At 42.8% G+C, this 72,089-nt stretch overlaps 1 protein-coding gene and 1 long non-coding RNA gene across 3 annotated transcripts; one reads left to right on the forward strand and one right to left on the reverse strand.

The window, feature by feature from the left end:
• Positions 1–2,958: 2,958 nt before the first annotated feature.
• On the reverse strand, positions 2,959–35,490 carry LOC140410494 (uncharacterized). 2 transcript variants are annotated; one of them, XR_011940666.1, is made up of 4 exons: positions 35,170–35,476; positions 29,148–29,769; positions 16,633–16,790; positions 2,959–5,251 (listed from the first exon to the last, which is right to left on the reverse strand). It is a non-coding gene; the product is annotated as an uncharacterized lncRNA (long non-coding RNA). The 2 variants fall into 2 exon arrangements; XR_011940665.1 differs by lacking the exon at positions 2,959–5,251 and having other exon boundaries at positions 16,505–16,790; positions 35,170–35,490.
• Positions 29,477–54,954, forward strand: erich1 (glutamate rich 1). Its single transcript, XM_072498637.1, has 4 exons — positions 29,477–29,633; positions 35,507–35,647; positions 38,820–38,951; positions 54,119–54,954. Exons 1-4 carry the CDS (start codon positions 29,615–29,617, stop codon positions 54,478–54,480), a joined length of 654 nt encoding a protein of 217 aa, XP_072354738.1. The 5' UTR covers positions 29,477–29,614; the 3' UTR covers positions 54,481–54,954.
• Positions 54,955–72,089: the final 17,135 nt, after the last annotated feature.

Consider the following 72,089-nt stretch of genomic DNA (forward strand, 5'->3'; position numbering starts at 1 on the left):
CCTATCGAAGGCCTTCTCAGCGTCGATCGCCACCACTATCTCCACCTCCCCCTCCCTCGCCGGCATCATAATAACGTTCAGGAGCCTCCGCACATTCGCGTTCAACTGCCTCCCCTTCACGAACCCAATCTGGTCTTCGTGGATGACCTGCGGCACACAATCCTCAATTCTCATGGCCAAGACCTTCGCCAGCACCTTGACATCTACATTTAACAACAAAATCTGCCTGTAAGACCCACATTGCAGGGGATCCTTGTCCCGCTTCAGGATCAAGGAGATCAGTGCCTGGGACATCGTCGGGGGCAAAGCCCCCCCCTCCCTTGCCTCATTGAAGGTCCTAACCAGCAACGGGCCCAACAGGTCCACATATTTTTTGTAAAATTCGACCGGGAAACCGTCCAGCCCCAGTGCCTTCCCCGATGCTCCCTATCCCTTGGCCAGCTCCTCCAACCCAATCGGGGCCCCTAATCCCGCCACCAGTCCCTCCTCCACCTTCGGGAACTTCAGTTGGTCCAGAAAGCGACCCATCCCTCCCTCCTCCAGTGGGGGCTCGGACCGATACAGTTCCTCATAAAAGTCCCTGAAGACCCTATTGATGCCAACCCCACTCCGCACCACACTCCCTCCCCTATCCTTAACTCCTCCGATCTCCCTAGCTGCATCCCGCTTCCGAAGCTGGTGCGCCAGCATCCGACTTGCCTTTTCCCCATATTCATAAATCGCCCCCTGGGCCTCCCAAATTTTTTTTATTATTCATTTACGGGATGTGGGCGTCACTGCTTAGGCCAGCATTAATTGCCTATCCCTAGTTGCCCTTCAGAAGTTGGTGGTGTGTTGCCTTCTTCAACCGCTAACGTCCTTCAGGTGTAGGTACACCTACTGTGCTGTTAGGGAAGGAGTTCCAGGATTTTGTCTCAGCGACAGCGAAGGAACAGCAATATATTTCCAAGTCAGGGTTGTGAGTGACTGGGAGAGGACCCTCCAGGTGGTGGGGTTCCCAGCTAACTGCTGATCTTGTCCTTCGGGGGTTTGGAAGGTGCTAACACATTTCCGGATTGAATTGAATTGACTACTTTTCCACCCACTCAACCAAACCATTGATGTAATTCCAGAGAGAACAGCATCTCCTCTTCACTATTAACAACACAGCAAATTTTGCGTCATCTGCAATTTTCTCAATCATGCCTCCACATTTAAGTCCATATGATTAACATATACAACAAACAGTAAGGACCCCAACATTGAGCTCTGTGGAATCCCACTGGAAACCGCCTTCCATTGGATGGAAAAACATCGGCCATTACCCTTTGTTTCCTGTCGCTGATCTAATTTTGGATTTAACCTACCATCTTCCCCTGTATCCCATCTCACTTTCTGACCTGACTGCCATGTGGGAACATGTCAAATGTCTTACGAAAATTAATGTTGTGGAGATGCCAGCGTTGGACTGGGGTGAGCACAGTAAGAAGTCTTACAACACCAGGTTTGTTTTGAATCACTAGTTTTTGGAGCACTGCTCCTTCCCAATTCACCTGAGGAAGGAGCAGTGCTCCGAAAGGTAGTGATTCGAAACAAACCTGTTGGACTTTAACCTGGTGTTGTAAGACTTCTTACTGAAAATTAACGTAGACAACATCCGTTGCACTACATTCATCAATCCTCCTTCTAGTTCCTCAAAATATTTGGTTGAGTTAGTAAGTCACGATCTTCCCCAAAAACCGTGCTGATGATCCGTGATCAATCCATGCCTTTCCAAGTGACAGTTCAACCAATAATTTGCGCACCACTGTGATAGGTGCAGAGAGGATCTTTCCCCTTGTGGGGAAACCTAGAACTAGGGCAGGAAAAACAGTTCAGAATAGAGCTGAAAAGAAATTTACTCCCTCAGAGGGTTGTTAGTCTTTGGAATTCACTTCCAGAGCAGTGAAGGCTGGGTCATTGAATATATTCACTGCCGAATTAGACAGATTGTTGACCGACAGGGGCTATGAGGGGGACAGGCAGGAAAATGGAGTTAAGGCCACAATCAGTCATGATCTTATTGAATGGCAGAGCAGACATGATGGGCCAAATGGCCGACTACAGCTCTTATTTCTTAGGATTTTAAGATACACAACATGATGTATTTGACAAGATCTATAGAAAGTGGGTTCCCATGGTTTTGGTTGACTACCCTGAACTCAGCTAGGATTAGTGAGTCAGAGTTTGATGTTTATTTATTCCTAGGTGAGAAGGATAGAAAAATTACTTCTAAGAATTTAAATATTATAATCACATACCAGCCCAAAGGATTCCCTGCTGAGCATGCATGCCCAAATAATAGACCAGTCTGAGAAGTAGTTCTGACTGAACCATAGCAGTACATTGTGTTAAATCATAAATTATCATACTTATCTAACAGACAAATTTGTCTGATACTAAGATGTTAGGGTTCAGAGAACAGACATTATTGCCTTGGATTTGGGAATCAGAACACTGAAACATCAAGCAGCTGACAGCGATATAGAACAAGAAATAATTTCCAAAGGGAATACCTAATAGCAATAAAAAACAGTTTTGAAACCTTTTTAAAAGATCTTGAAAATCTTTTACAAATCTTCAGGTACCAGGAATTCTAGAATAGACCCAAGAAGATTTGAATCCCCTGCCCCCTGCACCTATAAACAGAATATTATTCCCATCCCTCCTACTTTCCCCTCACAATCCCCTATCACTCCATCAAGCAAGTATAAACTGGGAAAAAATATCAAAGAAAAAAAAACAGAAGGAGGTCAATCATGGTGTTTTGCACAAATCTTGAAGGCCACCAGTTTATGCAGTGCAGCTTAAGTGGGGCAATCAAAAGATCAACACTGTGCAAAAAAGGGCTGCATAAAGACATTGGCCCAAAAAATGAACAAATACTAAGATGTGCACATTGAATTACGGGAGAAACTGAACTATCATAAACAAAAGATATTTGATTTTGATTTGATTTATTGTCACATGTACCGAAGTACAGTGAAAAGTATTTTTCTGCGGACGAGGGAACGTACACAGTACGTACATGGTAGACAAAAAGAATAATAAACAAATAACATTGACAAATGGTACATCGACAAACAGTGATTGGTGACAGTGTGGATCAAGGGGCCAAACAAAGCAAATACATGAGCAAGAGCAGCATAGGGCGTCGTGAATAGTGTTCTTACAGGGAACAGATCAGTCCGAGGGGCAGTTGTTGACGAGTCTTGTAGCTTTCGGGATGAAGCTGTTCCTATGCCTGGATGTACGAGTCTTCAGACTTCTGTACCTTCTGCCTGATGGAAGGGACTGGAAGAAGGCAATGCCTTGGTGGGAGGGGTCTCTGATAATGCAGTCTGCCTTCCTGAGGCAGTGGGAGGTGCATACAGAATCAATGTGGGGGTGGCAAGCTGAGAAACTCTGCAGTTTCTTGCGATCTTGGACCGAGCAGTTGTCATACCAGGCTGCGATGCAGCCTGATAGGATGCTCTCTATCACACATCTGTAGAAGCTTTTGAGAGTCGATACAGACGTGCTGAATTTCTTTAGGTTCCGTAGGGAGTAGAGACGTTGTTGGGTTTTCTTGACTGTTGCATCAGTGCGTGAGTGGACCAGGACAGACTGTTGGTAATGGTGACCCCTAGGAACATCAAACTATCGACCATCTCCACTTCAGAGCCATTGATGCAGACGGGAGTGTGTGCCGTGCTACGCTTCCTGAAGTCGATGGTCAGTTCCTTGGTCTTTCTGACGTTTAGAGAGAGATTGTTTTCGGTACACCTTGCAACCAAGTGATTTATCTCCCTCCTGTAGTCTGATTCGTCATTGTTTGAGAAATGGCCCACCACAGTCGTATCATCTGCAAACCTATTGATTGAGTTGGAGTTAAATCTTGCCACACAGTCATGTGTATATAGGGAGTACAGTAGAGGACTGAGCACACACCCTTGCAGGGCCCCGGTGTTAAGGTTATTGTGGAGGAGGTGCTGTTGCCTATCCTGACAGATTGCGATCTGTTGGCGAGGAAGTCAAGGATCCAGCTGCACAGGGGGGGGGGGTCAAGTCCAAGATTGCAGAGTTTGGTTATTAGTCTTGTCGGGATAATGGTGTTGAAGGCGGAGCTGTAGTCGATGAACAGCAGTCTCACATAGGTGTCCTTGTTGTCGAGGTGTTCCAAGTGTTGATTGTAGAGCCAGGGAGATAGCATCTGCTAAGGACCGGTTGCGGTGATCGACAAACTGCAGTGGATCAAGACCGTCTGGGAGGCTGGCAGTGATCCGTCTCATCACTAGCCGCTCGAAGCATTGCATGATAACAGACGTCAGGGCCACCAGCCGGTAGTCGTTGAGGCAGGCTACCTTGTTCTTCTTTGGTACTGGTATTATGGTGGTCTTCTTGAAGGAGATAGGAACCTCAGAGCGGAGGAGTGAGGTGTTGAAGATATCTGCGAATACACTCGCCAGCTGGTCTGCGCAGGCTCGGAGTGCCAGCCCATCGGGGCCCGTCACTTTCCGCTGATTCACTTTCAAGAAGTCAGCTCTTACCCCTGAGGCTGCAATAGTGGGTGTGTCCAGGGCTGTTGGGCCAGGTGGCACTGATGCATTGGCTGACTGCTCAAAGCGGGCATAGAACTTGTTCTGATCAACGGGTAGGGATGCTCCAGCCCGATATTCCGCCTGGCCTTGCTTTATAGCCTGTAATCTTGGGTCGGCCCTGCCATAGTCATCGTGGGTTAGTGTCGTTGGCCTGGGCATCTAGTTTGATGCAGTATTGTCTTTTTGCATCCCTGATGGCTTTCCGTACGTCGTACTTGGATTTCTTATATAGGTCAGAGTCGTCAGACTTGAACGCCTCCGGGAACTTCAGCAGGGAGTGAACCCTTTGGTTGAACCAGGGTTTCCGATTGGGGAATACCCGTATTGTCTTCTTTGGTACACAGTCCTCGACACATTTACTGATGAAGTCTGTGATGGTGGTTGCGTACGCGTCCAGGTTCGATGCCGCGGCCTTGAATATGGGCTAGTCCACAATCTCCAAGCAGTCGCGGAGGATGTCCTCAGATTCCTCGGACCAGCACTGCACGATTTTCTTGACTGGCTCAGCACGCTTGAGTTGCTCTTTGTAAGCCGGAAGTAGGAATACCGACTTGTGGTCGGATTGCCAAAGTGTGGTCGGGGAATGGAGCGGTAGGCACCTTTGATGCTTGTGTAGCAGTGGTCTGTAGCAGTGGTCCAGGGTGTTTGCACCTCTGTTGGGGCAGGAGATATGTTGATGGAATTTTAAGCACAATGGAGACATTTGACATTGTACAACAATTCAATTAGCTTTCCAGGGCCAAAGGTTGTTCATCAATGATCATGAACTGAGTACACCATTAACAACCGAGTTACACCTCATTCAACAAGTGTTTGCCTTTTTGGAGGATTTTACAGTGTGATTAGAGTTTATTAGAGGTCATAGTCTCAGAATAAGAGGAAGCAAATTTAAAACGGAGTTGAGGAGAAACTCCTTCTCCCAAAGGGGTGTGAATCTGTGGAATTCGCTACCCAGAGTGCGTTGGATGCTGGGACAGTGAGTAAATTTGAGGACTTAAACTGATTTTTAAATTGGTAATGGGTTGAAGGGTTATGGAGAAATGGAAGGACGATGGAGTTAAGGCCAGGATGGGATCAGTCATGATCGAATGGCAGAGCAGACTCGATGGTCCAAATGGCCTAATTCTACTCCTATATATCTTATGAACAGTGGAAGTTCTTGTCAATTAAAGAGATTTCATTCTGCAATGACTTGAACAGTGCACCCTGTATTGCGTCAGGGAGCCAACTTTTTTATTTCCACATTTAATTGCACACATGGACGCCAAAAGCTGCTATCAGTCTCACGAAGTACTGACAGTGAACGCTCACAGTTTTGCCATCATTACAACTGTGAAATCCAGGACATTGGATGGATAAATATAGGAAGTTATAATCAGTATGGCTTCAATTGTCTGTAGGATACAGACACAATCTCCATAGAGATATGAAATCTTTTCTACAAAACTGCTTGCAATTGTATCAGATAAGGAAGAAATCTAGTTCGTGAGCCTTGAAATTTCATTATGATTTGAATTTAGACAAAAAAGATCTGGAAGCCCAAGTTGGAACACTGCCTCAGAAGGCAGTGGAAGAGGAGTTGCTGATTATTTGTAAGGCAGAGATAGGTAGATTCTTGTCGGGCAAGGGAATCAAATGTTATCAGGGTTAGATGGGGAATGCGCAATTCAACACAAACAGATCAGCCATATTATTGCATGGTGGAGCAGGCTCAAGAGGCCAAAATGCCTACTTCTGCTCCCATTTTCTAAGTTCTGCAAGATTTTGCAGCCTTGTGAGGGTCGGTTAAACAAAAATAGCAGTGACTAGGTGGAGAAATATTTCACACAACGATGTGTACATAGGAACATAGAAAATAGGAGGAGTAGGTCATTTGGTCCTTTGAGCCTTCTCCACCTTTCAATATGATCATGGCTGATCTTCTATTTCAATGACATACTCTCACGCTCTCCCCATTTGACACCTTTAGTGTTTCCTTCTTAAATATATTCAGTGAATTGGCCTCCCCAGCCTTCTGTGGTAGAGAATCCCACAGGTTCATCGCCCTCATTTCAGTCCTAAATGACTTACCCTATATCCTGAGACTGTGACACTTTTTTCTGGACCCTCCCCCCCCACCCCACCACTATCATCCCTACATCCAGTCTGTCCAGCTCTATTAGAACTTCATGGGTGGGATTCTTGGGTCTGCCAGCCGCGTTTTCTGGTGTGGCGCGCCCCCGCAGCCGGTCAATTGGGCTCCCCACATTGGAAAACCCGTGGGCGTGGGTGCGTTGCCAGAGGATCCCACTGACAAGAGAATTCTGGTGCACATGTTTCGATTAGATCCCTGCTCATTCTTCTAAACTCCAGTGAATACAGGCTTAGTCAACCCAATCTCTCCTCATGCAACAATCCTGTCATCCCAGGAATCAGTCTGGTGAACCTTTGAGGTATTCCCTCTGTGGTAAGTATATCCTTTCTTAGGTGAGGGGACCAAAAGCGCACTCAATATTTGAGGTGTGGTCTCACCAAGGCCCCGTACAATTGCAGTACAACATTTTTTCTCCTGTACTCAAATCCCCTTCCAATGAAGGCAAATATATTTGTCTTCTTAACTGCTTGCTGCACCTGCATGCTTGCTTTCAACGACACCCAGATTCCTCTGTACATCGACATTTCCCAATCTATCACCATTTAAATAATACTCTGCTATTCTGTTTTTTCTACTAAAGTAGATAACTTCACTTCTCCACGATGTATTGCATCTGACCTGTATTTTCCCACTCACTCAACTTGTCTAAATCACCTTGAAGCCACTTCACATTCTCCTCACCATTCATATGCCCATTTGTGTCATCAACAAACTTGGAAATATTATATTTGGTTTCATCATCCAAATCACTGACATATACTGTAAATAGCAGGGTCCCAAACACTGATCTCTGCAGTACCCCACTCGTCACCATCTGCCACTCAGAAAAGGACACAATTATTTCTACTTTGTTTTCTGTCTGCTAATCAATTTATTCCATGCCAATATACTACCCCCAATCTCATGTGCTTTAATTTTGCACATAAATTGCTTATGCAGGACTTTATAAGAGCTTTCTGAAAATCCAAACAAACCAGGTCTACTGGTTCTCCCTTATCTATTCTACTTGTTACATCCTCAAAAAACTCAAGTAGTTGTGTCAAACATGATTTCCTTTTCATTATTCATGTTGACTTTGTTTATAATCACATCAATATTTTTAAATGTCCTGTTATCACATCCTTTATAATATCCTCTCGCATTTTCTCTACTATTGATGTTAGGCTAACAGATCTATAGTTCCCGGTTTTCTCCCTCTCTCGTTTTTCAAATAGTGGGGTTACCCTCGCCACCCTCCAATCTCCTGGGATTGTTCAGAATCAATAGAATTTTGGAAGATAACTGCCAAAACCGCCACTATTTCCATGGCCACCTCCTTTAGTACCCTGGGATGTAGATTATCAGGCCCTGAGAATTTATCAGTCTTCAATCCCATTAATGTCTCCAGCACTATTTTTTAAATTATACTGATTTCCTTCAATTCCTCCTTCCCACTAGAACCTTAGTTCCCTCGCATTGCTGGTAGTTATTTAGGTCCTCCTCTGTGAAAACAGAACTAATGTAGTTGTTTAGTTGCTCTGTCATTTTCTTGTTCTCCATTGTAAATTAACCCATTTCGGACTGTAAGAGACCTACATTTGTCTTCACTAATTTTTTTTTACCTACTCATGGAAGCTTTTGCAGCCCTCCTGCATGTTCCTTGCAAATTTATTCTTATACTCTAATTTTCCTCTTTCTCAATCACTTGGTCCTCTTTTCCTGAAATCTAAATTGCTTCCAATCCTCAGGCTTGCTACTTTTTCTCGCAAATTTATACAACAGCTCTTTGAATCTAATGATATTGTAGTGTACATTAACGTTTTGGACTTAAATGTAGTGGGTATGATCAAAAGGTTCACAGATTACATGAAAATTCGTAGGGTGGTAGATAGTGAGGAATATAGCCGTAGACTGCAAGAAGATATCATTGGATTGGTCAGATGAGCAGAGCAGTGATAAATAGAATTCAACCCGAGGTACTACATTCAGGAAGAGCTAACAAGGCAAAGCATTACACTGTAAATGGTAGGACCCCTGCATAATGAAGATCAGAAAGACCTTGGACTTCATGTCCACCGCATGTCCACCAGTCCCTGAAGGCAGGTAGATGAAGGTGATTAAAAAGGCATATGGTATGTTTGCATTTATTAGTCAAGGGACAGAGTACAAGAACAAGGAGGTCATGCTGGAACTGTATAAAATGTTGCTTATACCACAACTGGAGTAATGTGTGCAGTTCTGGTCACTGCATTATATGAAGTATTGCATCAAGAGGGTGCAGAGGTGATTTACCAGGATGCTGCCTGGGAGGAGTGTATGACCCATGAAGAAAGATTGGTTAGGCTAGGGCTGATTTCCTTGGAGCAGTGAAGGACGAGCGGGGACCTGATAGAGGTGTATAAATGGCATAGATCGGGTGGATAGAAAGGCACTTTTTCCATTCGTAGAGGGGTTAATAACCAGGAAAATAGATTTACGGTAAGAGGTAGAAGGCTAAGGGGGGGCCAAGGAGAAACGTTTTGACCCAGAGGGTATTGGGAGTCTGGAACACAATGCCTGAAAGGGTAGTTGAGTCAGAAATTCTCATAAATTTAAGTAGTATTTAGATATTCACTTGCATTGCCATAACTTCCAGGGCTATGGGCCAAGCACTGGAAAATGAGATTAGTGTAGTCAGATCTTTGACAGCATGATCACGATGGACCGAATTGCCTCCTTCGGTGCTGCAAATATCTATTGATCTAATACTATCCTTAATTTTCTCTTAAGGGATAGCTGATTAAATACCAGCTGAATTTAAGTCCCCAGAGTATATTAATCTTTAACCATTTGCAAACACAATAAAAACATGTTTAAAATTAAGTCAAGAATACATAAGATTATAGTTTGCTCATGTTTAAAATGCATAAAATACTGCTAAGATTTGACTATTGTTAGCAAGGATATATGCATCCCAATGGTTAACAGACCACAGCAGTATACTTTCTTGGTAACAATCCAAGAAACAATGTATATAAAGTCTGTCTTCGAGCATTTCTTTAAAATGCTAAACAAACAGGTAAATCAAAATTTAAATAATTTAAACTTATTATTTAGTACTTCATGTTATCCTTAGCACAAAAGAGAAATTATAATTTTCATGTCCTTCTGGAAGAATAAGGTCAACAACAGTTAAGGGAATTATAATAACTTAAAAACATGAGAAGTCAAGGTAAAGAATCAACCACCTCATCCCTCTGCTATAGCAAGGTTTGTGTAAGTCGCTCCAAGCATGTGCACATGTCACGTGGCAGTGGCTTTCAAACTGGCGTCCATGGATTCCTGCGGTCTGTTGAGACTTTCCAGGGTGTCCAGAAATATTAAATACTGAGCAGGGAAGGCCTTATTGGGACTGGTTTAGCACAGGGCTAAAGAGCTGGCTTTTAAAGCAGACCAAGGCAGGCCAGCAGCACGGTTCAATTCCCATACCAGCCTCCCCAAATAGGCGCCGGAATGTGGCGACTAGAGGCTTTTCACAGTAACTTCATTTGAAGCCTACTTGTGACAATAAGCGATTTTCATTCTCATTTCATTTCATTTCATATGGTGGGCACATTCTGTTTCCACCTCCAACTTACAGAGTGTATTATATAGCCATAAATCAGAGATGTGGTCTCTTCCATGTCATGATAAATAGCGACAGATGACAGGCTCCCTGAATTATCACATGTTTAATTGTAAACCATGTGGAAATTAATTGAATTTATACCTTGTATAATATTGGTACAGAGTGGAACCCCAGTTATCTACTTTCTCAATTATATGCCCTCATGTGTCAAAAACTTACAACAGAAAGCAAAATTACATGATCTTTTTTCTAATTTACCTGGTACTTGATTTTATTTTCCTGTATAAGGGACTGTTATACTCTATGTGCAAGACTGCAAACAGGGAAAACTCAACATTGAGCCAAATTTACAGTTAATGCATAATGAACATTTCATCTTCTGACTGATACAATCTGGGGTGTTTTCCTCCATTTGTTTGTGATTTATGCATGTGTATAATTGCATGTATAAAATCAGAGTATTGGGTTCAATAACTTATAGTCTTAGAAAATAATTTTTCGTTTGGGAACAGGATTTTTAAAAATATGTAAATGGAAACACGATCAAAAATTTTCAAAACAAATGCAAATCACACAAGTCTGGGTTGCTTACAGTTAAATAACAGGTGTTTATTAAATAAGGTTAGCTGTTAGCGAGAAAACTTAATTAATGGATGACCCATTGTTGAGCTTCTGGTAGAACCATGGGGCAGGATTCTCTGATCCTGAGGCTAAGTGTAGACGCCGTCGTAAACGGCGTCACGTTTCTCGACGGCGTCAACATGCCCTCAGGAGCAGCAATTCTCACCCTTAACAGGGGGCCAGCACGGCACTGGAGTGACCCACGCCGCTCCAGCTGCCGATCCCCAGCGTCAGATGTGCGCCGCGGGTCTGTGCACGCGCAGTGGCTCCCTTCTCCACGCCGGCCCCGACGCAACATGGCATAGGGCTACAGGGGTCGGCGGGGAACAAAGAGGCCCCCAACCCGGTAGGCTCCGATCATGGGCCAGACGCAGCGGAGGCCACCCCTCCCCGGAGTCGGACCCTCCTCCCCCCTCACCAGGCCACCCCCGGATGCATCCATACCGAGGTCCCGCCAGGTAAAGCAGGTGTGAACGGCGCCGCCAGGATTCAGCTTTTTTTGCGTGGCCGCCCGACCCATCCCGGGCCGAGAATCGTCGGGGGGCCCCGTGGAGCGGCCCCCGACTGACGCAGCGCCGACGCCATTGGCGCCGTTTCTCCGCTATCCAGAGAATCAGCGTCGGGGCGGGGTGGCATGATTCGCGCCGATTCTCCGGCCAGGCCTCGGAGTGAGAGAATCCTGCCCAAGATGTCTACAGTTGTTTCACTAAGAGTTTTAAATATTTCATGTAGTCCCAGATCAAAGGAAACTGAAAGCTGTTTCGTAAACATGCGGGTTCCTTTGTATAATCAGTGAGTCTGGAGAGATGACAATTATATCCATTAAAGATATGAATATACTTCATTGTATTTGTTACTGCTTATTGTTTATTGTTGGTGGGTGTAAATTTGGGAGAAAATGTGAAAAAGGAGAATAAAAATATTTATTTAAAAAAAGGTGGAAATATACTCATGTGGGTCAGAATCAAAGGATTGTTTTGAAGGTAAAAGAAAATGTGCTTAAATATCTGTTCAGAGCATGTCAAATTATGCCACATTGCTACAGAGATGAATTGTAGGGTTACGGAGGGAGAAAGAGAGGGAGAGAGAGTGAGAAGGGGGTTCTAGGAGTTGTAAATCAGCTGTGGGAACAGGAACATTGAGGCCATTAAGAATCAAGGGTGTTCCTAATATTTAAGAGTCACAAAGTCCTTCCTGTTTATTCCCGTATTTCTCCTTTCTTTTATTTTGTCATTATCATTTTTGATCCATGGGTGATTAATGGACATGTATCTTTAAGTCAAGCAGCAGAAAGAATGAGGAACTCAAGTTACACAAGAGAACACTCTGATAGCCTCTAGTCTGAACAGGAGCTTCAGACTTGTTGGGAACAGAGAAATGGTTTTCCTGGCGTAAAAGCCCACAGTTTTCCCGACGGCATAGGGACTTGGTCCCAAAAAACAGAGAATCCAGCCCCAGAACTCACTCTCTCTCTCCCTCTCTCTAGAAAGGCTGTGTGTGCTGAATGTCTGAAGGAATCTACAGTAAAAACCTAGAACTGAAAGCAAAGTCTGATGAGTAGTAAGATGCTGGAAACACCTATTTGATACAATGACTTTTTTTCTCTTGTATTATGATTTTTTTTACCCCTTTCTCCCTCTGTGCTTATTTTTCTTGTGCGTGTATATAGAGGGTGGGGAGCAAGTTAAAGTGGGGAATTACGAATTGGACAATAGTTAACCATTTGTTTTAATGCATATTCCATTATAGTTCTTGTTACAAATAAACAGTTATTGTGTTTAAACTTACAAACCTGGTGACTGTAATTATTGAGCAGCCAAGGTCCAAATACTTCGGTATTTTTCTGAGAATGATTGATTAATTCACTTGCCTTGTGATTCCGGGTCAAGTAGGGAAGCACAGTGGTTAGCACTGTCACAGCTCCAGGGTCCCAGGTTCGATTCCCGGCTTGGGTCACTGTCTGAGCGGAGTGTTCACGTTCGCCCTGTGTTTGCATAGGTTTCCTCCGGGTGCTCCGGTTTCCTCCCATAGTCCAGAGATGTGCAGGTTAGGTGGATTGGCCAAGCTAAATTGCCCTTAGTGTCCTAAAAGGTTAGGTGGGGTTACTGGGTTACGGGGATAGGGTGGTGTGGGCTTAAGTAGAGTGCTAAGGGCTGTGCAGACTCTATGGGCTGAATGGCCTCCTTCTGCACTGTAAATCCTATAATTCTATGAAGTGGAGCAGGAATTGACTGCACTTTGCAGTCCTGAAAAATAAGTTATCATTTCATTATTCATCTCATCTGCCACCTTAACAAGATACATTTTCCTCTTCCTTCAGGTGTTAAGGCGCACAAGCTCCAACAACTTATGGGTACAAAAGCCCCTTTGGATCCTTATTCCCCTTCCCTCTGACCCCATCCCTTCTTCTAATCCCACCTCTCGCCTTGTATTGACTATACCTTTTGACCTTCCCCTCTCCAATGCTGAATGATCTGTGCCTGGCAAAGGAATTAGTTTTATCCCCTTATGGCACAACCTCAATTAATTTTAGGTTCAGCACAACGTTGAACTCTTTTCTGTCGCCTTAGTCTCCATGCACACTTCTTTGGGCCAGAGTTCTGCCCTGCTCAATGGACCCTTTCACCCATCTCCCAGTATTCTCCCTGCACAAGGACCTCTCACTTTGGCCTCTTGCCCACTCTTTATCCTGGACTGTCTGCATGACATCAGCTGTCTTAATTTTTCTGCTTCTGTCACCCACTCTTAACTACTCTCCCTCTGTTGCACACCATTCTCTCAAGTCAAACCCTGACTTTGTTAACAAATCTGCTGCCAAGAATAGTGCTGTTGTCTGGCATACCAGCCTCTACCAAGCAGGTGCCTTGCGCCACCTCTCAGACACCTCTGCCTACCTGGCCCGGACCATGACCTCTGCACCAAATATCAAACCATTGTTTCTAGGACTCTCAACTTCCTCATCTCCTCTGGAGAACTTCAGTCTGCATCCTCCAATCACATAGCCCCAGAACCCCGTACACTCCGTTTCTACCTCCTTCCTAAAACAGGACTGTCCTTGTAGACCCATCACTTCAGCCTGTTCCTGCCCTACCTAAACTTATTTTTTCCTATCTTGATTCTATTTTTTTCTCTCCTCGTCAGTCTCTTTCCTAACAACATTCATGATTTTTCTGACTCGCCAAGTCATCTCACCAATTTCAATTTCCTGCCCCTAACCACTTCCTCCTCACGATGGATGTCCAAACCCCACATGACTCCATCCCCCATCAAGGTGGTCTGAGTGCCCGCTACTTCTTCCTTAAATAGAGGCCTGAACAGTTCCCATCCACTACCACGCTCTTCCATCAGACTGAACGTATTCTCTCTTTGAACAACTTCTCCTTCAACTTTCTCACTTCCTCTAAATAAAAGGTGTGGCTACAGGTATCCACATGGGCCCTGAGTTATGCCTGCCTTTTTGTGGAGTATGTGGAACATTCCTTGATGCAGTCCTGTTCAGGCCTTCTCCCACAATTCTTTTTATAGTACATCGATGGCTGTGCTGGTGCTGCTTCCTGCTCTTGTCTGAAACTAAAAAAAAATTACTTTTGATTCCGATTTCCACCCTTATCTCAACTTCACATTATTCCTCTCCGACACTTCCCTTTCTTGACTTCTCTCTCCATATTTGGGGATAGACTCCGACTCCCACAGTTACATCGACTACATCTCCCCACACCTTTCTTCCTGGAAGGATTCTATTCCATTTTCCCCGTTTCTTGGGTTTATCTTCCACAATGGCGCTTTTGGCATGTCTTCTTTTTTCCTCAACTGAGTTTCCTTCCCCAAACCACCCACTGGCCGAATTTTCCAGCTGGTCCAATGATGGCGAACCCCCTTGCAGGATTTCTGGTGGGCGGGAGGTGCATAAAACAGGAAACCCCACTGATAGCGGCTGGACCAGACGATCCCACCACCGGCCAGTGATAGGTCGCCTCGGCTGCTGCAAAACAAGCAGCAGGTGGTGTGGAAAATCCCACCCATTATGTTTGACAGGACTCTCAACTGTATGCAACCCATTTTCTGCACTTCTACATCACCTCTTCCCTTTGCTTACAGAACCTGAATAGGGCTCCCCTTGACTTCACTTTCCACCCATTCAGCGTCCATGTTCAAAGGATTATCATCTGCCATTTCTGCAAACTCCAGCATGTTGACACGGCCAAACACATTTTCCTCTCCCCTGTCAGCATGCTGAAGGGAACATTCACTCTGCGACACCATGGTCCACTCCTCTATCACCCGAAACACCACCACAAACTGGGGATGATCAATAAATGTGGCCTTGCTAGCCTTGTCAACATCCTAAAATTAAGTTGAAGAAAATTATTAGGCTGGCTACGTCTCGGGAAAGAAATTGTGTTTTGTTGTAAGCAACATTAAGGAACACTATTCATATATGCAAATTACACCACCGCAGCAATTACATTTTAGTTAAAACATTTGGATAGTATTTCTATCACTAACAGCCTGATGTTTATGTTTTGTTTAACATGTCTGGCTGCGTATAGTTCAGTTAATTATGTGAATAATTTATTTGCCCGAACACTATATTAAAGCATTTTGTTCCCTTGCCAAAGCAAACAACGTGACCCTTGAAGGATACAATGCTGTCTGAATGTTTAAATGCTGCAGTTACTATTTTTCACCTTGAGAAACAATATAAACATACATAATAAATTAAGCAATAACATAATGAAATTATGTTTCGCAAGATTAGGTTTGGCTAGTTGATTTACATTTTTAAGCTTATTCTGCTTATCTCACATTACCACTCTTCCTCTCCACACAATAAAACTTTATGAGACAGGAAATGGGCAGGCAATGGGGATTTGCACCACTAATCACTGTTTCGTCTTCATCTCATTATTATGCTTAAAAATCTATGAGCAGCATCAGCATTTACCTTGAACATGGTCATTAATAAAAATACCTTTCCTAAATAAATTTGTTTTAGGCATTGTATAGTATTTTTAAAATTCATTTTCATTTTTTGTCTTATTTTGGGTCTTCGTAGGGCGGCACCATGGCGCAGTGGTTAGCACAGCGTTCGATCCCAGCCCCGGGTCACTGCCCGTGTGGAGTTTGCACATTCCCCCATGTCTGCGTGGGTCTCACCTCCATAACCCAAAGATGTGCAGGGTAGGTGGATTAGCCACACTAAATTGACCCTTAATTGAAAAAACAAATTTGGGTCCATGAGCCCATGTGTGATCCTGCGATCTTTACCCGATTCACCCGTTAACTCATCACCAGGAACTAAGCAAATAACTCTTATTTAAACCACAAAAACTTGCTGCTGTCATTCAAATTGGCCACGCACATTCAAGGGGGCTTCCTCTCCAAAACATACCGATTATGGACGGAAAAGGTATAAGTGTTTCAGTTCTCTCCCGATCTTGTCTGTTACAATAAGACTGCCTTAATAAGAAACATACCTTTTCAGATTAATTATCTGATCTCTTTAACTCTGTGCTTTACATGTCTCAACATAGTTAAATTACACCTACCGTTTAAGATACAATACATTTTTATACATTTTCCCTGTCAATTTTATTTTTAAGAATAATCAAAGAAAGTTCACAAATCAAAATAGGATGCTCTTCAAAATGAATGTTTAAAAAGCAGAGCATTTTACAACATAAAATAAATACCCTGATCTAATTGCATTTGAAGCAAAATTGAAAGTTCCAGCTCGAGGATATTTTTGAGCTTCCAAGCGATTTCTCCTGCTCCATCTCACTCCAGAAAGATTTCAGATCTTTGTTGACACAGACCAACTTGACCACATTCCAGGATAATCCATGAATAGCTTCAGGATAACAGAACGGTATGCATGTTAGGAGCAATGAGTATGAATTGGAAACTCCAATGCACTGTGACTTTTAAATAGTATCAGATAGGTTTAAATAAAATATACAAAGTAAAACTTTAACTGCAATAAAAATATGCATCTATATATTCTGTTCAATAGTGAATACCCAGATGATTCTAATCTAATTTAGGTTCATCATAAACCGTAAGAGATCACCTCAAACTGTCTGAAATTGCAACTGATCCTCATGTTACAAAAGTGACCTTTCTCTCACATATGTTTCTTTTATAGTATGTACTTTATCCCATCAATTAACAATTTTAACTTGCTTTCACAGCAAATTTACCAGCGCCAGCCAGAGCCATCGACAACTATTCATCAATTACACAGCTACACAGAGCACAGCATCAGCAGAGATCACCCATGTACAGCAATCAAAAAAGACTTGCTAAAACATGATAATTCAACCCTATAATTCCACATATTTGTGTACATAATCTGTAAAAGTGACTGTGCTTAATTCATCAATTTGCTTTTGTCAGAGTACCTTTAAGAAATGGGTGTTTATCGAATAGCTGCAGTGATGTCAGAGTGTGGGTGGAGCTGGGCTGTCTGTCTGCTTTACCTTTGTTTTTGAGCTGGCAGCTACAGTGAAATGAAATGAAAACGCTTAGTCACAAGTAGGCTTCAAATGAAGTTACTGTGAAAAGCCCCTAGTCGCCACATTCCGGTGCCTGTTTGGGGAGGCTGGTACGGGAATTGAACCGTGCTGCTGGCCTGTCTTGGTCTGCTTTAAAAGCCAGCTCTTTAGCTCTGTGCTGAACCAGCCCAGTGTGTGTTTAGTTTTGTTTTCAGAGTTGGAGCTGCATCCAGCTAAACAAGGTGTAATTTTGATCTCTCTGCATGTGAAGAAAGTCTTCAGATCACTTGCTAATTTAAAAGTGATAACTGCTCTCAGTTGAGATTTTAAAACCTGCTATCTTTGTTAAAGAGGGTATTTATCTTATGGATGTTGTTAGGAAAGATTAAGGGTTACTTATAGAGTACTGTATTCTTTGGGTGGAGTATTTGAGTTGATAGTTGCTAAGATGTTTACTGTGTGTTTATAAAATGTTTACTGGATTCATAGAATAAACATTGTTTTGTTTTAAAAGTACTTTAGATCTCTGTTGCATCACACCTGTAGAGTGGGCCCATGTGCTCCCCATAACCAAAATCTATTAAAGGTTGTGGGTCAGGTGAACTCCATGATAACTTTGGTGTTCTCTAAACACCGGCCCATAACAAATTGGGGCCTCGCGGGATAAAAGTCTATTTTTCGTGATTGGATTGGCTTAGTGAACTTAAAGACAGTGAGGGGTGAGCATATTTGTGGTTGCTTTTCGGATGTGGAATTCCAGTTTATGTAGGGAGTGTGTTGTGGACATTGGCTCTTTCAGAGTCTCGGATGTTTTTGGGGGTGGAGAAGGTCACACGCAGTACCTTACGAACAGAGACTACAAAAAGGCTTTTAGATTTGGCAAAAACATTGCAGTTAATGTCACCTGACAGCATGTGAAAATAAGAGGTACTTACGGTGCTAGCTGAGCATTTAAAATTGCCTGAGATACAGTCTGACTCATTAGCACTGGCAAAAATTCAGTTACAGATTAAACAACTGGAACATAGGGAATTAAAGCAGCTTGAATATGCAATGAGGGACAAAGAAAAAGAGAGTGAAGGAAGAGAAAAAGAGAAAGGAAGGTACAGATCAGGGAAAAAGAAAAAGAGAGAGGAAAGGGAAAAAGAGAGAGAGGAAAGGGAAAAGGAGAGAGAGGAAAGGGAAAAGGAGAGAGAGGAAAGGGAAAAAGAGAGAGAGGAAAGGGAAAAAGAGAGAGAGGAAAGGGAAAAAGAGAAAGAGGAAAGGGAAAAAGAGAGAGGAAAGGGAAAAAGAGAGAGAGGAAAGGGAAAAAGAGAGAGAGGAAAGGGAAAAAGAGAGAGAGGAAAGGGAAAAAGAGAGAGAGGAAAGGGAAAAAGAGAGAGAGGAAAGGGAAAAAGAGAGAGAGGAAAGGGAAAAAGAGAGAGAGGAAAGGGAAAAAGAGAGAGAGGAAAGGGAAAAAGAGAGAGAGGAAAGGGAAAAAGAGAGAGAGGAAAGGGAAAAAGAGAGTCACATCTTCAGAAAAGGGCCATGAAACGTGACAGTCAGTTAAAATTGGCGGATGTAAAGGGAAACGTATACTTGGAAGATAGTAATGAGAAAGAGCCTCATAGTCAAAGGCTTGGTGGGGATCTATTTAAATATGTCCAAGCATTGCCAAGATTTGATGAGAAGGAGATAGAAGCCTTTTTCATTTAATTTGAGGTGGCTAAACAAATGAAATGGCCACAGGACATTTGGGTATTACTGATTCAAATAAAGTTGGTAGGTAGGGCGAGTGAAGTGCTTGCATCACTAACAGAGGAGGTATCTGGGACGTATGAGGAGGTGAAATAATCCATCTTAGGGGCATATGAACGAGTGCCTGAAGCCAACAGACAAAGGTTTGATTTGATTTATTATTGTCACATGTATTAGTAAACAATGAAAAGTATTGTTTCTTGCATGCTGTACAAACAATGCATACCATACAGAGGGAAGGAAGGAGAGACTGCAGAATATAATGTTACAGTTATAGCAAGGTGTAAAGAAAAGATCAACTTAATACGTGGTAGGTCCATTCAAAAGTCTGATGGCAGCAGGGAAGAAACTGTTCTTGAGTCGGTTGGTACGTGACCTCAAACTTTGGTATCTTTTTCCTGACGGAAGAAGGTGCAAGAGAGTATGTCTGGGGTGCGTGAGGTCCTTAATTATGAGGTCCTTTCTGAGGCAGCGGGAATTATAGGTAGAGTCAATGGATGGGAGGCTGGTTGCATGATGGACTGAGCTACATTCACAACCTTTTGTAGTTTCCTGCGGTCTTGGGCAGAGCAAGCTCCATACCAAGCCATGATACAACCAGAAAGAATGCTTTCTATGGTGCATCTTTGTAGTTGGTGAGGGTCGTAGCTGACATGCCAAATTTCCTTAGTCTTCTGAGAAAGTAGAGTCGTTGGTGGGCTTTCTTAACTATAGTGTCAGCATGGGGGGGACCAGGACAGGTTGTTGGTGATCTGGACACCTGAAAACTTGAAGCTCTCAACCCTTTCTACTTCGTTCCCATCGATATAGATAGGGGCATGTTCTCCACTACGTTTCCTGAAGTCGATAACAATCTCCTTCGTTTTGTTGACATTGAGGGAGAGATTATTGTCGTCGCACCAGTTCACCAGATTCTCTATCTCATTCCTGTACTCTATCTCGTCATTGTTTGAAATCCGACCCACTACGGTGGTGTCATCAGCAAATTTGAAAATAGAGTTGGAGGGGAATTTGGCCACACAGTCATAGGTGTATAAGGAGTATAGTAGGGGGCTGAGGACACAGCCTCGTGGGGCACCGGTGTTGAGGATGATCGTGGAGGAGGTGTTGTTTCCTATCTTTACTGATTGTGGCCTGTGGGTTAGAAAGTTCAGGATCCAGTCGCAGAGGGAGGAGCCGAGGTCAAGGCCATGGAGTTTGGAGATGAGTTTCGTAGGAATGATGGTGTTGAAGACTGAGCTGTAGTCGATAAATAGGAGTCTAACATAGGTGTCTTTGTTATCTGGGTGTTCCAGGGTAGAGTGCAGGGCCATGGAGATGGCGTCTGCTGTGGACCTGTTGCAGCGGTAGGCGAATCCTGGTGGATCAAGGCAATCCGGGAGCCTGGAGTTGTTCATGCCATGACTAACCTTTCGAAGCACTTCATGATGATGGATGTCAAGAGCCACTGGACGATAGTCATTAAGGCACGCTGCTTGACTTTTTCTTGGTACAGGGATGATGGTTGTCTTCTTGAAGCAGATAGGGACCTCAGGTTGTTGTAAAGAGAGGTTGACGATGTCTGCAAATACCCCCACCAGCTGATCCGCGCAAGACCCGAGTGCTCGTCCGGGTACCCCATCCGGGCCAGTGGCTTTCCGAGGGTTGACCTTCGAGAAGGCTGCTCTGACGTCTGCAATGGTGATCTCAGATACAAGTTCAAATGCGGCTTCTGGGGTGGAGGGCTCACTCTCACTGACCTCTTGCTCAAAGCGGGCATAGAATGCGTTGAGCTCATCAGGGAGGGGTGCATTGGAGCTGGCGATTTTACATGCTTTCATCTTGTAGCCCGTTATGTCTTGCAGACCTTGCCATAGACGGTTTAGAAAGATTTAGAAATTTAAGGAAAGAACCTGATCAAACATATATGGAATTTGAAAGGATCAGAGTAATTTTGATAGATGGATAAGGGCTTTGAAAATAGACTAAACGTATGAAGCTCTCAGAGAAATTAGACTTTTGGAGTTCAAAAATTCAATTCCTGATGTAGTGAGAACTCATGGGGAAGCGCAGAGGGTTAAAACTGCGAGATTAGCAGCAGAAATGGCAGATGATTATGAATTCGTTCATAAATCAAAGCTTGGCTTCCGACATCAGTTTCAGCCTGTGAGGAATAGAAACTGGGGAAAAGAGAAATACTCAAGTGGTAGAGGTAAAGGAGATCTGATGGGAGATAATAAGGAGAGTGTACCTCAGATTAAAAAAAGAAATCCAGGAGGGTGGAAGAGAAATTAAAAGTTTCAAATGTTTTCACTGTAATAAAGTAGGCCATGTAAAGTCAGTGTTGCTGGTTGAAGAAAAGCACTGGGAAGGCTGATGTGGTAAAACAGGATAAGACAGTGGGGTTTGTTAAAATGGTAAAGGAAAGCCCAAGTGAAGCGAAGGAGGTACAAAAGATTGTACAGCCTGATCAAGAGGTGATTGATAAGAAGGTGCCAGATCTCGTTAAAGAATTTACTTGTGTGGGTAAAGTTTACTCATGTGTACCAGAAGGTGTAGGTAAAGAAGTCACAATTTTAAGAGATACGGGAGCTAGTCAATCTTTGGTGGCAAGAAATTAGGAGTTATGTAGTTTGAGAAGAATATTGCCATAAAAGGTGGCAATATGTGGAATTCAGGGTGAGAAGAGTAGTATTCCATTATATAAGATAAGATTGGAAAGTCCGGTGAAGAGTGGTGAAGTGGTAATAGGAGTAATAGAGAAACTATCTTGTCCAGGAATACAGTTTATCTTGGGTAATGATATAGCTGGATCGCAGGTGGGAGTAATGCCTACTGTGGTTGATAAGCCAGTGGAAAATCAGACAACTGGTGTTGAAGGACGAATATCCTGGGATTTTTCCGGATTGTGTGGTAACAAGGTCACAAAGTCACAGGTTAAGACAAGAGGAGAAATCAAAGAGTGAAGATAAAGTTGAAGTTCAATTATCAGAAACAATTTTTGATCAGATGGTTGAAAAAGAACAACAGGTGGACGATGAGGCAGATATTTTTCGTTCAGGAAAATTGGCGGAGTTACAACAGAAAGGCATAGAAATAAAACGGATGTATCAGAAACCATACATGGAACAGGAATCTGAGTGTATACCAGAATGTTATTACCGTATAAATTATGTCTTGATGAGAAAATGGAGAAGTTTACATAAGAAGGCGGATGAAAAGTGGGCAGAAGTTCATCAAGTGGTATTGCCGGTAGGGTGTAGAAAAGAGGTGCTGCGAGTAGCGCATGAGGCACCAGTGGGAGGTCATTTGGGAGTAAGGAAAACTCAAGCTAAAATACAAAAACATTTTTATTGGTCTGGACTATATAAAAATGTAGTTAAATTTTGTCAATCATGGCACACATGTCAAGTGATAGGAAAACTTCAAGCAGTGATAAAGCCAGTGCCCTTAATACCCATTCCAGCATTTAAGGAACATTTTACAAGGGTCTTAATTGATTGCGTAGGACCGCTTCCTAAAACGAAAAGTGGGAAGCAATATCTTTTGACCATAATGGATGTGTCTACTAGGTTTCCAGAGGTAATTTCAGTACGCAATATTACAGCTAAAAAGGTTGTGGAGGAGTTACTTAAATTCTTTACTAGATATGGACTACCCACAGAAATACAATTGGATCAAGGATCAAATTTTATCTCAAGTTTATTCAAAGAATTTGCGGATAGCTTAGGAATAAAACAATTTAAATCAACTGAGTACCCATCCAGAATCGCAGGGAACGTTAGAAAGGTGGCATCAGACATTAAAGACAATGTTGAGGGCTTATTGTCACGCTTATCCAGAGGATTGGGGTAAAGGAATTCCATTCATACTGTTTGCAATTAGGGATGCACCTAATGAGTCAACCAAATTCAGTCCTTTTGAACTAATTTAGGTCATGAGGTAAGAGGACCACTTAAATTGATTAAGGAAAAATTGGTGAGTGAGCAGTCGGAGCTTACATGTGTCAAAGTTTAGGGAACGATTCAATAGAGCAGGGGTACTGGCTAGACAACATTTAAAAGTTGCACAAAATGTGATGAAATGGGTAGCGGATAATAAATCAAAAGTTAGTAGTTTTGCCAGTGGAGATAAAGTTTTAGTATTGTTACCAGTGATAAGTGAACCTCTAAAAGCAAGGTTTTGTGGACCTTATCAGGTTGAAAGGAAATTTAGTGAGGTGAATTATGTGGTAAGAACTCCAGATAGAAGGAAAACTCAACGAGTGTGTCATGTGAATATGCTTAAAAGGTACTTTGAAAGGGAAGGAGAGCAAATGGAGAGGTTTTAATGATTCTAACTCAAAGTGAAGAACCAAATCCAGATGATTTTGAATTTAACATTCCTCAAATTAAATTGGAAAATGAGGATGTTATTCAAAATTGGGGTAAATTGTTGAGCTACCTTCCAGAGGAAAAGCAAATTGACCTGAAAGAGTTATTGATACCACATGGGCAAGTTTCTGGAGATAAGTTGCGAAGTACTAAAATGGCTATACATAGAACAGTACAGGCCCTTCAGCCCTCGATGTTGCGCTGACCTGTGAAACCACTCTAAAGCCCATCTACACTATTCCCTTATCGTGCATATGTCTAGCCAATGACCATTTGAATGCCCTTAGCGTTGGCGAGTCCACTACTGTTGCAGGCAGGGCATTCCACGCCCTTACTACTCTCTGAGTAAAGAACCTACCTCTGACATCTGTCCTTTATTTATCTCCCCTCAATTTAAAGCTATGGACAGTTGTGCTAGACATCACCATCCGAGGAAAAAGGATCTCACTGTCCACCCTATCCAATCCTCTGATCATCTTGTATGCCTCAATTAAGTCACCTCTTAACCTTCTTCTCTCTAACGAAAACAGCCTCAAGTCCCTCAGCCTTTCCTCATAAGATCTTCCCTCTATACCAGGCAACATTCTGGTAAATCTCCTATGCACCCTTTCCAATGCTTCCACATCCTTCCTATAATGCGGCGACCAGAATTGCACGCAATACTCCATGTGGCCGCACCAGAGTTTTGTACAGCTGCAACATGACCTCATGGCTCCGAAACTCAATCCCTCTACCAATAGAAGCTAACACACCGTACGCCTTCTTAACAATCCTCTCAGCCTGGGTGGCAACTTTGAGGGATCTATGTACATGGACACCGAGGTCTCTCTGCTCATCCACACTGCCAAGAGTCTGACCATTAGCCCAGTACTCGGTCTTCCTGTTATTCCTTCCAAAATGAATCACCTCACACTTTTCTGCATTCAACTCCATTTGCCACCTCTCAGCCCAGCGCTGCAGCTTATCTATGTCCCTCTGTAACTTGTAACATCCTTCTGCACTGTCCACAACTCCACCGACTTTAGCGTCATCTGCAAATTTACTCACTCATCCTTCTACACCCTCCTCCAGATCATTTATAAAAATGACAAACAGCACTGGCCCCAAAACAGATCCTTGTGGTACACCACTAGTAACTGGACTCCAGTCTGAACATTTCCCATCAACCACCATCTCCTTCCAGCTAGCCAATTTCTGATCCAAACTGCTAAATCACCCTGAATCCCAGGCCTCCGTATTTTCTGCAGTAGCCTACCGTGGGGAACCTTATCAAACGCTTTACTGAAATCCATATACACCAAATCAACTGCTTTACCCTCATCCACCTGTTTGGTCACCTTCTCAAAGAACTCAATAAGGTTTGAGAGGCACGACCTACCCTTCACAAAACCGTGTTGACTATCTCTAATCAAATTATTCCTTTCCAGATGATTATACATCCCATCTCTTATAAACCTTTCCAAGACTTTGCCCACAACAGAAGTAAGGCTCACTGGTCTATAGTTACCGGGGTTGTCTCTACTCCCCTTCTTCAACAAGGGGACAACATTTGCTATCCTCCAGTCTTCTGGCACTATTCCAAAGATGACTTAAAGATCAAAGCCAAAGGCTCAGCAGTCTCCTCCCTAGCTTCCCAGAGAATCCTAGGATAAATCCCATCCGGCCCAGGGGACTTATCTATTTTCACACTTTCCAGAATTGCTAACACCTCCTCCTTATGAACCTCAAGCTCTTCTAGTCCAGTAGCCTGAATCTCAGTATTCTCCTCAAAAACATGGTGTTTTTCCTCTGTGAATACTGACGAAAAATATTTAGCACCTCTCCTATCTCCTTGGACTCCACTCACAACTTCCCACTACTGTCTTTGACTGGCCCTAGTCTTACCCTAGTCATTCTTTTATTCCTGACATATCTATAGAAAGCTTTAGGGTTATCCTTGATCCTACCTGCCAAAGACTTCTCATGTCCCCTCCTGGCTCTTAGCTCGCTCTTTAAGTCCTTCCTCGCTAACTTGTAACTCTCGAGCGCCCTAACTGAACCTCATGATGTAGATGTGGGAAATGCTGTTCCAATTAAACAACAACCATGCAGACTTAATCCTTTAAAATTGGCACAAGTTAACAAAGAAATTGAAAGTATGCTTAAAAATGGCATAATTGAAGTGGGTTGCAGCCAATGGAGCTCACCCATAGTGTTGGTACCGAAACCAAACGATACTCAACGGTTGTGTGTGGACGATAGCAAGGTTAATGCAGTTACAAGAACCGACTCTTATCCTAGCCCATGTTTGCAGGATTGCATTGGGAAGGTGGGACAATCAGCTTCTATTTCCAAACTGGATTTACTTAAAGGTGACTGGCAGGTATCTTTATCCGCAAGGGCGAAGGAGATTTCAGCTTTTGTGACTCCAGATGCTATATACCAATTCAAAGTTATGCCATGTGGCATGAAAAATGCCCCAGTCACATTTCAGCGGTTAACTAACAAAATTGTTTCAGGATTACCCAATTGTGCGGTATACATCGACGATCTGGTAATTTTCAGTCAGACATGGAAAGAACATTTAAAACATCTGATGGAGTTATTCGACCTATTTCAGGAGGTTGGTTTGGTGGTAAACCGAGCCAAAAGTGAATTTGGAAAAGCCCAAGTCACTTTCCTGGGCCATACAATCAGGCAGGGTTGAATGGTCCCGCAGGATGTGAAAACAAAAGTTATGGAGGAGTTTCCAATACCCTCGACATGAGGGGAAATAATGCGATTTCTTGGCATGAGTGGATTTTACTGGAAATTTGTGCCGAACTTTAGCAGTGTGTTTGCTCAACTGGCAGACTTGCTAAAGAAGCATAGCAAATGTAAGTCAACAGGCATTTGACTGGCTTAAAGCTGTGTTAATTAATGCTCCTCTGTTGGAGAATCACAAGGGCTCTGTGATCGGATTGAACTAAAGTATCTGACTTTAAAGAGAAATGCCGATGCATAGAGAAATGGATGGTGCAGAGACTTTCTTGTCAAAAGAGACTATCAATCAAGATGGATTCCAGTTCGAGGAAGTACTAAAACGGACTGTTATTGTACATGTTTGCGTGTTTTGTTCTGTTTTAAAAAAGTATATTTACTGTCAATATTTCTTAAAGGAAAGTGATAAGGTGAAAAATGAAACCATCTGGAAGTTGATGGGTTTTTTTCTTGGGGGGTGGTGTCATGTGAGAGTACCTTTAAGAAATGGGTGTTTATCAAATAGCTGCAGTGATATCAGAGTGTGGGTGGAGCTGGGCTGTCTGTCTGCTTTGCTTTTGTTTTTGAGCTGGCAGCTATAAGTGTGTGTTTAGTTTAGTTTTCAGAGTTGGAGCTGCATCCAGCTAAACAAGATGTAATTTTGATCTCTCTGCATGTAAGAAAAGTCTTCTGATCACTTGCTAATTTAAAAGTGATAACTGCTCTCAGTAGATAATTTAAAATTATCTTTGTTAAAGAGGGTATTTGTCTTATGGATGTTGCTAGGGAATATTAAGACTTACTTATAGAGTACTGTATTCTTTGGGAGGAGTATTTGAGTTGATAGTTGCCAAGACGTTCACTGTGTGTTTATAAAATGTTAACTGGATTCATAGAATAAACATTGTTTTGTTTTAAAAGTACTTTAGATCTCTGTTGCATCATACCTGTAGAGTAGGCCCTTGTGCTCCCCATAACCAAAATCTAGTAAAAGTTGTGGGTCAGGTGAAATCCATGATACACTTTGGTGTTGTCTAAACCCTGGCTCATAACACTTTTCATATTTCATTGTTTACAATGTTTCATAAGTTTCAATTATAAACCTGGATATTTCCTGCTATGGTTTAAGATATCCAAATCCTCGATCAGAGTGCTGTTGCATGATCCCTCCCTATTTTATTTTCACAGGCAGCATTTCCTTTAGAGTTAGAACTTATATTGTCAATTGTTTAATAGTGTTAGGCTAGTTTTAACATCACAATGCTGTTATCCAAGTGTATTAACCCCTTTGTGTATTATTTGTCACAGTATTACAAGGACATCATTTACCTGTAAATGTAGTGGTGTGTCATAAAGTATTATGCACTTCATAACTATTGTTCATCCTTGAAACTTCCAACTACAGCAGAGGTCAATGCAGAGACAAAATTTCAAAGCTGTTAATCTTTAGGTAATTTCCCTTGAGAGAAGTTTGATTGTGCAGAACATTCACATTTCAGTAGTTTTCAGTGATGCTGCAATAATTTCACTGCCCTATTTTCAAGATTAGAGCAACGCACTATAGTTGCACAGCAATTCTTGTATGGGTCATTAACAACTTTAAAAACCTTTTTCCAAATTATATGACAGTACATTACTGTTTCAGGACACAATGGCAGGCCTTCTTTCAGAAACTGAATGGAATTTAAAAATATTCAATTTCAATCATTCGGTTTTAAAGTTGGTGAATAATATTGTGAAAAACGATAACATTGACGGCCTGGCAAAACAATATCACAAGATGGGATGATTGAGGATATGCGTATTTTCCTTTGGGTTTCAAGGAAGGCAAACATCTGCTGTTGGACAAAATCTGGGAACTGTAGTACCCACAATTATTCGGTGTCTCAAACACTGTTAATGTGAAAGAAAAATGTCACCCTTGGACCACTTAATTACCGTCAAATTCCACTGCACCTGAGCAGTTCTTTCAGGAAAGTATGTTTTACTCTGACCTCGCTCCTGCGCTCCACTGTCCTTTGGTCGAACACATGCTAATATTATTGGTTCGTAATACGAGTGGGAAATGGCCCCTACGCGAATCATTGATCAGACAAGGCTGCCCTCTGCTGTAAGGCTCTTTCTGCCCTTGAATCCATTGCATTGAGTTTTGAGTCACGCTGATGTTAAAATACCCACATCATTTTTAAAATATTATTCCCTTAGCTGGTCGGTTCCCTTTTAGAAGAACACTACTTCTGCGAAAACACTGATGTGAGCGAGCATCACTATCTTCGTCTGTAACTGAGCGCACGCTGCCAAACCACGCTAAACTTCCAAGGCGAATGAAATCGACCCTCGGTGCAAGTCGCAGCATACTTTACATTTGACCAAAGTAGACAGCATGTGTCCCTGAGTTCTGCTTTAGCCGGATGGGTTCAGGATCACTCACTCAGTCTATTTGGTGTTCTCCCTGCTGCCAGTCCCGCAACGTGCTCTGACCCTCCCTCCAAACTGCACCTCCCCTGATCCGCCCCACTCCAACGCGCTTCTTTCGCTGCACCCTACTCCCTGCACAGATTGTTCCCCTCGAATTGCAAATTAACCCCTTCCCCTTTACAGTACACATACCATCTCCCCCCTCCTACCTTGCAGCCCCCGGGGGCAGCATGCAGGCGCGCGCGCACACACACACACCTTTCTGGGCCCGCCCCGGAGGTTGACCATTGCCGCCTCGCTCCGCCCTCGGCCAGCGGGAACACCTGGGCGAACAGCAACTCACCTGGAGCCGACAGAGTGAGTGGAGTGGTCAACTTGGGACAGTTTGTAAACCCAGGCGCACAGGGAACGGCTGTGCTCTCGGCGCCGGGTGGATAAGGAGTGAGTGAGCAGCAGCTCTGTAACCACACCGACCCCATAAACATTTACCTTCTTCAGCGCTGACATGGTATTATCCCCCTTTCAGCAGGCGATGGCATGACACTAGGAGCACAATCCGCTCAGACCCGCAGCCGGTTGTTTGCCTTACTTATTTGCGGCTTTGACACAGACTCTTCCTTTCTGGTGGTTGTTGTTGTTGTTATTATTATTATTTTCCTCCTCTTCTCCCCGGCAACGCTCCAGCTGCCGCGCGTGCGCCGCACGGACATTCAGACGGCCGGCTGGCGCAGGCGCGCTGGAGGGAGGCCGTCGCGCGCGAGGAGGGGGAGACGGGGGTGCGCGTGCGTAGTTCGTTGTTCGGCGGTGAGGGGCGGGGCCGCCGAGCGGCCGATGGGAGTTCCCGATTCCGCTGGGGTCCCGCCTTCCCGGCTGGTGATTGACGTGTGGTCTCGCGGCCCGGGGGGAGGTCGGTTAAAATTGCAGCGGCGCTCGCGCCGGCTTTGAATGAGGATGTGATGGTGGACAGGCAGCGAGGTGAGGGAGAGGGGAAGCGGTTGTGGGGGCGCGGCAAGACAGGCTCGGTGGGCCGAGGCTTTGGGCCCGGGATTGCGGTGCGGCTACCATCCGCCTCCAGGAGGAGATACTCATTGGGTGCACATTCCGCGGAGATCTGGAATCAAACACAGAAAATGGTTTAAGTGTTTAGCAGGCCTAACAGCGTCGGTGGAGAGAGCAAACAGTCTCAATGTCAGGGTTTATCAGCACTCCTGTTGTGTTCTCTCCCTCTCTATGTTGCATCAAGCTCTCTGACTTGAGCCTTGTAAGCTTTGGGAAGTCGGGGTGAGTATTTCACTGCAAAATCCCACTCTCTGATTTGCCCTGGTAGGCACGATGTTTATTAGGCTAGTAAGAACACCCAGGTTAAAGTCAACAGGTTTGTTTCAAACACTAGCTTTTGGAGCACTGCCCCTTCCTCAGGTGAATGAAGCGGTAGGTTCTAGAAAAATGTATATCAACAAAGTCAAAGATGCAAGATGACACTTTGTGAGCATTTATTAGGCTAGTTCAGTTAAGCTTCTGGTCAGTGACTACCGCAGGATGTGTATTATGTGGGTGGTCAGGCCTATCAGCCTGACATCTGTTGTTCAGAAAAAATGTTGGAATCAATTATTAAGAAAGTAAAAGCAGCATGTTTGGAATATCGGAATTAAATTAAGCTGGGTCAGCATGGCTTCATGAAAGAGAAATCATGTCTGATTAATTTGTTAGAGTTTTTCAAAGAAGTCTTGACCAGAGTGGATAGAGGGGAACCAGTAGATGTGTGTATCTGGATCCAGCAGGTGTTCAATAACCTCACAAAAGGTTAAGTCATAAGATAAAAACCTATGGTGTTGGAGCTAGTATGTTGGTATGAATAGAAAATAGGAAACGGCGAGTGAGGATAAGAGGTTCTTTTTCAGGTTCATAGATCATAGAATTTCCAGTGCAGAAGGAGGCCGTTTAGCCATCGAGTCTGCACTGGCCCATGGAAAGAGCACCCTTCTTAAGCCCACACCTCCACCCTATCTCTGTAACCCAGTAACCCCACCTAACCTTTTCTGGAGACTAAGGGCAATTTAGCATGGCCAATCCACCTGACCTGCACGTCTTTGGACTGTGGGAAGAAACCAGAGCACCCGGAGGAAACCCACACAGACACTGGGAGGATGTGCAAACTCTGCACAGACAGTGGCCCAGCCGGGAATCAAACCTGGGATCCTGATGCTGTGAAGCAGCTGTGCTAACCACTGTGCTGCCCTGTTTACAGGTTGGTGACCTGTAACCAGTGGGGTTCCACATGATCATTGCTGGGACCGCAAATGTTTATTATGCATATTAGTGACCTGGAGAAAGGAAGCGAGTCCTGGAGCCAAATTTGCAGATAACACATAAATAGGTGGAAAGGTAAGTTGTGAGATGGATACAAACAGTTTGCAAAGAGATATTGAGAAGTGGGCAAAAAGTTGGCAAATGCAGTATAATGTAAGAAAATGTGAAGTTATTCATTTTGGAAGGGAGAACAAAAGAACAGTATTATTTAAATGGAGAAAATTTGCAGAGAGTTGAAACACAAAGGATTTGCGGGGTACTTGTGCTTGAAACACAGAACATTAGCGCAAAGGTGCAGCAGGTAATCAGAAAGCCTAATGGAATGTTAGCCCTCCAAGGGGTTTGGAGTCTAAGTGGAGGAAAGTCTTTCTGCACCTGTACAAGGTACTAGTGAGACTACATCTGGAATACTGTGAACATTTTAGCCCCCTTATTTAAGGAAATATATTATTTCATTGCAGGCGGCTCAGAGAAGGTTCACTAGAATGATCCCTGGTATGGAAGGGTTGTCTCATGAGCAAACATTAAACAGGTTGGGACTCTACTCAGTGGAATTTAGAAGAATTAGAGATGCTTTCATGAAACATATAGGATTTTTAAGCAGCTTGACAGGGTAAATGTGGAGAGGATGTTTCCCCTCGTGGGAGAGTTTAGGACTAGAGGGCACCATCTCGAACAAAGGGTGCCACTTTAAGATTGAAATGAGGAGAAATTTATTTGTGCATCTTTGGAATTCCCTACCACAGAGAGCTGTGGGGGAAGAGTCCTTGTGTATATTTAAGGCTGAGATAGATTCTTGATCAGTGAGGGAATCAAGGGTTACGGGGAAAGGGCAGGAAAGTGGATGTGAGGAATGTCTGATCAGCCATGATCCTATTGAATGGCCGAACGGCATACTCCTTTTCCTATTTCATATGATCTTTAATGGAAGATGGTCATTCTTCAGCACATGCGTGTTACAGAAGTTTTGTGATATTTATCCGCCTACACTTGAATGTTCTCCAGCTCTTGTTGCATGTCTGGTGAGTCCTCGGGAAGAGACAGATTGATCATCTTCTCGATACTTCTGCCTGAAGAACTACGGTTGTGAATGTTTCAGCCTTGTCTTTTCCACTGGTGTGCTTGACTCTCCTGGGGGCTGATTGTGGAGCCGCCACCTCCGCTTACTACTTTAAGTATTCACTACAATTCATGGCTGGAATGGCAGGACAAGAGCTTTAATCGGACACCTTTTTTCCCAAATCCTTATGCTTGTTTTAAAATCCCAGTGTGCCATTACCAATCCCCGTCCCTGTAATCTCTTCTAGCCCAACAACCTTTCGCAATATCTTTACCCATCTAATGCTGGCCCCTTACGGACTTCTGATTTTAATTCCTCGTCATTGGTGGCCATGCCACCAGCTCCTGGACCCTACACTCTGGAATTTCCTCTCTACCCCACTTTCCTCCCTTTAGATGCTCCTTAAAACCTATTACTAAGCTTCTGTCATTTTCCATAATGTTGTTTCAGATGGCTTGGTGTAAATTTTGTTTGTTAATGTTCTTTGGAGGAACTCTGGGACGGGCTTGTTCAAGGTTTTATATAAATACAAGTTGTTGTGGCTAATACCCGATGGTAATCTTTGGGCCTTGGTACCAAATTAATAATTGAGTATATCTGCCACAAAGTCATATGATTTTCATTAAAATAATGGCTGCTTACACTTTGCTAATCTTTCATCGATTGCTTTCCTGCACCTTTTTAATTTAGATTACCATGTACTACTTTGGACTATCTTTCTCTTGATAGTATATTCCAGTCCACAGTGCACAATTTCTACGCATGGCACATATGACAATAAAGAGTGAGAGTGGGGCAATAGAATTAAATTTGGGATCACTCTAACAAAGAGCGAAATAGATGCAATGAAGAGAATGGCCTGTGCTGTAACTGTGGTTCATGAAATATAAATCAAATGAGCATAAAACATTTTATATAATAGGGATAAAGTATGAATTAAATCCAGTGTAAAATATTTATGTGGAGACAAGTTGATGAGGCTAAGCTATGTTTAATCTTTATTAATTGAGTAGTCTCCAAAAATAATAAGGAAGCATATTCAATATTTCCAAGTATAAACTTGATTGCAGACGGCTGGCAATAAGTGAGCTTATGTGCTTCTGAAATAAAGTGTGGATAAACTCTGGCATTTCAAATAACACTGATGCAGTCTACTTCCATGTAGTAAAGCAGTCATACTTTCTTTTCCTTAATTTTCTCATTTACTTCCATTTTTAAGATCCTTGAACTTAACTTCACTTATAATTTTTACATTCTTGCTATGATTACTGTTAACCGAAGGACAGTTTTTCTTTCACTATAAGAAAAGTTGTTTAGCTTGCGACTCCTGCAGGCCACATAGTCTATTTCTTCATTAACAATCCTTGCTTCAATTAACTATTTAACACAAAATATAGTATTGTTCCTGATACCTGGTCAACTCCTAACATTGGCTAAGATACTGAACCAGGCACATAATGGTTTTAAGATAGTACAGAAGGATCAATTCCTTCTGGGATTAATATAAGAAATAAGGCTTGGTTATTTTATAAACAAACTTTATTACAACAAAGGAAAAGAAAATAATTTTTTAACTTTTACTTCCGCTAACAGATTAAATGCAGTTTCTTAACCTTAACCACAGAATCATAGAATTTACAGTGCAGAAGGAGGCTATTCGGCCAATCGAGTCTGCACCAGCCCTTGGAAAGGGCACCCCTCGTGGTGGAAAGGCAACCGGAGGAAACTCACGCAAACATGGGGAGAACGTGCAGACTCCGCACAGAGTCACCCAAATCGAACCCGGAACCTTGGAGCTGTGAAGCAACTGTGCTAACCACTGTGCTACCATTCACATGAGTTCCCAGCAGCTCTTGTTCCACTTACTCAAGCAAAAGGCAATGCTTGCATTTACGAAGCATTTTTCTGTGAGGAACACTTGTTCAGAATCTTTTTTCAAAGCTTGCCTCAGTGGCAACTTTCATGACTTCTCTGCTCGGTTTTCCCAGCATTCTCTGTAAATGTTCAAAACAGCATTTCCTGTCTGTGTGTCTCTAAGCTCCACCCAGCTCTTCAAACAAAGGTTCTCACCTGAGATGGTCAGAGTTGAATCTATTCTCGTTATCTTGGCTGATTGCCCACTCCTGTTTATACAAAAGAACAGAGCTATGCTATTTATATGCAATTAACCATCCTTTGACGGACAATAGGTAATCAGACTCTTGATATGCTGATGGCTGGTCAAACAAGATTATCCCGAATGACAATGGATCTTGAGTGGATTATCCTGCCTGAACACATCCTGTGTATTCCCACTGACAAGGTTAAGTCTGAATAGGACATGGTTACTCAGGCTGTGGGTGTGTCCCTCTGACTCTGCTTCTGGTAGTCTTTTCCTTCAGTTTGTTGAACCCCTAATTTGCCGGCTACATATTGGACCCCAGTTCTGGACCCAAATTCCTAATAACTCCCTGTCATGACAGTATTAACTTCCTGAGCTTCAAATAGATCAAGTCCATCACAATGGTGATAACCATATCTCCATTGTTTAACTACTGATTTATTTTCTATCACAACCATTGAGTGAGATACAGGATTTAGTGCTCTAATCCTACAGCATTCAATCTCTTCTGGGGTGATTTAATTTTTTTAGACATTCATCAATATTGCATTAACCATAATGGATGATTTGGGACTATTGGTTAGTTTCTCCAAAAACAAACCTGCTGCTGCCTTAGTTTTGTGGGATCTGTAGATTAATGTAGAAGAGGGATGGTTTTAGATTTATTCTCACTGCTGCCATTAAACCTCTCTAAGATAATGATGTACTGGTGAAACATATTCAAGCGTGTACTCCAGGCATCTTGTTTTCAACACTGCATATTCATACAGTTGAAGGAAAAAGTGTTTTAATTGTGCTTGACCTAAATTAGATATTAGCGATATGCTGCTCATTTTTTAAAACTTGCTGTGTTGTCCAAATATGATCAAAACACACTTGTATTCTAACGGCTTCAAGCCCTAAAGTGCTTCTTTCATGGGAATTTCAAATTCAATGAAGGAAATAGCTATACTTGTGATCTAAGATTGAAAATCTAACTGTCTTGAATAATGGCAAGCATTAAACTAATATATTTCAAATGTATTCAAACGTAGGAGTACCTGTACACTCAAAACACTTAAACTCAAATGTTCTACGGCAATTCCATAGATCCTTCAGCAGCTTGTAAAACTTGACTTGACATTGCGCTGGAGCGATTTCTTAATGAGCCTTTTTTGAAACAATTCCAGTTGGCTAGCAACTATTTTTGCTTGGGTCTGACACCCAACTGTTAAATAGTCTAATGCTTTGCTGTGCAGAAAAGGCTGTAGAAGTCTTCAATTGGATTGACTTGTAGATTGCCGGTTTGCAAACTGTTAAAATAATAGTTTCTCATCTGAATAAATTTGCCCGTCTTGCTGTATACATAATCAGTGTAACTCTTCTTTTCCCCTACAGTATTTGAACAAAAGGTGTTAAAGAAACTATATTCTTCACCACCTCCTGAAGTAAGGATACAGGAAGCTCCAACAAAAATTTCAACCTCAAAACAAGAACAGAAGGAGGAGGAAAGAAGCAACATCACTGGTGACTCAATAGGTGACTTATGTAAAATATTTCACCACAACAAATGAACCATAGTAGATCCTTTTGTACATTGTATCATGAATGTAATTTACCATTTTTCAACTGAGGTTGACTTGACAGCACTGCTGACACATCACATTCCCTCGCATGTGAGCTGTCCTGTCGTGGCCCAGCAGTCCTATAATTCAACTACAGATTTCACTAAGTGTATTGCATCTATCTTGATGGAACTATTGATTATTTTTTCATCCTGCTGTTTAACTTTTCAAGAAATAGTTGCACGCCAACTTAGCATTGTCAAGACAAGAACTCTATGTAAATTGGTAGACCCAGTGTTTAGACTTTTATACTCAAGTTATTTTTTTAGATCTATTCGATATAGTATTCCATAAAAGTTGAAGTGTTAGAATGGCATCACAGTAGTCATCTGTACTGTACAAATTTAACTGGATTTAGGATTTTTTTTGATGATTTTAGCAGCTGCATTAACCATATTGGGAGAAAATGTGTCGAGCTTCATTTGCTCAGCCTTAAAAGTTCTGTTCGGAAAGAGGGAATAGTTTCTGGAACACGTGTTCCAAGGATTAGTTAGGACCAGACTGCCAGTAATCTGTTGAAAAGGGGAAAGTGAGGGACGTGCAAGGGATTCCTGAGCGTGTCATCTTTTCATGTAAGTACTAAATACTTTTTACAAAAACAATTTCTGAGTATCTACAAGAAGACACGGTTCTATTTAAAACCTAGTTACTTAACCTGGAGAAATACAGGAACATACTGATAATTGAAGACTGAATAGTGCGTAAAATCGACGGCTGCCACTTCTCTAACAATTAAGTGTGAGCCCTGCCTGTTGCTTTCCAAGCATCTGGGTGTAGACAGGGCTGAGTGGATGCGTAATATTTTGGAGAGGGAGGGCAGCACAGTGGTTACCATTGCTGTCTCACAGCGCCATGGACCCAGGTTTGATTCTGGTCTTGGGTGACTGTAGAGTTTGCACATTCTCCTCGTGTCTGTGTGGGTTTCCTCCAGTTTGCTCTCACAGTCCAAAGATGTGCAGGTTAGCTGGATTGGCCATGCTAAATTATTCCTTAGTGTCCAAAGATGGGCAGGTTAGGTGGGGTTACGTGGACAGGATGGGTGAGGAGGCCTAGCTAGGGTACTCTTTCGGCGGGTCGGTGCAGACTCAGTGGGTAGAATGCCCTCCTTCTGCACTGTAGGGTTTCTATGGGTTCAGTGAGGAACATCAAGAACCAACTGTAGGGAAGATTAGGATCAAAATCATGATGAAATAATTGCAGAAATTAGGTGATTGGTTAAGTAGCAGGATGTCAGCTATGAAGATATTGATATCCCATGCTGTCCATTGCAGGATCAGCCAGATTAGAAGGATAAATGCGCAGATAGAAGCAAAGTGGGAGGACGGAATCCCTCAGACTTTTGGGCATTGTGGCCAATACACCTGAACGTAGCCGGAACCAGTCTCCTTGCAGTGCAATTCTGGTTCTGTGTAATGAAGTGCTGCAGGTATATAATTTAAAATGAGTGAAATATTTGGGGAATGGCAATCATAGTTCAGTGTTACAACAGAAAAATACAAGGTTATTTATTGGAAAAAAATATATAATGCTGAGAAAAGCATGATAGGAGATGGATCTGTGCCCAGATTAAATACAAGATAAAATTAAGTCGAGCCATCGTCTGTATCAATATTTGCAATTGAGGATCAATTGAAAGGATAGAAATCAAATACATTCAATGAAAGGGAAATTGAGTATTTTAAAGGCTGAGTGCCATGGAAAATCAAGGCACTAGATCAAAATTGAAAAGTAAAAGAAAAGAACAGTTAACACTTGGCAACATAGAAATTGACAAGAATGCTATTAAGCCGTGAAAAAGAATAAATAGGCTGAGAAAAAATACGAGAGAAAATTGGTCATAACCGTACGAGAGCTTAAATGACAAAGGAATTGGTGCATGGCCAAAGAGAGTTTCTCCCATCTTCGACCTGGGCACATGCTTTCCCTTTTTGCTCTTTGCCAACTTCTACCCTCGCCCACCCCTTTTAATTTGCTTAAAACTCATTACATTCCTAACGTTCCCAGTTCTTTTTTAAAATATTTTTTTAATTAAAGTTTTGCAAAGTTTTTCATAATAAATAGTAATAATAGAGTGAACATTAACATAGTGCAAAAAGAGAATATACAATGACAATTGACTAGACGAGACCCCACTCGCCTCAGTCTTCCCACACCCCAACGGAGCACTCACCCCCACTCCCCTACGGGTCGCTGCTGCTGCTGACGCTTTAATTTTCCCTGAGGAGCCATCGGACGGTATTATGCCCCCCGCTCAACAGCAGCAGCTCTATACACTTGGCAAAATTATTTACACACATAAGTAGGCATCTGTTCGTGGTGTTGTCGTCCCTTGTTTCTCCCAGACGGAGTTGACTGCCGTTGTCGTCTCGTTCTGCTTCTGCGCACTTCCGCGTCTGCGGCCCTCCCGTCTTCCCCGTTTTCTCTGTTCCTGTGGACGTTAAGTTTGTTAACGTTTCTCTGCATTTGGAGAGATTCCGAGAGGTTGGACAGCCAGTCTGCAGCTTTGGGTGGTGCTGCTGACCGCCAGCCGAACAGGGTTCTACGTCGGGCGATCAGGGAGGCAAAGGCAAGGGCGTCCGCCCTCCTCCCCAGGAATAGATCTGACTGGTCTGAAACCCCGAAGTATGCCCCATTTTGGGCATGGCTCCACCCTCACCCCCACCACCTTGGACATTGCCTCGAAGAAGGCTGTCCAGTACTCCACAAGTCTGGGGCAGGACAAGAACGTGTGGGCGTGGTTGGCTGGGCCTCCTTGGCACCGCTCACATCTGTCTTCCACCTCCGGGAAGAAACGTTCCCAGTTCTTGAAGTATTAACTCTGTTTCTCACTCCCTCAATGCTTGAACTTCTGAGTATTTCCGGTGTCTTCTGTTTTTATTTTGGATTTCCAGCATATGCTGTATTTTGCTTTGTGCCAATATGTATTGTCCTCTTTTAGCACATACAAAAAAATTACCGTACTTCTTTTGAATATAAATATTAATTGCAACTACTGTAAGCTTAAACAATTATTTTTTAAATAAGTAATTTAAAATACTAAACGTAAAGAAATAACCCACTAAGTATTGTCACAAATCTTTTTGTAGGTGATGCACAAATTATTCCTGTATGCAGGAAAGTCTACACAGTGAGCCTGCCACCTTCTGGGAATGAAGTGTGCTCAACTAGATCAAATGAACAGCATGAACCTCAAGATTCAAGTGGTGAGGAACCAGAAGGTAACACCGTCGGTTTATTCCTCTTCAAATCATTTTTTTTAAATCAAAGGGGAATAGTGATGTCAAATGTTAGCAGTTCACTCATAACACATATTTATATCATGAACAAACATTGCCCTTTTTGGTCTTCTCCATATATACCAGACAGTCATATTGCATGTAATTTCATAAGTGAGTCAACATCCTGTCGTCAAGGGCTCTTCTGGGCAACCTGTGCCAGCTGTTGAGTACCTGGGTAAAGAAATATTTATAATTTTCTTTAGTTTGTTCTTCACAAAAGTGAAGCTGTCTCACATGTCCAGCCATCATGGCGTATCAATTTTGAATTTAATTTATCCCTTTGAGTATCTTGAATCTAAAGTTATTTGATGTCACTTTTCAGTATTCTCAAGGGCTGTGAATACTCGGTTGATGAGTATATTCAATGCTGAGGTCAATTAATTTTTGAACTAAGGGAATTGAGGATTATGGGGATCGGCCATGAAAGGGAAGTTGAGATCATAGATCAACCATGATCTTATTAAATGGCTGAGCAGGCTACCTTTCCTATTTCTTATATTTCTACTTAAGATCTGAATTATCAAGATATTCATCATGGCTCTTCCTTCTGGCCTCAGTAATCAAGATTTTTAATATCCTGTCAACTGCCTTCCGTGATATCAAGTTGACTGCTTTGTTCTAGATAGTGTTGAGCTTCTCGACTCTTTTTGCAGCTGCACCCACCACGCCATGTGAAGAGTATTCCATCACGCATCAGATTTGTACCTTTGTAAGTCAAGAGGTGGGCCACTTAACTGCAGAATGTTCAGCATTTGACCTACTTCGGTAATCATGGCATTTGTGTGACTGATCTAGTTGAGTTTCTGCTGAATGTTGACCCCAGGATGGTAATGGTGTGTTGATATTGTCATTCAGCCTCAAGTAGAGGTGACCTGGAGCCACAGTATACGAGTAATTGAGATGGTATCTATTAATATTAAACAAACCTCTCCGTATTGCATGTTGTCTGGTTCTAGGCAAATTGTGAGCACTCCATTACATTCCTGACTTGAACCTACAGTTGTTGGAGGGATCAGAGGGCGAGTTGTTTATCGAAATATGCATTGCCTTTGTCTGCTCCTGCAGACACACTATTAATCTTCCTGGTCCAATTAACATTATCATCCATTTTAATGTGAATTTTGGTGATCAAACAGAAAGCTGGGGAAGGGGTGCATGATGAAGAGGTTAAGTTTTCTCTGTTCAGATAGGCATTACTTGCTGCTTACATGGTACAAATATTCCCATCATTTGTTAGTCTTAACCTAGATGTTATCAAGGTCCTATGACTAAATGTTTCTATGGTTATATCAAGAGAAAAAAATTGATTAAAAACAAATGTAGGCCCCTTACAGCCAGAAACTGGGGAATTCACAACAGGGAACAAATGAATCTCTGAGGAACTAAATTCATGCTTTGCTTCTGTCTTCACAAAAAAAAAAACATGAATAATGTACCTGAAGTTCTGAGTACACAAATTTTAGTGAGGAGCTGGAGGAAATTAGTATTACTAGAGAAATAGTTTTGGAGAAATTAATGGGGTTGAAGGCAGATAAATATCCAGGGCCTGATGATCTTCATCCTCCAGAGTACTTAAGGAAGTAGCCCTAGAAATAATAGATTCATTTGAAGCCTACTTGTGACAATAAGCGATTTTCATTTCATTTCATTGGTGGTCATTTTCTAAAATTCTTTGGACTCTGGACTTGTTCCTACAGATTGGAAGGCAGTTCCTACAGATTGGAGGGCAGCTAATAAAACCCAGCTATTCAAAATGGGAGATAAAGAGAAAAGCAGGACCTATGGACCAGTGAGCTTCATGTCGGTAGTAGGGAAGTTGCTAGACTCCATCATTAAGGATTTTATAGCACCATTTGGAAACCAGTAGTATAATCGGACAAAGTCAGCATAGGTTTATAAAAGGGAAATCATGCTTAACAGGTCTACTAGAATTTTTTGAAGATGTAACTAGGCGGCACGGTAGCATAGTGGGTAGCACTGTTGCTTCACAGCTCCAGGGTCCTAGGTTCGATTCCCGGCTTGGGTGACTGTCTGTGTGGAGTCTGCATGTTCTCCCCGTGTCTGCGTGGGTTTCCTCCAGGTGCTCCAGTTTCCTCCCACAAGGCCTGAAAGACGTGCTGTTAGGTGAATTGGATATTCTGAATTCTCCCTCTGTGTATCCGAACCGGCCCCGAAATGTGGCGACTAGGGGCTTTTCACAATAACTTTGTTGCAGTGTAAATGTAAGCCTACTTCTGACAAAGATTATTATTAGTAGTAGTAGTAGAGTTGGCCAGGGAGAACCGGCGGATGTGGTTTATTTAGACTTTCAGAAGGCTTTCGACAAGCAGATTCATATTGTAGCCATCTGAGATGGCCATCTGCAAAGGACCATGGAAATTATGGCCAACCCAGGATTCAGACACAGAGATTCGGTCTCTCTTGGATCCGGTCTATGGCAACCCAAGTGCAGCATAAAGACCAGACAGACAAGTTCAAGACCAACAATCGCTACCAGATAGATGAGCCCAGCAGAAACAGCCACTTCTACCCAGCCACGCAAGATCCGAACAAAGGCCTTGTTCATCTGCAAAGAGCCGGTTGCCCTGAAGTTAAGTATAGGTTATTGTAGTTGTTAGGTGTAGTTTAGCTTGTGTGTGTATTTGCAGCCCAGATAGCTAGACGAAATCGAAACCCCTGCTCGTTTGCATTCTAATGGCCCATTTCTCCAGAACAAAAGGACTGTACTCAGGTAACCGATACAGATGCAGACTAGCCGGCACCACTCCCTTTGCTAAGAAAGCCCAAACAGCCAAGGTCAATGACCGCTCAGGACACGCCCAGCCATCAAGGCACCCCATCCCTTTGTTGGCCAAAATTGTAGGCAGTGATCGAAGTTTGTCAAATTATTGGGTCCAAAGCTGAGGATCGCCCCAAAGAGTGCAAAATCCCAGAGGGATAAAAAGAGACACAGCCATGTGTTCGGTCTCTCTTGGATCCGGTCTATGGCAACCCAAGTGCAGCATAAAGACCAGACAGACAAGTTCAAGACCAACAATCGCTACCAGATAGATGAGCCCAGCAGAAACAGCCACTTCTACCCAGCCACGCAAGATCCGAACAAAGGCCTTGTTCATCTGCAAAGAGCCGGTTGCCCTGAAGTTAAGTATAGGTTATTGTAGTTGTTATGTGTAGTTTAACTTGTAGTGTTTTATGTTGCATGTTGAAGTAATCCTTATGTGTAAATAAACTATCTTTGAACTTGAACTGATTAACTGGTTGTTTGGTCTTTGATCGATATCCGGTAAAGCCGTGTGGTGGTATCATTTGATACCTGGCGACTCTGAAAAGCAATATTATCATTAATAACTGCCGTATCTAGTTAAATTGGCAACATTATTGACAACTCTGGTGAGAAAGTATTCCACCCATTTAAAAAGAGCAACATTATTGGCGACTGGTGGGATTGGCAACAATATGTAAAGTTAAAGCACATGGGATTGTGGGTAGTGTCCTGAGATGGATAGAAAGCTGGTTAGCAAACAGAAAGCAAAAAGTTGGAATAAATGGGCCTTTTTCTGATTGGCAGGCAGTGATTAGTGGGGTACTGCACTTTTAGGACCCCAATTGTTCACATTATGTATGACTCATTTGGACGAGGGAACTAAATGTATTATCTCAAATTCTGCAGATGATACAAAGTTGAGTGGGAGGGTGAACTGTGAGGAGGATGCAGAGATGCTTCAGTGAGATTTGGACAGGTTGAGTGAGTGGGCACATGCATGGCAGATGAAGTATAATGTGGATAAATATGAGGTTATCCGCTTCGGTAGCAAAAATAGGAAGGCGGATTATGATTTGAATGGGTGTAAAAAAAAAAAATTAGTGAATAAAAATCTTCTTTATTTTTTTGAGAAATGGTTTTTATTGGGTTTTTGAACAAAGTATGTTTACACTTATGTACACAGAATAAAATTTATGCACATAGAAGAGAAGAAAACTAAAGAAGAAAAAAACTGGTACGATATTGTGCACTAACTCAACAACCGCAACTCTGTACAGTATTTTTAACACATAAGTAAGCACCTGTTTTTGGGGAGGAGAAATTGGGGAGGTACATATACATTTGGGTGCCGGAGAAACAGTTACATTGATTATGTCCAATACAGAGAGGGCAAAATGAGAATGGATCTGGTGTTGGTGTTATTACTTGCTTCTCCTGGACGATTTCCGCTGCCGTTGTCGTCTCGCGTTAACCCACGCTTCGGCCGTACGTCCCGTCTTTTGCCTGTATTTTCCTTGTTCTCTGTTCCTGTGTTTGCCAAGTTTGTTATCGTTTCCCCTGCTCTCCTTCCGGCTATTATTCCCCCCCCTCTCTGGTTCCCCTCTATTGTTCCCTGTCTCTTTAGTCTTTTCCCTCCCCTTCTCCTGTGGTTCGCCTTTCTTTTCTCTTGGGTTTAGCTGTCCCTCCGGTCTATCCCTCCCTCTCACGCCTTGGCTACTTTCTCCTGATTCTTGGCTACCTGGCTATTCTTCTGCTTGTTCGTTGGCCACAAACAAGTCCCGGAACAGTTGGGTTAATGGCTCCCATGTCCTGTAGAAGCCGTTGTCTGACCCTGGGATGGCAAATTTTATTTTCTCCATTTGTAGAGATTCTGAGAGGTTGGACAGCCAGTCTGCAGCTTGGGTGGTGCTGCCAACCGAACAAGATTCTACGGCGGGCGATCAGGGGGGCAAAGGCAAGGGCATCCGCCTTCCTCCCTTGGAATAGATCTGGCTGGTCTGATACCCCAAAGACTGCCACTTTCGGGCATGGTTCCACCCTCATCCCCACCACTTTGGACATTGCCTCAAAGAAGGCTGACCAGGATCCTGCAAGTCTCGGGCAAGACCAGGGGCGGGGTTGGCCGGGCCTCCTTGGCACCGTTCACATCCATTCTCCACCTCGGGGATGAACCTACTCATTCGGGTTCTTGTTAAGTGGGCTCTATGTACCACTTTTAGTTGCGTCAGGTTGAGCCTTGCGCATGTAGAGGTGGAGTTGACCCTATGCAGTGCTTTGCTCCAGAGTCCGCACCCTATTTCAATCCCCAGGTCTCATTTCTTTCTTGTTGCATCCAGTAAGGTGTCGGCCCTTTCTACCAGTCGCTCATACACGTCACTATAGTTCCCTTTATCTAGGATGTTTGCGTCCAGTAACTCTTCCAATAATGTCTGTTGTGAAGGTTGTGGGTACGTCCTTGTCTCCTTTCGTAGCTTTTTGAGTTGCAGGTACCTTAGCCCGTTCCCCCTGGCTAGCTGGAATTTCTCCATCAGTTCGTCCAGTGTTGCGATCCTGCCTTCCGTATATAGGTCCCTAACTGTCAGTGTCCTTCCATCCTGTCCCCACTTTTTGAACGTGGCGTCAGTCAGCGCTGGTGTGAACCTATGGTTGTTGCAGATGGGAGCTTTGTCAGACATTCTGGTCAGGCCAAATTGCTGCCGATGAATGGGTGTAAATTGAGAGGTGGATACTCTGAGAACTTGGTGTCCTTGTGCATTAGTCGCTGAAAGTAAGCGCGCAGGTACAGCAGAAAATAAAGAAGGTAAATATTATGTTGGCCTTCATGGTGAGACGATTTGAGTAGAGGAATAGGGATGTTTTACTGCAATTGTATAGGGCATTGGTGAGGCCATACCTGGAGTATTGTGTGCAGTTTTGGTGTCCTTATCTGAGGAAGGATGTTTCTGTTATGGGGGGAGTGCAGCAAAGGTTTACTAGGCTGATTCCTGGGGTGGCGGGACTGTCGTATGAAGAGAGACTAAGTCGGTTGCGATTATATTTATTGGAGTTTAGAAGAGTGAGAGGAGATCTCATAGAATCTTATAAAATTCTAACAAGATTAGACCTGGTAGATTCAGAAAGAATGTTCCTGATGGTGATAGCATCCGGAACTAGGAGGTCATAGTTTTTGGATAAGGTCTTTTAGGACTGAGGTGAGGAGAAATTTTTTCATCCAGAGTGATGAATCTGTATAATTCACTCCCACAAAAAGTTGTTGAGGCCAAAACAGTGTGTAATTTCACAAAGGAATTAGATCTAGCTCTTGGAGCTGGAGGGATTTAGAGAGAAGGCGGCATCAGGGTATTGAACTTCGATGATCAGCCATGATCATAATGAATGATGGAGCAGGCTCGAAGGGCTGAATGGCCTCCTCCTGCTACTATTTTTTATGTATATTTCTATGTATATTCTAGCATGGGATGTTTCATTTTACAAGAAGTTAGCAAATGGTCCTATTCCTGAATTTGTGGAGGGGCACAATTGATAAAGCTGCTAAAGATGACAAGGCAAGGATCTTTGAATTTCTGCAGCAGTGTATATTGCTGTGATCCTGAAGACAACACTTCCTTTTTTTTAATTAGGTATGATTCTAGCAGAACCTGAACTTGATCGTACGCTAGGTGATTCCTTTACTGATGGGGATGAGGGTGATAGGATGGCAGACAACCAGGGTTGATTCACCCTTTTTATTTCATGGTTCGGATATGCATAGCTGATATTCCACAATGATGGATACATGTGTTAAAGGTAGTGCTTAGCTGTGGTGTAGACCTGAATGCTGGGTTGTTGTCAGGACCAATGGCTTTTGCTATATATTGTGTTCACAGTCACTTTCCAATATTAACTAGAATAATCCAAATTGTCTATACATTGGCATCTGTAACATTGGATTTTGTACGTCTGTATGGATTGTTTTCAGTAGTAAACTGACTTCATATTGGTATCGGTTGTGGTTTTTTGTAACCTAAGTGAAATGTAATACGTTGCAGTATTTGAACACCGTTTATAAAGTTCATATAAGAATTAAATTAATCATTTTTTTTCCTTTTGTAGAAGATATGAATTCACTCCTTTTGCTGACATATGTTTCTACATCCATCTGGTGTTTTTCCTGACCTTTGTACCCTGAGAGTGATCCAATCCACTAGGATATACCCAGAAATACACTGAATTCCATCCAATCAAAGCCATTTCAAGTTCTGTGTTCAGGCGTCCTCTACCTGTTTCCTAATCTTAAAACAGGCTTTTTCTGTGCTTGTCTTCTGTTTTTATGGCTGATGACATATTACAGGGCACTGAGGATAATAAGCGTTCTCTCTAAATAAAACGTGGATTTTAAATTACTTTTCCCTAATTCTAACAGAAAAGAAATAAATCCAAAATAATCAAGCTATAAACTAACCCCTTTAATATTAAACTCATCCAGCAACGCATAATGCTGAAAAAAGTGTAAGGAAATATTTGAGTACATGTACCTACCCAGAGAGAGATAAAAATTTGTGATAACTCTAAGTCGCACTCTGTTCTTTTCCCCTCTCCTGAGCAATAATTATTAGGTTTTGTAATAAGGCCACTTGTCATACCGCACCTGCCAGAAGTCGGCGTAACAATCTAAAGCAGTGTATTTCTACAGACCAGTAGTTTTAGAAAATAGTTTAAGAGACTTTAAGCTCTATCCATTCCAAATCCCTCAAAATAACCTCATAAACCTCTTTATATGGATAATCCCTTCACAGGGAGGTATCTCCAACTCCCTCACTGTGTACTTTTTCTTACCCTTTGACACAAATTGCACTAATTACAAGTCTATATTCTTACAATACCTCAGGAAGAACTGAGCAAGGTCTTCTGCACAACACCTTTGCCCAAAGATATTTCAAAGTTTTAACTTGGGCTCAGAGACTATCAATGAGAGTAGAAATGTTTATGGATGCCACTACCTTCTCTTGGTTGCTGAATAGTCCACCACCACCATTCTCAAGTGGATGTGCTTGAGTGAAAGATCCTTGGTCTAACATGTTAGTAATATGCTCTGTTTGTCATAGACTTCTCTTTTTGCATTTGGCAGATGTCGCTCCCCCTTTATAACAACTGAGCTAGGTTATGGCCACATTCTGATGTGTATGTAATGAATACCCTGGGGTACACTTCTGCCCTCATTGAAACATTGAACATGGGTCAATCAGTTGATATGGTGGTGATGTATGACATATTATGAGCCTTGTGGTTTCAGATTATATACATAGAACCAATAATGAAAGTTGAGAAATAAAAGCAGAAAATGCTCGATAAACTCAGCAGGTCTTGCAGCTTGTATGGAGAGAGAAAGAGTTAACGTTTTTGAGTCCATATGACTCTTCTCCAGAACTGAAGAAGGGTAGAAATGTAATGAATTATATAGCTGGGGAGTTTGGTGGAAGAGGTGGGTTGGAATAGAAGAATAGGAATAGGTCAGAGCACAGGAGAGATTCACAAAGGTGCCATGGACATAAGACAAACGGGTGTGTTGATGGGTGCTATTAAGGATTGAAGAATGCGAATAGTGGCAAAAAGAGTTACCTGTGTGTATTCGTATTTAACTTCCATTAGTTTTAATTCTATTCTGTTACTTTTGATATTTCACCAACTGCTATTGTTTTGGATTATTTATATATATTAAAGAAGATTAACTTAAATGCATCTGACTACCTTTTTGTGGTCAATTTACCACAAAACGTAAGATGGCAGAATGTTTTAACAGGAGAACAAAGGTCAGTGCTCAGTGGGAGCAAAATTGAACGGCAAGAGACAAGTGGCCATGTGGGTGAGGGTTAGGGTTGTGTTGGGGCAAGCCAAGGGAACCAAAAAAGAAAAAAGGAGGGGGGTCAAGATGGAGGATAATCTTTATTGTCACAAGTAGGCTTACATTAACACTGCAATGAAGTTACTGTGAAAAGCCCCTCGTGTCGCCTGTTCGGGTACACCGAGGGAAAATTCAGAATGCCCAGATTACCGACGAGCACAACTTTCGGGGCTTGTGGGAGGAAACCGGAGCACCCGGATGAAACCCAAAAGCTGTTGAACTTAATGTTAAGTTCAGAAGGCTGTAACATGTCGAATCGGAATATGAGGTGTTTGTTATTCCATTTTGCATTGGGTATCACTGCAGCAGGACTGGGATGGGCATGAGAGCAAGATGCTGAGTTGAAATGGTAAACGAAGGAAAGGTTTGGGTCATTCTGCGAACAGAGCAATGATCCGCAAAGCAGTCACCTAATTTGCATTTAGCCAACCCAATATGAGGAGGAGACTGCATTAGGAGCAGTGAATACAGTTGACCAAGTTGAAGGAAGTGCAAGTGAAATGCATCATCTGAAAGGAGTGTTTGGGCCCTTGAACAGTGAGGAGGAAGGAAGTAAAGTGGCATGTGTCGCACTTTCTGGCATTACATGGGAAGGTGCTGTGGGAAGAGGATGAAGGGTTGGGGGGCAATGAACAAAGAACAAAGAAAAGTACAACACAGGAACAGGCCCTTCGGCCCTCCAAGCCCGTGCCGACCATGCTGCACGTCTAAACTAAAATCATCTACACTTCCTGGGTCCATATCCCTCTATTCCCATCCTATTCATGTATTTGTCAAGATGCCCCTTAAATGTTACTATCGCCCCTGCTTCCACTACCACCTCCGGCAGCAAGTTCGAGGCACCCACTACCCTCTGTTTAAAAAAAAAAATTAAAAATTTTGTTTAAACTTGCCTCGTACATCTCCTCTAAAACTTGCCCCTCGCACCTTAAACCTATGCCCCCTAGTAATTGACCCCTCTACCCTGGGGAAAAGCCTCTGACTATCCACTCTGTCTATGCCCCTCATAATTTTGTAGACCTCTATCAGGTCGCCCCTCAACTCCGTCGTTCCAGTGAGAACAAACCGAGTTTATTCAACCTCTCCTCATAGCTAATGCCCTCCATACCAGGCAACATCCTTGTAAATCTCTTCTGCACCCTCTCTAAAGCCTCCACATCCTTCTGGTAGTGTGGCGACCAGAATTGAACACTATACTCCAAGTGTGGCCTAACTAAGGTTCTATACAGCTGCAACATGACTTGCCAATTCTTATACTCAATGCCCCGGCCAATGAAGGCAAGCATGCCGTATGCCTTCTTGACTACCTTCTCCACCTGTGTTGCCCCTTTCAGTGATCTGTGGACCTGTACACATAGATCTCTCTGACTTTCAATACTCTTGAGGGTTCTACCATTCACTGTATATTCCCTACCTGCATGAGACCTTCCAAAATGCATTACCTCACATTTCTCCAGATTAAACTCCACCTGCCATCTCTCCGCCCAAGTCTCCAAACGATCTAAATCCTGCTGTATCCTCTGACAGTCCTCATCGCTATCTGCAATTCCACCAACCTTTGTGTCGTGAACCTTTGTGTCGTCTGCAAACTTATAATCAGACCAATTACATTTTTCTCCAAATCATTTAAATATACTACGAACAGCAAAGGTCCCAGCACTGATCCCTGTGGAACACCACTACTCACAGATCTCCAATTAAAAAAGCACCCTTCCATTTCTACTCTCTGCCTTCTATGACCTAGCCAGCTCTGTATCCACCTTGCCAGCTCACCCCTGATCCCGTGTGACTTCACCTTTTGTACCAGTCTACCATGAGGGACCTTGTCAAAGGCCTTGCTGAAGTCCATATAGCCAACATCCACTGCCCTACCTGCATCAATCATCTTTGTGACCTCTTCGAAAAACTCTTATCAAGTTAGTGAGGTACGACCTCCCCTTCACAAGACCATGCTGCCTCTCACTCATACCTCCCTTTGCTTCCAAATGGGAGTAGATCCTGTCTCGAAGAATTCTCTCCAGTAATTTCCCTACCACTGACGTAAGGCTCACCGGCCTGTAGTTCCCTGGATTATCCTTGCTACCCTTCTTAAATAAAGGAACAACATTGGATATTCTCCAGTCCTCCGGGACATCACCTGAAGACACTGAGAATCCAAAGACTTCTGTCAAGGCCTCAGCAATTTCCTCTCTAACCTCCTTCAGTATTCTGGGGTAGATCCCATCAGGCCCTAGGGACTTATCTACCTTAATATTTTTCAAGACGCCCAACACCTAGTCTTTTTGGATCTCAATGTGACCCAGGCTATCGAGACACCCTTCTCCAGACTCAACATCCACCAATTCCTTCTCTTTGGTAAATACTGATGCAAAATATTCATTTTGTACCTCGCCCATTTCCTCTGGCTCCACACATAGATTCCCTTGCCTATCCTTCAGTGGGCCAACCCTTTCCCTGGCTATCCTCTTGCTTTTTATGTATGTGTAAAAAGCCTTGGGATTTTCCTTAACCCTATTTGCCAATGACTTTTCGTGACCTCTTCTCGTCCTCCTGACTCCTTGCTTCAGTTCCTTCCTACTTTCCTTATTTCCACACAGGCTTCATCTGTTCCCAGCCTTCTAGCCCTGACAAATGCCTCCTTTTTCTTTTTGACGAGGCCTACAATATCTCGTTATCCAAGGTTCCCGAAATGTTGTTATTCTTCCGCACAGGAACATGCCGGTCCTGAATTTCTTTCAACTGACATTTGAAAGCCTCCCACATGTCAGATGTTGATTTACCCTCAAACATCCCCGCCTAAAATTGTTATAATTAGCCTTCCCCCAATTTAGCACATTCACCCTAGGACCACTCTTATCCTTGTCCACCAGCACTTTAAAACTTACTGAATTGTGGTCACTGTTCCCAAAATACTCCCCTACTGAAACTTCTACCACCTGTCCGGGCTCATTCCCCAATACCAGGTCCAGTACAGCCCCTTCCCTAGTTGGACTGTCTACATATTGTTTTAAGAAGCCCTCCTGGATGCTCTTTACAAACTCTGCCCCGTCCAGGCCCCTAGCACTAAGTGAATCCCAGTCAATATTGGGGAATTTGAAGTCTCCCATCACAACAACCCTGTTGCTTTTACTCGTTTCCAAAATCTGTCTACCTATCTGCTCCTCTATCTCCCGCTGGCTGTTTGGAGGCCTGTAGTAAACCCCCAACATTGTGACTGCACCCTTCTTATTCCTGATCTCCACCCAGATAGCCTCGCTGCCCTCTGAGGTGTCCTCCCGTAGTATAGCTGTGATATTCTCCCTAACCAGTTCTCCGCCACCCCTTTTACATCCCCCTCTATCCCACCTGAAACATCTAAATCCTGGAACGTTTAGCTGCCAATCCTGCCCTTCCCTCAACCAGGTCTCTGTAATGGCAACAACATCATAGTTCCAAGTACTAATCCAAGCTCTTAAGTTCATCTGCCTTATCCATAATACTTCTTGCATTAAAACATATGCACTTCAGGCCACCAGACCCACTGTTTTCAGCAACATCTCCCTGTCTGCACTTCCTCAGAGCCATACTGGCCCTATTCCCTAGTTCTCCTTCAATGCTTTCACCTTCTGACCTATTGCTCCGGTACCCACCCCCCCTGCCATACTGGTTTAAACACTCCCGTGTGACACTAGCAAACCTCGCGGCCAGGATATTTATGCCTCTCCAGTTTAAATGCAACCCGTCCTTCTTATACAGGTCACACCTGCCCCGCAAGAGCTCCCAGTGGTCCAGATAACGGAAACCCTCCCTCCTACACCAGCTGTTTAGCCACATGTTTAGCTGCTCTATCTTCCTATTCCTAGCCTCACTGGCACGTGGCACAGGGAGTAATCCCGAGATTACAAACCTAGAGGCCCTAACTTTTAACTTTCTGCCTAGCTCCCTGAACCCCTCATGTCCCTTCCTGCCTATGTAGTTAGTACCAATATGTACAACGACCTCTGCCTGTTTGCCCTTCCCCTTCAGGATTCCTTACACCAGTTGGGAGACATCCTGGACCCTGGCACCAGGGAGGCAACATACCATCCTGGAGTCTCTTTCACGTCCACAGAAGTGCCTATCTGTGCCCCTGACTATAGAGTCGCCTTTCACTATTGCTCTTCTGCGCTTTGACCCTCCATACTGAACATCAGAGCCAGCCGTGGTGCCACATCTCTGGCTGCTGCTGTTTTCCCCTGATAGACTACCCCCCCAACAGTATCCAAAGGGGTATACCTGTTCGAGAGGGGGACAATCACAGGGGATTCCTGCACTGACTGCCTGCCCCTTCTGGTGGTCACCCATTTCTCTGCCTGCACCTTGGGTGTGACCACATTTATATAACTGCTGTCTATGACGCTTTCCACCACCTGCATGCTCCTAAGTGAATCCAACTGCTGCTCCAACCGAACCATGCGGTCCGTGAGGAGCTCCAGTTGGGTCCACTGTAAGGGTCCCCCCGGCTCCACATTAACAAGGCACTCGACCATGTCCGACCCTGCCCCTTCCCTCAGAGAACCATGACAGTGTCTCTCTTACCCTAATTTTGCACCCAACTACCCTCCGCAGTCAAAGAATCGTCCTCTGCCAGCTCCAGGCTGATGCCACCACTAAACACTTCTTGCACTCATCCCCCATCAGCATTCTGCAGGTTTCTGCCTTGGACTCATCAAGACAATTGTAGGCATACCAAGGTTACATCAGGACAACTGTAAGAATACCACGGTTACATCAGGACAAGGTTACATCAGGACAATTGTAAGAATGCCAAGGTTAAGGGAAACATCTTTATACTATATGGCAAGAGAGTACTGATTGGTTGGCAGGTGGACTCTGGTCGAGGTGTTGCCATGGAGAATGAACCAGTTGATGTTGACTGACAATTAAAAGCCAATCATTGTTTCAAAATTTACACCAGGCAGATTGACCAGTCGAGACGTTGCCGAGGAATGAACCGGCAAATAGCCATCATTTACTTTGTTTCGCTGAAACAGGCACAATGTGTGAAAATGTTCTTTCTGTCTGGAAAAAAATAGGGCGCTGTGAATTAATATATGTAGCTTTCAGTACATGCAAATGCAAGCCCCACTGACGATCTTAAATTGGTTGTCAGTATAATGTTTTTGCATGCAAGAGGATCATTTAGCAAAGGGCAAGTGCAGCGGGATGCATGCTGATTGCATGCAACATCGACTGAGAGCAGTGAGTTCCCTCTGTATTCAAAAGTGAATATTTATTTTGTTTTTACCATTTGAATTTAATAGTTCTATTCCGTTACAAAATATTTGGCATGTATTTTATAAATGTACGTGATCTTATTCATGGGGTCATGGTTCGTGAACAAACCTGATTTCAAACTTGTGGTCCACTGAGATGGAGGGCCACGTGGGGCCAATTAATATCCTAGGTTTCCCATCACTGTTCTAAACTGTTGATGTTCCATGTGCCCACAGACAACGGATGGTTTTGCAGGTAGAGTGCCTCAATGGCAACCTCGGACCAAGTCTGTACTGGATTTCAGATCTTGGTGGTTTCCAGGAAAAGGTCCTGAGGTTCACAATACCTGGAGTGTAATTAGATAACGATTGACAGAGATCAGTCTAACTTGAAATCTAATACTTTTCATAAGACCATGACTTAACAGCAGTGTTCACTTTGGGTCCCTGGAGCACAAGAGAAAAACTCTGGATGGAAGTTGTGCAGAGAAGCTTTCTGAGCTGAGATGGGTACGGTCAAGGGTCAATCTGACCACTTGGAATGCTGTGATCGACAGGTGTGCAAAGCAAATAACTCTTTGGCATTCCACCACACCAATGCAGCAACTTAGGAAGCAAGCCAGTAAGTTTAAATATAGCGCAAAATGGAATCATGTACATAAAGTTTAGTAATCGGTACAGGTGGAGTATCCTCCATCCAAAACCTTGGGACCGATTGCATTCGGATTTCAGATCATTTATGTGTTTCCGATACTGCACGTAGGCCTAGCCTCCTTGCATTACAATGGTCAAAACCTAGGGTAGCTGCAGTCTAAAGTAAATAAAATGGCTAGAAAAGCAAGATGTAACACTGAATAATAAATACAGAATATTCAGTAATTTCCTACCTTTAGCGCCATCCGCAAACCTGCTTGTAGGAGAGGATTTGCGGGGTAAAGTACAGACAAACAACTAGACTTCCCACACTAAAGGTTGGGTGCAGTCAGTGAGGTTTGTGTCAGATTGAGTCGTGTCCGTTCAGGTCAGAGACTTCCTGTGATAAAGATCGATGTAGTCCAATAGAAAATGTGGTTTTTGGATTTGTTCGGATTTACGCATTAAGGTAATTCGACCTGTAATAGACAATTATTCATATTGTGGACAAAATGCAACAGTGCACATCATGTTTAATAATCTGGTCATAGACATGGGAAGTTGTCTATCATAACTAATACTACTTCAATTACAGAAGAAGAATCTTCACAAAAATTTCCAAGGAAGCGTCGGCGGAGAAGAAAGATCAATGACTCATTGTTTGACCACATCAATAAAAATGCACCACCTGTGCTTCAGCAAATAGAAGGGTTGAAAACAGGAATCATGCAGACACCGCATCTAGATTCTGCAAAGTCCGAAGCAGAAACACTAACTAAAAACAAGAGACGAAAATTGAAAAAGAAACGACATAAAGAAAAGCTAAAGGCTGCTGGGCTGGTACCCAGAGCCACAGCTGTGGAATTCACTTATCAACCAGGAGAGGTCAGTAGTGAAGAAGGAGCTGCTGAAGTTGATAATGCAGCTGAGGTTATTGACTTGTTAAATGCAATGTAGGAATTGTGCTTTTCTGGTGGTACTTTATAATTCCTTAATGCAATAATCTTCAACAATCTCTTTCCTGGCATCAATATTTCCCATGCCACTTATAACATATCTTAATCTGGCTTATCTCCCTTAATATTGGAAAATTAGATCTATTGTACGCGTTCAGTCAGCAACATGAGCAGTTCCTGACTTGCTGCTTTTCATGTCCCAACTATTTGTTGTCCAAACGTATATATAATTTTTTGGGCCGAGAGGAAGTTAAATTATTTTACTTTATAAGCATAATTGTGCCCTGTTGCTTTAGAAAATGTCCATTTTGTTAAGGCATGCGTGTCCAGCCTCCAGCTGTCCAAATTAAGTCTGCTTCATTTTTTAACTTGTTTGTGCCTTTTAAGACTGGTAAGGGTGTATCTTTGACATTTAAAAGTATTTTACAATATTATGTACCTTGTTTAATGAAAAATAAAATATTTTGGGATAAAACCTCTTTTTCAGCCACAGAAATTTGTATAGAAAATAAGTGTCATTTGAACAATTCTAATATGTTAGAATCAGTCATGTGATGTAGACTGTATATTATGTTGCTTGACGCTGTCCCTCTGTCTGAGCTAAACACTAGTGAATCTAGAAATAACCACCAACATTACTCCAGAAAACATGGTGATTATGTATTTTTCTAAAGAATTTCAGTGGTTTAGAAATATGAAAGAATGGTCATTGTCTGTTTTTCTCCCAGTCCTTCATTAGCACCATTCCAGAATCAGTTGCTAAACGTTCTGTACTCCTGATTTACATGGCGTCGTACAGAAAATAAATCAACTGACATGACTGAGATTGGACAGCAGCTGGACTATTGTGACTCAGAACCCATGTTCATAATTCTGTACCTCTACAACCCTGAAATTATTGCATCAATTTAAGTAACGAGAATGTTAGGGAAACATTACTGAATATTCATTTGAAACATTTATGTAGTAGAATAATAATGGTGCTTTTTGAATTGGTGAGGGGGAGCCAGTGGATGTGGTTTATTTCGACTTTCCGAAGGCTTTTGACAAAGTCCCACATAAAAGATTAGCGTGTAAAATTAAAGCGCATGAGATTGGGGATGGTGTATCGAGATGGATAAAAAACTGGTTGGCAGACCGGAAACCAAGAGTAGGAATAAATGGGTCTTTTTCCAAATGGTAGGCATTGACTAGTGGGTACCACAGGGATTAATGCTGGGACCCTAGCTATTTACAATATATATATAAATGATTTAGTTGAGAGTGCTGAATGTAATATCTCCAAATATCACATGACAAAGCTGGGTGGGAGGGAGTTAGATTATTTTACATTGAAAGCATAATTGTGCCCTATTGTTTTAGAAAATGCCCATTTTATTAAGGTATGCATGTCCAGCCTCTAGCTGTCCAAATTCAGTCTGCTTCATTTTTGAGGAGAAGCTGTGAGGAGGATGCAGAGATTCTTCAGTGTGATTTGGACAAATTGAGTGAGTAAGCAAATGAATGGCAGATGCGGTATGATTTGGATAAATGGGAGGTTATTCACTTTGGTAGAATAAATATAGAGGCAGATTATTATTTGAATGGCCATAAATTAAGAGAGGGAAATGGGCAACGAGACCAGGGTGTCCTTGTACACCAGTCACTGAAGGTAAGCATGTCGGTGCAGCAGGCAGTAAAGAAGGCAAATGGTATGTTGAAGAGGATTCAAGTTCAGGAGCAGGGTTGTCTTGCTGCAATTATACAGGGCATGGTGAGGCTACACCTGAAATATTGTGTGCAGTTTTGGTCTCCTTATCAGAGGAAGGATGTTCTTGCTCTGGAAGGAGTGCAGAGAGGGTTTACCACACTGATTCCTGGGATGATGGGACTGACGTATGAGGAGAGATTGAATCGGTTCGGATTGTATTTGCTGGAGTTCAGACAAATGAGGGCGGATCTCCTAGAAACCTATAAAATTCTAACGGGACTAGACAGGGTAAATGCAAGGATGTTCAAGATGCTGGATCTGTCCAAAACCAGGGGTTACTGGCCATGAAGGGTAGAGATGAGGAGAAATGTATTCTCCCAGAGAGTGGTCAACATGTGGAATTCGCTACGACAGAAAGTAGTTGAGGCTAAAACATTGTTTGTTTTGAAGGATCAGTTAGGTCTAGCACTTGGACCGAAGGGGATCAAAGGATAAGGGCAGGAAAGCGGGATCAGCCATGATCATAATGAATGGCAGAGCAGATTTGAAGGACCGACTGGCCTCCTATTTTCTATATTTATACAAGTATTATTTTGTGGGCAAGTAATTCCTTCCTTTTCCATTACCAAGAATATTTGCTTTATAATCTTATGGTGATCTAAAGCTGGCACTGAGGTGCTACAAGTTACTGAGTGGGACTATGTCACCTAATTATATACTACACTATTGCCTGTAGCTCTTGTTTTACATGATAAGAGATTTTCATTGCTTTGGAGGAATTCAAGAAACCTCTGTTTTCAATGGTACATGAAAATTGTTTGAAGAAGGTACTGCCTACCAAGTCCAAGACCATTTAAGATTTGCTCTTCAGAATTTGTTCTACCCTACAAGCCTTGCAAAAACACATGGTAAAGTTCATAAGAAATATTTCTATGTATGTTTCACTCAATACAAAGGAGCACTTGTGTAGGAGCAGACCTTAATTGAAACAACGCTTGTAAAATGGGACATCAATTCCAACTTCGATTTGAATAGTTTATTCACCAATTTTTAAGTGAGTTTATTCACTCCTGAAATATAAGTGATCATGTTACAATATTGATTCCTTGCTTCATATGCTTGACTAATGCAATCCTTTGTCACTTTTATACTCTGATTCTTTACAGTCATTGTTATAAATGGTTGATCCCTTATTCTGAAACTATCTTCTAGTTCTAGACTCTCCAGCCAGGGAAATCAGCCTCTCAACATATACCAAGCAGTTCAACCCAGAAAGAACAATGGGGATATAATGCCAGATTTAATATATTTTGTTTTCTGACATTTGAAGAAATTAGTGAATAATAAATATTGTGGGTGTAATATAAACGTACAAACTAGGAGCAGGAGTAAGCCGCTTGACCCTTCCAACCTGCTCTACCTTTCATTAAGATCATGACTGATCTGACTGTGACCTCCTGCCTACCCTTGGTAGGTTTTTGCACCTTTGTTTATCAAGAATCTATTTGCCTCTGCCTCAAAAACATTAAAAAAACTTTGCTTCCACTACCTTTTGAGGAAGGGAGTTATCTGTTAAAATGGGTGACCCCATTATTTTTAAACAGTAACCCTTAGTTCTAGATTCTCTCGCAAAAGGAAACACCCACATCAAACCTGTCAAGACTCCTCGGGATTTTGTATGTTTCAATCAAGTCACCGCTTGTTCTTCTAAACTCCAGTGGATACAAGCCCAGCCTGTTTAATCTTTCCTCATAAGATAACTTGCCTATTCTGATATTAGTTTAGTAAATGTTCTCTGCACTGCTTCTAATGCACTTGCATCCTTCGTTAAATAAGGAGACCGATACTGTACACATTACTCCAGATGTAGTCTCACCAATTTCCTGTATAATTGATGCATAACCTCCCTACCTTTGCATTCTATTCCACTCGCAATAGACCATAACATTCCAGTAGCTTTCCTAATTACCCGCTGTACCTGAATACTTTTAGCAATTTATACACGAGGATACCCAGATCCCACTGAACCTCTGAGCTCTGCAATTTTTCACTATTTATCAGTATCATAGAATTTACAGTGCAGAAGGAGGCCATTCAGCCCATTGAGTCTGCACCGGCTCTTGGAAAGATCACCCCACTCAAGCACACACCTCCTCCACCCCATCCCCTTAACCCAGTAACCCCAATTAACCTTTTTGGACACTAAGGTTTAATTATATGCTTTTTCATTCTTCCTGTCAAAATGGACATTTTCCATGTTTTACTCAATTTGTCAGATCATTGCCCACTCAGGTAACCTGTCTCCTTGTAGCCTCGTGTCCTCTTTACAATTTACTCTCCTATCTATCATAGTATCATCAGAAAATTTAGCAATGATACCTTAACTCCCTTCATCCATATAATTCATGTAAATTGTCTAAAGTTGAAGGCACAGCATTTATCCCTGTGGCACACCACTCACTCTGTCCCACCAACTATTTATGGATATCCTCTTTCTGTTGGTTAGCCAATCTTCTATCGATGCCAATATATTACCCCTATACTAAGAGCTTTTATTTTCCATGATAACCTGTGATGAGGCACCTTATCAAATACCTACTGAAAATGTAAGTACAGTATATCCACTGGTTCCCCTTTATCCACAGCACATGTGACTCCTTCAAATAACTCCAATAAAATGGTTAAACATGATTTCCCTTTCACAAAATCATGTTGACTTTGCCTGATTGCCTTGAACTTTTCTAAGTGCCCTACTGTAACATCTTTAATAATAGCTTCTAACATTTTCCCGATGACAAGTGTTAAGGTAACTGGCCTGTAGTTTCCCACTTTCTGTCGTCTCCCTTTTCAAATGAAGAAGTTATATTTGAAAGTTTCTAATCTAATGGCACTTTGCCCAAACCCAGGAAATTTTGCAAACTCCAAACCAGCGCAACAAGTATCTTACTAGCCACTTATTTCAAAACTCTAGGATGAAGTCCATCTGGACCTGGTCATTGTCAGCCTGCTGCTCCAACTTTTTGCTAGATAAAAACCCACAACACTTCAACTTCCTGGTCTCCTGAACTTAGGTTATCCCTCTTAATGTCGTCCAACTATGGGACCTGTACGATGGGTTACACCTGAACCAGAGGGGCACCAATATCCTGGGAGGGAAATTTGCTACAGCTCTTCGGGAGGGTTTAAAAAAATTTGGCAGGAGGATGGGAAACTGATTTGTAGTCCAGGAGATAGCGTTGCTGAAGTTGAGGAAGGTACCAAGATCACAAGAGTGGACCTGCAGACATGAAGGTGGTTTGAAGTGTGTCTACGTCAATGCGAGGAACATCAGGAATAAGGTTGGTGAGCTTGAAGCATGGATTGATACCTGGGACTACGATGTTGTGGCCATTACAGAGACGTGGATAGAACAGGGGCAAGAATGGTTGTTGGAGGTTCCGGGGTTTAGATGTGTCAGTAAGATTAGGGAAGGTGGTAAAAGAGGTGGAGGAGTAGCATTGTTAATCAAGGATTGTATAAGGACTGCAGAAAGGCAGTTTGAGGAGGATCTGTCTACTGAGGTAGTGTGGGCTTAAGTTAGAAATAGGAAAGGAGCGGTCACTTTGTTAGGAATTTTCTATAGGCCCCCAAACAGTAACAGAGATGTGGGGGGAAAGATTGCAATGCAGATTTTGGATAGGTGCGGTAGTCACATGGTAGTTATCATGGGTGACTTTAACTTTCCAAATATTAATTGGAACCACTATAATTCGAATAGTTTGGATGGGGCTGTTTTATCCAGTGTGTGCAGGAGGGTTTCCTCACACAATATGTGGATAGACCGACAAGAGGCGGGGCCACATTGGATTTGGTACTGGGCAATGAACCGGGCCAAGTGTTAGATTTGGTTGTGGGAGAGCACTTTGGAGATAGTGACCACAATTCGGTGACTTTCACTATAGCAATGGCGAGGGATAGGAACATACGGCAGGGCAAGGTTTATAACTGGAGGGAGGGTAATTACGATGCGATTAGGCAAGAATTGGGGAGCATAAGATGGAAACAGGAACTGTCAGGGATAGGCACAATTGTGATGTGGAGCTTGTTCAAGGAGCAAATACTGCGTGTCCTTGATATGTATGTCCCTGTCAGGCAGGGAGGAAATGGTCGAGTGAGGGAACCATGGTTTACAAAAGAGGTTGAATGTCTTGTCAAGAGGAGGAAGGGGGCTTATGTAAGGATGAGAAAACAAAGTTCAGTTAGGGCACTTGAGGGATACAAGATAGCTAGGAAGGAGCTCAAGAAAGGGCTTGGAGAGCTAGGAGGGGACATGAGATGTCCTTGGCAGGTAGGATCAAGGAAAACCCCAAGGCTTTTTACACTTAATGTGAGGAATAAAAGAACGACCAAGGTGAAGTTAGTGCCGGTCAAGGACAGTAGTGGGAACGTGTGCATGGAGTCTGAAGATATAGGACAGGCCCTAAATGAATACTTTTCTTCAGCGTTCACAAAGGAGAGGGGCCATGTTGTTGAGGAGGATAGTGTGATACAGGCTGGTAGGCTGGAGGAGGTAGATATTCGGAAGGAAGATGTGTTAGAAATTTTGAGAAGCCTGAGGATAGATAAGTCCCTTGGGCCTGATGGGAGAGATCCTAGGATTCTTTGGGAGGCGAGGGATGAGATTGCAGAGCCTTTGGCTTTCATCTTTATGTCCTCACTGTCTACAGGAACAGTGCCAGAAGACTGGAGGAAGGCGAATGTTGTCCCCTTGTTCAAGAAAGGGAATAGAAGGTAGAGCAGTTGATGTCGTATACATGGATTTTCGTAAGGCGTTTGATAAGGTGCCCCATGGTCGGTTCATGCCGAAAGTAAGGAGGCATGGCATAGAGGGAAATTTGGCCGATTGGGTCAGTAACTGGCTATCACATAGAAGACAGAGGGTGGTGGTAGATGGTGAATTTTCATCCTGAGCCCAGTCACCAGCGGTGTACCACAGTGATCAGTGCTGGGTCCTCTGCTTTTTGTGATTTTTATCAATGACTTGGATGATGGAGTTGAAGGTTGGGTTCATAAATTTGCTGATGACACCAAGATTGGTGGAGTAGTGTATAATGTGGAGGGCTGCTGTATGCTGCAAAGAGACATTGAGACAGAGCTGGGCTGAAAGGTGGCAGATGGAGTTTAACCCTGATAAGTGTGAGGTGATTCATTTTGGTGGGACAAATTTGAATGCGGATTACAGGGTTAACGGCAAGATTCTGAAGAATGTGGAGGAGCAGAGAAATCTCGGAGTTCATGTCCATAGATCGCTGAAAGTTGCCACCCAAGTGGATAGAGCCGTGAAGAAAGCCTATAGTGTGTTAGCATTTATTAACAGGGGGATTGAGTTTAAGAGCCTTGAGGTTATGCTGCAACTGTACAAGACCTTGGTTAGACCACATTTGGAGTATTGCGTGCAATTCTGGTCACCTCATTATAGGAAAGATGTGGAAGCATTCGAAAGGGTGCAAAGGAGATTTACCAGGATGCTGCCTAGATTGGAGGGTAGGTATTACGAGGAAAGGTTGAGGGAACTAGAGCTTTTCTCATTGGAGCGAAGGAGGATGAGAGGTGACTTAATTGAGATGTATACGATGATGAGAGGGATAGATAAAGTGGACGTTCAGCGACTTTTTCCTCGGATGGATGTAGCTGCTACAGGGAGGCATAACTATAAGGTTCATGGTGGAAGATATAGGAGGGATGGCAGAGGTAGGTTCTTTACTCTGAGAGTGGTTGGGGCGTGGAACGCACTCCCAGCTATGGTAGTGGAGTCGGACACTTTAGGAACTTTCAAGCGGTTATTGGCTAGGCATATGGAATGCACTAGAATGATTTGATCTTAGTTTCAGACTAGTTTGGCACAACATCGTGGGCCAAAGGGCCTGTACTGTGCTCTACAGTCCTATGTAATTATCATTAATTTGCAGAGTCACCTTTCCCGGGCTTCCTGTCCTTCCTAAAAGATGTGTACCCTTCAATATTCAGAGCCCAAACTATCAGCTTTCAGCCATGTCACGAATGTGCTTGTTATTTCTATTTGTGCTATCAAATTGTTTTGTTTCTAATGTGACGTGCATTCAGATACAGAGCCGTTCGTTGTGTCCTTTATTTTAGTAACCTCCTAATTTTGACTTGTTTTATTTTCCATTAACTGCTAAATACAGGTTAAAAAATAGATTTTTACAAAGATATTAATATTCCCTTATCAAACTGCCAGCAATCAACTCTGGAACACACTGAAGTGTGTTGTGTTATGTTAGGTCCATTGACATGTACTGATTAAACAGAAGAATGACTTCAGTATTTCAGCAAGATTTGTAGATTAGCCTGCCCATACTCAAAATATACAGTTTCTGAAGAATTAGAGTGAGATTTTACCCGAGTTTTAAAAAAAACGTGAGGAAAATAATTTATTCATTGTAGTTCACAAGCTTTTGGAGAAAATAAATCCTCCATATCACTGGGAGGCAAAGAACGGAGTGACATTGTTTTGGTTTGTTGTTTCTTTTAATAATCTTTATTGTCACCAGTAGGCTTACATTAACACTGTAATGAAGTTACTGTGAAAAGCCCCTAGTCGCCACATTCCGGCACTTGTTCGGCTACAGAGGGAGCATTCAGAATGTCCAATTCACTTAACAGCACGTATTTCAGGACTTCTGGGAGGAAACCGGAGCACACGGAGGAAACTGATTTAGATGAGATGATCTGCCCTACTCTGCTAACGAGGACCTGTGCTATATTCGTAATGATCGTAACTATTACCTATGCAGAGTTTACTGTGGAAATATACGTTCAGAAGCCGACGGTTACGTTTATATAGCACCTTTTACAATCGTGGTATGTTCCATATTTTACAGCCAAATAAATACTTTTGAAGTTCAGTTGTCAACAGCAGGTGCACAGCCTTGCCGCCCTGTCCCGTTTGCTGACTTCGAGACACTGCTTCATTAGAGAGGTGGAACTCGGGGGAGCTGCTGGTCACCATCCCCAGTCCATGGGACGAGACCGGTTGGCACTCAGCACCTCTCCTCCCAGTCGCTCCCCATAGGGCCCTGGGGTTCACTTTGGGATAGAGGTGCAGCTGGTTTGAGCCCTGGCTGCTCCTGCAACATCTGGCTCTGGCAGTTCCCCATAGTCTGCATTGTATCGATGCCTTTAGCTCCTCAGTGCTTTGGACATGCTCTGCAGCGCCTCAGTCATGCCCACCTGTGACTTGGACAAGCTCCACAGCACCTCAGCCATGCCAATCTGAAAGCTGTTGAAGGGTGGGGATGACACCTGTACCACGACTATAATGGTTACGTCCTCGGAGGTGTCCTCCAAGGTGGTCGCTGGAGAGGGTGCCACCGGGATGTGCCAGCTATGTTAGCTGGAGTACCCGTGGGAGAATTGTCATGTGAGAGTACTTTTAAGAAATGGATGTTTAAGCAATGTACCTTTAAGAAATTGAGCTGATCATATTACTGAAGTGATGTCAGAGGGTGGGGTGGGGGGGGGGGGGGGGGGGGGAGCTGAGCTCACTTCTGCTTTTTTTGACTTTCAGTTTGAGAAGGCAGCTGGGAGTGTCTGTGTTTTGCTGTGAGCTGCAGGAAGAAACACAGCTGGTCTGTTGATGTCTGCAATCAAAAGACTATAAAAATATTGAATGCAACCTAATGTGTTCTTATTTTTGAAGGTTTGAAGTCTTTTGGATGTTTAAAGGAACAGTTTGAAGGATTATTTAGTGTTGTAGTCTTTTGGGGTTACCTTTGAAGAAATGGGTGTTGAGATATTCAATGTTTGTTTTTAAAAGGTTAACTTCAGTTCATAGAATAAACATTGTTTTTTAAAAACCACTTGTCCATTACTGCTGTATCACACCTGGAGAGTACGCATGTGCTTCCCACACCACAATCTATTAAAAGTTGTGGGTCGGTTGAACTCCATGAAACACTGGGGTTCTGTAAACCCGGACCCATAACAGAATGGACATGTGGTCAATGGGAGGGATAGGTCAGTCAGTAAAGCAATACCAAATCACGTTTGACATGTCCTCTGGGTGGATTCCAGTGGCTCCTCACCTCTGTGGCGTCCGCCAGCCTCCACGTGGGTGACCGATCTACCCTCTGTCACCTCCAGATCCCACTCCTTCAAGGAGGTGAGAATCTTAAGTCCGGCACCCGTCTGCCAGTCTGGGCCATCCCCAAACAATTATGGGAGAGCTTTTCCTGAGGAGACACAGAGGGCACCATTAGCCATATGTGTGGTGCACAGTGGTGGGAGGGTAGGGGTGGGGGAGTTGAAGGGGGGTGGGTGGAGGGAGGATTGAAGGGGGAGGGGGGGTGGAAGGAGGGTTGGGGTCGCCTAGGGGGGGTTGGGGGTGTGGATGCTCCCTTAGTTGGGTGTTTGGGGGGGCGGGGTGATAGAGGGCATTGGTGTCAACTCACTCATGGTGCCTGGTGTAGGTCGTTTACCTTTTCCGGCACTGAAGGCCAGTCCTGGTCACGCTCCCCGAGCTGACAGCTGCAGCCACCTCGTCCCAGGCAGCAGTGGCTGACTCTCCAGGACCTTCGGGGGAACAGGACATCCCTCCTGGCCTCCATGGGATCTAGCAGCCTCCCCAGGTGAACATCCCCGTATCTAGGGGCCGGTCTCCTCAGCACCATTGTTGTGAGCTGGATGGGGTTGGCTGAGCAAGTGCAGCTTAAGTGCTGCTCGACCTTGTTAGCGAGGGGCTGGCAAGCGCAGTCCCGACGAATCAGCTTGCGAGCCTTCATTTGCGGCAAGAAGCCCGTGGGACCTCGTTAAGTGGACCAATTAATGTTGAATTGCTTTGCCGGCCTCACTGGGCCAACCGGCGGGAAGCTCTGGGCAATTCCATTCGCGACCACAGTTAAAAGTCTTTCCAAAGAATTGAGCCCATAGTCTTTGCTTATTGCAGCATAATTGGTTGTTACTTGAATTTGAAGAGGAAGTGTTCTAAATATTCTGATTCACTTCAGTGTTGTGTTTGTAGACCTATTAAACAATTTACCATTTCCAATTATGTATGAGGTTTTCCCAGTCTCCCAACCCACCATCTGCTTGTCCCCTCTTTCTCTGATCTGCCCAGAATTTGTTATGGAGAAATATTAGACTGAGCATAAATTTAGGCAAATTTGGGGAATATTTTTGTTGTTTCCCAGTGCAAAATTGCACAATGCTTACCCATGGTTTTCCAGAAAACAAAAACACAAGCAGTATATCTGTTGATTACAGTCCAAATTTGTTTCATGGAAAATTACCCAATAACTGTGCAGTTCTATCACATCGCCCAAATTGAATAGTGTGTGCCACGTCGCCAATCATTAGTAAAGAGAGGATGTGCAATGCACTAAGTGTACCCTGTGACCTCCACAGTGAAACATAAAATAAATACATCAAGGTGAACTCAAACTGTCATCTTAAGTTTCAGATGGTGGCCTTAGACCACTCAAGCTTGTAATTCGAGCTGCTTGATGAGATTGAATGTGATGGATCATTCAATAACAATTATTCCCTACAACACTTGTTTTTCTGCTTTTGATAATTCTGGTTTTCCATGTTTTCATAGCATCAGCTTGGGATTTGAATCCATGTTTATATATTTTGTGGGAAAAAGAAATAATTTGTTCACAAGTACATTGTTCTGATGTGTGGTGGTGTGCTGTGGAGAACTTGAGCTAATTACCTTATAGGTGAAGAGACCCTTTTTCCCCCTCAGTATAGTATAGAGCAATTTTAAACTTGCAGTGTCAAACAGTGCTAGATCCAAATTATTAAGTCTTGTAAATAGTAACAAATTCAATGCAGAAAATCATAATTTGGTTGAATATTGATTCAGAGATAATTAAAACACTTGTATAATTTGCTATAATTTCGATTTATATCATAAGTTTTTGTGGTTTATACACCATTGTGTTTATCCGCAGCACAGTTGAGAAATTACTTTTTTTAAAGTCTGACTAAATTTGCATTCTACCATGTCACATTTGAAGACATGTTTTCAAATTTACTTCCCAAAAGTTTACCTTCAAATTATTGCAGTTCAATAACTGTTTCCTGGTTTTCTGTTTACGTTTAGAATACCCTAATGCTCTCTCCCAGATTGGAAAATTTTACTTTTTTAAACTTCCCTGTTATATGTACAATTTTCTTGTTGAATTTCTGTCAAGTGCTCGCTATACACATATCTTCCCTGAATAGGGATGCAGATGGAAGCGCATTTTCTATCCTATAACATTGAAACTGCCCAATCATCAATTTTTGTTCTACCTGCCGTTACATCTCCACTTTTATTTTAATCGAATTTTTTTTTTAAACAAGAAATATTGAAAAAAATTATTTGGAAAGTGAATTTATTACAACAAAATATTAGCTAAAATGAAAACTGTTTGGAAAACGACGGTCGTTTTAAGGGATTTATATTTGTATTGGGAAAAAATAGAATTAAGACATAGTTCTTTTATTACATTCCTGTATCATCTTTTATTCCATTTGTTTGTGTGTTTTGACATACTACGTAGTGTAATATGTGTTACTCCAACCTTGGTTACTGATGAGGTCTACTGAATCTCGATGAAGAAGACTCAAACTCGTCCAGTAGCAACAAAAGGTTTATTGAGTAACTATAACAATAATTGCGTGAGTTCTTTACTTTAACATTGATACTAGTGATAAGGTTGGCAAGATCTAACTACAGTAGGTATGCTTGACTACACTCGCCATCTGAGCTAATCGGACACTCCTGTCCTGGTCACAGTACATCCAAAAGAGAGCAAGAGAGGCACAATGTGGTTTCTTTTATACCCCTGTTGGTCCGGCCCTCTAGTGATCATCTGGTGCTACTGATTACACATTATGTACTTATACACTTATGTACATGCACATAGAGATCACCACAATAGTTTTAAGTGGGTTTCATTTAATGTTTCTGTGCCTGGAAGGACAAAACCTATGGTCAGATTTATGCTGGACAGAGCTGATTTTTTATATATATATATATATATATGTGGGGGTTGGTTTTAATTCCAAATTCGATTCTATTGTGCTTGGGGAGCGATATTGCCTGAAAAATAAATAGAACTAGTCCGGGTCGATTAGCAACTGGAAGCCCTTGTAAGGATAAAAAAACTTTTAGTTTTAACTGAATTTGTTGGCAGTTGGAGATAGGTACTGAGAGAGAAGGCAGCTCTCATAGCTCTTCTAGAAGCAATTGGTTTTAGAAGACTAAAACGGGAACATCTCTCTCAGCCTTGCCAGATAAAAAGCCATAATGTGGAGTAATGGTTAAGAAAACAGATGCCGGAAATCGAAAGTCCAGCTTGTTAAGGATGCCAGAGAAATGAAGAGAAGTTTCCAAGAAGTCTGGAGTTAACCCAAAAGAGGAAACTGGGAACCAGAACAGGGGCGGGATTCTCCTCTACCCGGCGGGGCGGGTAGAGGAGCCGGGGGTCCACTGCTAACGGCCCCTGACCTCCGCAACGCGATTCCCGCCCCCACCGATAAACCGGCACCGGAGAATTCAGCAGCCGGCGGCGGCGGGGCGGGATTCACGCTGCCCCCCCCCCCCCCCCCCCCCCCGGCGATTCTCCGACCCGGCGGGGGGTCGGAGAATCCTGCCCCAGATTACTGTTCAGAAAGGTCACAGAGTTGAAATGGCATTGAATTGTGAGAGGCCAGAAAGTTGTCTGCAATAGTGCTAAGGGTTGTGAGAAATTACTACAGTTTGGGAAACATCATATGAAATAAATGTGGAAATCAGTTTGTGTAAAAACCTTTAACAAAGGAAAACTGAAGGGAAAGGTGTAAAACCTGAAAGCGAAACATTGCAGAAAACAGCGGAGAGAAAGCATAATTTAAAAGTGTGATTTATTTTTTAAAGCGGAAATTGAAATCACTTGCATGGAAGCCGGAGTTCAGTGAGACAAGGTGGCTCAAGGTATGAGAATCTGGGGGAATTTTGAGGAGAAATCTATAGACAAACCTGAGTTGAGCGAGGAGTGTGTCTTACCACAGTCATCCTGTGCACTTAAATGGACTTTGTGTGTGAATGTGACCTTTGTTCAAAGTCTGAACATATTTCCAGCAAGTGTAAATGAGCCAGGTTATGAGCTCCACTGATTATCTTAAATTGGCGGTTAGTGTAGCTTTTAGCGCATTCAGGATTGTTCAGCGTGCCCAATAGATTCTTTTGTTTTGGGTTTTGCAAGCGTACACTCTGCCTATTATGAACAGCCAAAGGACCACATTTAATTTGATCAGCCGATCATTATCAAGTGCAGTATACTTACCTGGCATTCGACCGGTGCTGAAATCCATACACTATGTTATCAATTGTGAGGTAGGCAGAATGTCTTTTTGACCGACAGTAGCATACTTTTATTGGAAAAAGCTTGGAATTATTCGACAAGTAATCCTGCCTTGGATTTTTCTGGCAATTGTTTTATTAATCCCAATAACCCTAGAGTCCGTAATTTTGGTTTGAGTCAAGTTAAATAAATAAGGAGAAATAAAGAGTGGAAAGTAAGGATTGGATTAAATTATGTGCAGGAAACAGTGATACTTAGTAAATGTTTCTTAGTGTTTTAAAATCCCCTGGGAACAATTTAGTGCCTGTTTGAGTAAGACTCCACAATTTTAATTATTCTCTCTCTGGGGCAGATAGGGCGAAATTTAATGTTGACAATGGGGGTACTGCCCAAAAGCTGGAAAATCATTGGAAATACCATGTTTTTTTCCAGGTGCCCCAAAACAATTCCAAGGCAATTGGGCACTTAACTGAGGAATGTCAAGCCTCCTATAAAATTAAAATTAAGTCCTGAATAAGATGGAAATCCTGCCCCGCAGGGCTGTTGGTCAGTCAGAGGCCGGCTACTCTCCAGCACCAACAGAGCCACTAGAAGTGGCGGCCACTGCCAGTATTGCAAGCCGCAGAGGTTTTCAGGAAGAATCACTGATAGGTCCCTGGAGAGAGGTGAGTCTGGGCAGGACAGAGGTGGCAGAGAGAGTGGGTGTCAAGGGGGAGAGGTGTTGAAAGCAAGGTCAGGGGAGGAGCATTCCGCAGGCCCACCCCTCTCACTGACCGTTCCCTCCATCGAGCACACAGTTCCTGAGAACACGGGACCCCATCCATCAGCCCCACTGGGCCCCAGATCACAGTTAGGCCAGAGTTTATTGGGCGGTCTTCCCAGATGACATCTTCCCACCTCACGGTGACAGGATAAGGACCTTGAGTGACTTGGAGAGACTCAATTGACCTCCGGTTGTGAAGGCTTGATCAAGGGGAGTTGAAAAGACAGCGGGATCTCCACACAGGAACATACTGCCAAATCAAATTGTTCCAGTTTGCCTCCAAACTCACCTCTGAGAGGGAATTAAATTCAATCCACTGAGTGACATTGCAGAAGCATAATTCCCATAATTAAAAGTGACCTTGCATCGCTAAGTGGCAGCCTTAACTTGCTGCAATGAGTTTAATTTGTTTCAAAAGCACAAATCGTCTTGCAACTTGTGTCAATTCACAGCATAGGGTGCATGCCTTGCCACAAATTACTAGCTATTTACACACTGTTAATTTCTCAGATCATTTTCCAGTTTTGCTTAAAAAATAATTTTCTTGGGGCTGGATGTGGGATTCTCAGCCTCTTTAAATTTTTCATTTTGTTACATTTCATTACTTAAAAGGGTCCAATTTACAAAACTTTGTGTTTCTGGTACTGATTTTCTGAAATATGAGATTGGCCTGCTTAGCGCATTAAATCTGATAACATAAGCAGCTGGAGCTCTCAGCGCAGTTAAGAAAGCCTTTCTGATGAAGCTCATCAAATGAAACTAATAAAATGACCATATGAAACAAATTTAATATTTAGATTGTAAGGTTTGGTGACATTTTCACTTGTCCGTAACCATCCTTCTTGTGTTTAGTTGGAACTGCTTGGCCACTGGAAAAGTAGCATTTGACACTTGCTGTAAACTTCAGTTTATGCTTCACATTAGGGCACGAAAGCAAGAGTTCCATACCCATGAAAGTTGAAGAAAAAGTGCTCATGAGTTAACTTGGCAAACAAAATGGCAAAAATCACAGTCTTTACAGTATAGAAAGAGGCCATTTGGTCTATCATGTCTACACTGGCTCTCCAAATGAGCAATTCACCTTGCTATTCTCCCTGTAACCCTGTATATTCTTCTTTTTCAGGGAACAGTCTAATTTTCCTTTGAATGCTTCATTTGAACTGGCCTCCACCACGCTTTCGGACAGTGCATTCTAGACCTTAATCACTCACTGCATGAAAAGGTTTTTTCTCATGTCACTTTTGCCAATTACTTTAAATTATTCTTAATCCTTTCACAAGTGGAAACAGTCTCTCCCTATCCTGTCCAGATCCTTCATGATTTTGGATGCCTCAGTAAAATCTACATACAAAAATTACGTAACTCAACATATTCTAAACTGAGTGACTTGCCAAGAGTTTAAAATCTCTTATTTATAGCTTGTGGGTATCCATACCACTCAAACATAAGTTAACAGATAACAAAAAATTACAATTTAGATTAATACCTATTAATTTTATTGTTTCCACATATTCCTTCTGCGTGGGTTTCCTCTGGGTGCTCCGGTTTCCTCCCTCAGTGTACCCGAACGGGCGCTGGAATGTGGCGACTAGGGGATTTTCACAGTAACTTCATTGCAGTGTTGATGTAAGCCGACTTGGGACAATAATAAAGATTATTATTATTTAACTGATGGCATCTATATTTTATATTAAGGGACTAAATTGCCAATCCACCTACCCTGCACATCTTTGGGTTGTGGGGGCGAGACCCACGCAGACACGGGGAAAATGTGCAAACTCCACATGGACAGTGATCCGCAGGATCGAACCTGGGTCCTTGGCGCCGTGAGGGAGCAGTGCTAACCACTATGCCATTGTGCTGCCCCAACTGATGGCACCTATAATCGAAAGACCAAGGACTTGCAGGGCAAGCCTGATATTTGTGTAAAGTTAATAATTCTAGATTTAAAGTAGGACTTTATTGTTTCGTATTCCATCTGGAGTTTTGACATGGAATGACCCACAGTTTGATTTGTTTTCTCTACAACAGTGGTAACGAGTTTGTAACTTTCCTATGCATTACAACATAAAGATCTTAAATATGTAAGCATGCATGCTCTTTTCCCATATTTAAGTTTCCGACATTGGCCATTCGTAAAGTGCTTGGGTAAATTTATTAATGCCCATCACTCTCAAAAGAAGAAATTGCAGGTCAGAAATAGGTACAATATTGTAGAGCTTATTCTTCAACCATGCTCCCTTAAAGCAAGAACCACACCTAAAATCCATTTTAAAATCATCTTCCAGCTCAAAGTTTTGCTATCTGGCAAAAAATAATAATTTTTGAAGCAAAAAGAAAACAATTGGCGATTTTCAGACCCCAATCGCCGTCAGAGAGAATGGCAACCCAGGTGGAAAATCCGGAGAGAATCGGGAAACGCGATTTTCTCCACAGAGATTGTGGTTCCCGATGTTCCCCGGCCCTTACCGGCGAAGTCAATTAAATACATTTAACTACATTTTAATGTAATTGACGGGCCTTCCCGCCCCAAGGAGGTGCCACATGAACCAGGTTCCAGAAGGTGATCGACAAGGTACCTCACAAAAGATAAAGCCATAAGACAACAAAGAGGTTTTGGTGTTGGAGGCAGTACATTGGTATGGATAGAGGATTGGCTTATGGGCAGGAAACAGCGAGTGGAGATAAGAGGTTCTTTTTCAGGTTGGTGACCTGTAACCAGTGGGGTTCCACAGGGATCATTGCTGGAGCTACAGTTGTTCACAATATATATTAATGAATTGGAGGAAGTAAATGTACTGCAGCCAAGTTTGCAGGCGACACAG

This window comes from Scyliorhinus torazame, chromosome 4 (assembly GCF_047496885.1).
Source record: "Scyliorhinus torazame isolate Kashiwa2021f chromosome 4, sScyTor2.1, whole genome shotgun sequence".
Lineage (NCBI taxonomy): Eukaryota > Metazoa > Chordata > Chondrichthyes > Carcharhiniformes > Scyliorhinidae > Scyliorhinus > Scyliorhinus torazame.

Coding starts and splice junctions, on each gene's coding strand:
- erich1 (XM_072498637.1), top strand. Junction 35,648..38,819: donor CATCACTGGTGACTCAATAG/GTGACTTATGTA, acceptor ATCTTTTTGTAG/GTGATGCACAAATTATTCCT. Junction 38,952..54,118: donor AAGTGGTGAGGAACCAGAAG/GTAACACCGTCG, acceptor CTTCAATTACAG/AAGAAGAATCTTCACAAAAA.